The 72,089-nt window shown below is 40.9% G+C and overlaps 2 protein-coding genes across 5 annotated transcripts in view; one reads left to right on the top strand and one right to left on the bottom strand.

Moving 5' to 3' along the window:
• The window catches only part of max (MYC associated factor X), a 21,505-nt gene extending 2,262 nt beyond the window's left edge, over positions 1-19,243 (top strand). The window contains exons 2-4 of one of the 2 annotated variants that reach the window (XM_062967208.1): positions 9,281-9,387; positions 16,658-16,788; positions 18,011-19,243. In XM_062967208.1, the coding sequence (XP_062823278.1) occupies positions 9,281-9,387; positions 16,658-16,788; positions 18,011-18,198 (426 nt within the window). In that variant the 3' untranslated portion in view covers positions 18,199-19,243. Of the gene's footprint in view, positions 1-9,280; positions 9,389-16,657; positions 16,789-18,010 lie in introns of both variants that reach the window. The other variant, XM_008111605.3, reaches the window with a different exon arrangement.
• A 9,120-nt stretch (positions 19,244-28,363) lies between these two features.
• On the bottom strand, positions 28,364-58,467 carry fntb (farnesyltransferase, CAAX box, beta). Of its 3 annotated transcripts, none has more exons than XM_008111613.3 (12): positions 58,207-58,466; positions 44,248-44,309; positions 41,758-41,830; positions 41,139-41,230; positions 38,806-38,952; positions 36,953-37,036; positions 35,596-35,682; positions 34,999-35,128; positions 33,692-33,824; positions 32,489-32,600; positions 29,671-29,785; positions 28,364-29,262 (listed from the first exon to the last, which is right to left on the bottom strand). In XM_008111613.3, the coding sequence occupies exons 1-12, from the start codon at positions 58,330-58,332 to the stop codon at positions 29,152-29,154; spliced, it is 1,272 nt and encodes a 423-aa protein (XP_008109820.1). In that variant the 5' UTR covers positions 58,333-58,466; the 3' UTR covers positions 28,364-29,151. The 3 variants fall into 3 exon arrangements, with proteins under 3 accessions (XP_008109820.1, XP_062823276.1, XP_062823277.1); XM_062967206.1 differs by lacking the exon at positions 58,207-58,466 and adding an exon at positions 44,438-44,456; XM_062967207.1 differs by lacking the exons at positions 41,139-41,230; positions 41,758-41,830 and having other exon boundaries at positions 58,207-58,467.
• Positions 58,468-72,089: the final 13,622 nt, after the last annotated feature.

Genomic DNA, 72,089 nt, shown 5'->3' on the forward strand with positions numbered 1-72,089 from the left:
ATTATTTTTAACACCTAGAGTAATTTATAACAGGAATATCAAGCTTTATTCTAGAAATCTTCAGTCTAATGAAAAACCCTATTAGTGATAATAGCAGAGTAGCCCGTAATACTACCAGATGTTTCATCATGATACTTGATACAAGGATGTAATTCTTCTTGTTGCATTTTGTTCCTGGATGCTCTGTGACATAGTTGGGTTGCTTTCCCTAGAACAGTAGTTCTCAACCTGTGGGTCTCCAGATGTTTTAGCCTTCAACTCCCAGAAATCCTAACAGCTGGTAATCTGGCAATGATTTCTGGGAGTTGTAGGCCAAAATACCTGGGGACCCACAGGTTGAGAACCACTGCCCTAGAAAGTTGTGAATGGCATGGTACACAAGCCCATGAGATGTCTATGGATTTGAACCAATATTTTTGTTTGTTTAGTGTACAGTTATATGAAGCAGAATATAATGGGTTTAGGGAGAGAAAGATGTACTCGTTTAAAATTAATGGGATTTAAGTTGCAAAAAATAAATTTTAAAAGAACAGCTTCAATCAGCGTTCCCAATTTTCTCCCAATATACAATAATTACAAAGAAAAGTATATGTGCTAGTATTGATTTGTAACTAAGTAGAGTATTTACACAAACTAGGACCATAATCCAGCATCTGTCTTCATACAGACCCCATGAACTCTGATGTTTTATCAACTTAGAGACAACGATAATAGCAAGATAATTTCTTTACAGTCTAATGCTGTAACCATTAGATTCAACTATGAAGAGCCATAATATATTTTGTATTACATTGAACACCTGGTTAAATACGTGTTTGTCCAATATTTATTTTACACAACATATTTTAGCATATTAAAATACAGTTTTAAATATTAATTTTGTGTTTGATAGGTATCCATGATCTAATTTTAAGCAATATAAATGCAGACCATTATCAATTTTTAAGTGATTTGAGTGTGTTAGACTTTTGTTTTTAGTCAGGCTATTTTTTATAAATGAGTTTTAAAATATTTGTAAATCATGGATTCCTATTCCTCAAAAAGCAGATTGCTTTTTCCTTCTGAGTTACACCTATTCTGTCTTTACTTTCTTAAGAATACTAAGAGGTCTGGCTGAATCCTTATTAAGTATGACAACCATGGTGTAAAAAGCTGTTTCTCCTTATATTAAAAACAGGAAAACATACTTTGGAGGAGGAATTCTGTTTCCTTGGTCAGATATGTCATCACTGAAATCCACTGGCAGAATAATGAAGCAAAATGATTTATGTTTTTTTTCTGATAGGTGTGCATAGTAGCAGTGATAAGATAGAACTGCGGACACTTCTTAAAATAAAACGAAACTGAAAGTGTTAGCCAGTTGGCAATATACTCAAAGTTCAGCATTGATTAGAGTTGTGTATGCCAGAAAATCAAAATTATGTTTTCAACATATTGTATGATAAATTATGTTACACATTGGGAAAGGTGAAATGTGTAAATTTGTACAAAATCAACTGTCTGCAGACTTCTGACGTTTTAAAAAACGTAGTATTAGAGGGACAATGCTGTTACAAAATTATTGGATGTATTTTACCGTGTTTCAACTTTGTGATGTTTTAACCTTAATCTAGATAGATTTTAGAAACCCTGTATTGAGTGACTTCTGGGATATTTTCTGACCCCATGGGAATTACAATGCATTCCAGGGAATTTGGATGCTTCATGTTTACAGGTGTGTTTTTGATTTCAAGTGAAGTGCCTAAACACCAAGGAGCAGAAAACATATGTTCACTAGGGCTGGGATATTTATTGTGATTAGCTAGTAATCCTCTGCCAAAAATGGAAAGAATGTAATTTCTTTCTGCATTCTAATAATACTACTGCTCTTTCTGAGCTGAAAGAAACAAAACAGAAATCTTATGAATCCTCATAATTAGAAAATTGACCTAAACCCTTTTATTCCTCTGCAGAATGGCCCAGCAATAATGTCATTATGGAGTTATTTCTATCCCAATAGCAAAACAGGTTCTACTTGAGAAAAGTCCCTCAGTGAAAGACCATTCTTTCTAAAAGCAACCAGAGCATGGCATTTTGATGCCTCATTGCTCCTTGGATGGAAATGTCCCACATATAATGCTGGTTTGCTTTATCTGCTGCCCTACACAAGTTTGGCAAGTTTTAAAATGTTGCACAATCATCTTAAAACGTATTTCATCCAATGTGGAAATGTGGTTCAAATAGTTCTGTCATTGTGCTTAAAAGCATAATATCAAGCTGGGATTCCTCTACTGAAGGTCTGGTGAGGTTAGTGCCTCTTTTCAGAGCATATTCATCACAGCACTGTTTATTTGTGTTTTGTATCCTTCTGGATCGACAGACATATACTGCTAGAATGAGCATTTATCCCTGAAAATTGGTGTTTGTCAGTGGCTGGATCCAGTCTTGGTGTTTATTGGTTTTAATGTTGCTTGACAACCATAGTCTATGTGCCCCTAAAGGAAGCCATTTTATCAGTGACTCTAACCATTGCTCTTTTTACATGTTGTAGAACCTCAGTTTACTTATTTGTTTATTTATTTATTTAATTTGCTATATTTATATCGCACCCTTCTCACCCCAAAGGGGACTCAGAGCAGCGCACATTAAGGCACAATTCAGTGCCATACAATACATATCCAGCAAATAAAACATAAACATTAAAACAACCGCTAAGATATACTAGTGCCTCAGAGCTCTTTAGATTCAATGCTGAGGTAGCCTTATCCCTGATACCATGGTTACTCCAGGGCTTCATATTGTTTATTAAACATCTCAGCCAGGGGTTTGGCCAGTCCATATTTTGAGCTCAAAGTGCTTTTAATTTGATAGACTTCTCCTTGTCCAATGCCTTCAGTATTTGTTTTGTTCACTACATGGAAAAACATGTTTCCGGAAAAGCTTTCTATAAACGTTTGTAGTATTTTCTCTATTTACATTATTTTTTGCTCTGGGTGTTTCCAGATGTTGTCTCTGGTTCTTGTAAAATTTACTTTTTGCGGATTTTTGCACCAGAATTTTTAATTTCTTCCTCTCATCAGGGATGTCGTTACTGGAAGATGGGCAGAATGAGCATTGAGTCACAAATAATAATTCTGCCTTCCTCCATGAACTTATTCAATCCTCAAATTACAATAACTCTTCAGTTAATTATTTAGAAATGCAATTTCGACAGCCAAAGAAAATGAGGCAGACAAAATTAACAAGGAAATGTGAACAGTTCTAGATATGAACAATTTTAATTCTCTGCAATGCTAAAATTTGGGGAGTGAAGAAAAATGTCATTGGGGTGGGTAGATTCTGAGTTGTTGGACAATGTCCCAATTCCCACCACCATAACTATACCACTACCTCTTGTGATACTATTATCTCTGCTTGATTCTTCTTAGATGGGATTAAGTAGACATGTGCTTGCTTTGAATGGGAAGGTTGTTTTCCTTACTGATACCTGCTTATTGGCATAATTTTTCAACCACTAATTTTAATACTTTTAAAAAAAAGTATTTTAATGATAACGTTTTTATATATATCGAGAGGTGGGAGCCACAATGTTTACAGTGTTGCAAATATAGTACCTTTTCACACTGATTCAAACAAATAATAGAGGTACCAGGTTCCTTTTGATACGCAAGAGTGAGCACCCACAAGATTTTCACAAGTACAGGGTGTTTGAAATGAACTCCCCATTCACCATTGAATTTGTATTTTAGGAGAACTCATAATGTATTAATAGAATACATTCTATTTGGTTTTTAGTAGTGGTGGTGATATCATTTACTTGGCAATTTACAGAATATTCTAGTATAACCATCCTAGAGGTCATCAGATTGGAAGGCCATGGGTGTTTTTAAAATCTTCCTTTCCCAAACTGGAGAATGGTCAATCCTTGAAGAAGAGCATGAGTTTCTGTATTGCTGCAGGAAGACACATACCCAGAATTCCTTAAATGATGGAGAACATAAAAAGGAACAAACCATGCCCGTCTTGGAGCTGTATCAGAACTCTCCTCCCCCCCCCATGCTCCCTGCCAGAAAGTTAAAAAAAGAAAAAGAAAACACAATGTTCCAATAAACATATAAACACCCCATGCACTCCTACTTTAATTTTTGTAAGCCTTCGGAGTATTTGAAATGTTTTCTCTAATATAGGATGACTGTATCACTGTTTTTGTGATGTAGGTGGATTTAGAGGTAATTAAAAGCTGTATTGATGATAGTTAATATGCTACAAGATCTTTTTTGATCTAGTGAAATTCCAAAGACTTGTGCCTGCCATTCCATCTAAAAACTTTAGGGAAGTCGTCAGAAGAATTCATGTTTGCATTAAAAATGTTACTGTGGCTTTCTGTGTTGTCTCTAGAAGTGTATTTATTCAAGAGAAAGATTGGGTAGCATTTCTTGAGGATAATGCAATGACAAGTGATCCTGCCTCAGGAAGCAAGGTTCCATTTCATTTTTTATATTATAGTTTGTGCATATGAGTTTTTGAATCAGTTATTCTGGTATCTTTATATCTTGTGAGGTATAAAGACAAAATTACAGAAAATGTAAGTCAACTGTGCTCTGTAAATAATCCGCAGGAGTTCTTTTTAAATTTCAAATTGAAAGACATTGATTTTCTTTGGTGTCATCAATTGTCCGTCACTAGGAGATAGTCTTTTCAAGAGCCAACATAATCAGCACGAAATCTGTACTGGTACAGTATTATGGACAGAGTTTGGAAAAGTTCAATTTTCAGACCAAACGCCCAAAACCATCTAGCCAGTAAGATTCTGAGAGCTGTTATTTAAAAAAATATTCCAAGCTCTAGTTATGGTTGGGTTTCAAGGTGAAGGGATGTCTGTGATGTTCAGTGTGATATGGCCCAGTTGTTGCTGATCCTAAAATCTCTGATTTGCCTGCTTACATATCAGTTTGAATAAACAAGTGAGGTTTCTTATTAATTTCTGTTTTTTTTTAAAGTTTGCATAACTAGTTTTGTATGTTAGGAGCTAAACACCATAGATTATTTCTTGGTCTGACTCTGCATGTATCCATAAGTCCAACCTGTCAGTTGGTTGTCTGTGTTTAAACTTAGCAACTTCACTTTCCTTTTCTTCCTTAGCTTTTTCTTTCTTTCTCTGGAACTGAAATTTTCCTGAACAGTAAAATGGTTTTTAAAGTAGCTGATGAGGTAGTAATGGAGAGTAGCATGGCAGTGGGCCACCTTACACTGATGAATGGGGGCCAGTGTTTTCCTGCTATCCTTATTCGGCATTTAGCATGGTTTATGCCAGCCAGAACTCATTGGATTAGATCTGGCAGTCTTTCCTAAATTCAATTTTCTTGCTTTGAATCCTTGCCAGTAATACGTTATAGTAGAGCCAGGTGCTGCATTCACTGTTAGCTGGATCTGCTCTTACAAAGCAGATGCAAGAACGAGACATTTTAGTACACCACAACCAATGGTATCCATATCAGCTCTGCTGCAAAATGCCATGTGTTATCTCATTTTCCTGAATCATGCACACACACACACACACACACACACACATTTATATGCATAGAGTGATAGGTAGATAGTGCACCTCTACTAAGCTAACTATCTGTGTTCCTCAACATTTCCTAGATGTTGCCAAGGTCACTGTTAAATGGTCAGGTGTGTTTATGGTTGGCCTTAGAACGAAGGGAATGGAGTTCTTAAGAAGAACTATTTGGCCGTGAGGGGAAGATAAAAATTCTTTTTAACAATTCTCTGCCAACCTTGACAAAATAGTGAAGAGCAGAGACATCACACTGGCAACGAAGGTCCGCATAGTCAAAGCAATGGTATTCCCCATAGTAACCTATGGATGCGAGAGCTGGACCGTAAGGAAGGCTGAGCGAAGGAAGATAGACGCTTTTGAACTCTGGTGCTGGAGGAAAATCCTGAGAGTTCCTTGGACCGCAAGAAGATCCAACCAGTCCATCCTCCAGGAAATAATGCCCGGCTGCTCACTGGAGGGAAGGATATTAAAGGCAAAGCTGAAGTATTTTGACCACACCATGAGAAGACAGGAAAGCTTGGAAAAGATCACGATGCTAGGGAAAATGGAAGGAAAAAGGAAGAGAGGCCTACCAAGGGCAAGATGAATGGACGGTATCCTTGAAGTGACTGGGTTGACCTTGAAGGAACTGGGGGCAGTGACGGCCGACAGGGAGCTCTGGCGTGGACTGGTCCATACGGTCACGAAGGGTCGGAGACGACTAAACGACTGAGCAGCAGCAGCATCAGTTATTTGGGACTTAGTAATGCTGGCAACTTGGTCTGGCTTTTGACAGCAGAATGAAACATTGCTCTAATTTTAATATTTTTATTTCGGTCAATGACCAGAATTAAATTGCTCTAAAGAATCTGACATCAGGTATCAGCACTATTAAAAATAATATTAACAAGTCTGGGATGCTAGAACATTTACTCTGTATTACTGTCTTTTCTTGATCTGTTTTAGACTCCATATTAAACAATTTCTTCTGTTAAACCAGTCCTGTCCGAAGGATATACATAATCAACTATGAACAAGGATTGTAAAAAATATATATAGCTATCATGGTTGCAGTCTTCCATTTTGAATTGTCAACAAAAGACCTCATATTTGTAACAAGTATTCTTTGTACAGATTCGTGTTCAATGTCCTTATGAGAAAGGATCTGCCACTAATATTTCTTTTACAGGTGATATGATTGATATTAATTTTGCTACTGTGTTATTTGTGACATTGACTTATATCTTTATTTTGCTTATCTGAATTGGTTCATTTCCAATGCATGCTTTTTTACTATTTGTCATATTTAATAATGAACCTTAGTCACTGCACAGTTTTAGTGACATGTGCCCCAAAGGCTCCGCAGAGCACAGTTTGAGAACCCCTGCTCTAAAACAAATTGTGTACGACATAGCCACTTGCTCTGTATAATGGAAGACCATGGTCTCAATCCAGTTGTTGATCCCAACTAAAGTAGATGCCCTGAATAATGGATCCCAAATTAACACAACTTTCAACAAATAATGTAGTGTACATATGTCAAACTCAAGACCCATGGACTGAGTCTGCCACCATGTCATTTTATGTGGCCCTCCAGCTGCCAGAGTCCAACTCCTGTATTCCTCATCATTAGACATCCTGCCTAGAACTGATGGGAGTTGTGATACAGTAACATCTGAAAGATTACAGTTTGTTCTGTTTGATCAGGATAATGGGGTTTGAACAAAGATACAAGGATTCTACATATGACGTCTGACTTTAAAATGTCCTTTAACCATTCTCCAACCTTAGAGCCACAAGTCCTATTGGGTTGCAATTCTCATCATCCCCAGTCTGCATGGTGGATAATCAAAAGTGATGGAAGGTAACATTTAATAATATCTGGGGACCCAAATTGAGTAAAAACTTAAGGATACCAACCACTGTGTAATATATATATAGTTGGCCCTCTGGAGCCACAGATTCTCCATCCATAGATTCAATGGCCCTTTGAAGGCAAATGTAAAGCTGATGTGGTCTTCAATTAAAATGATTTGACACCCCTGATTTAGTGGGTTTATTCTAGGAACTAGCATTTGGATTTAAGAGTATTTAACTGCAAAATTTCAGACTTTATCAATACATCTTGGGCATTTGCCATCGCCATTAGAGCAGCTTGCTTATCTTTTACTGAGGAAAATGAATTGCTTTCACTTTTACATTATAAGCAGGTTCGCAGGGTTCTGGCATGGCCTCCCCTTACAACTGCAGGATATTAGTGAGTTTGGGATTTCATATAGATGTGGTTATGATGGCAAATCATATAATTCAGTTGCAGCAGAATCTGTCTTGATTTTTTTTTTTTGCTGCTTATTGAACTGGAACTGTCAGGTTCATTGTGGGTTTTTTTAAGTGCTAGAGGACCCTGGGCCCATTGGTGGCCTATGTAGTGAACGATGTGACATTTTCTTCATCTCTAGTTCTGTTCTACCTCTGAACAGAATAATTTAGAGGAAAAGTACTTTGAATTAGGAGTCTCGCTACACCCCTGCATTTCTGTTTACTTCTAGCAGCCAATCCCTGATTTCTGTGTTAGGAACAGGGTGTGGGATAGTTGCCAGACCTGCATGACTACAGGCTGATTTGATGTTTGGAAGGTGGTGCTGCCTGGATTTTCTTGAAAGAGCATGGAAAACGAAAGGGTTTTAGATGAGTTAGAATCAACCTAGAGAATTGAAAGCAAAACCTACAGGGTGGCAGGTGTGTTGTTATTGCAAAAATATTATAGTTCTAAGTCTAAATTGGTAACTGTTTCTCTTTCCAAAGTAGAAAGCCAAAAAGTGTTTCCTAACATATTTTCCACCTATTAATTGGAATGGGGGTTACATGAATCTGAAATCAGGCTTTTGATACAAAAAGAGAAATGTCACTTTTAAATGATGTTCTAATAAGAAAATTCACAGATGAATTCACAGACTAATACAGGTCAGCTGTCCACATGCACTGGTGTTAGGACCACAGGACTGCTGTGAAAGTGAAAACCTACAAATTAAAAAATGTGTTTTTTTCCCTGAGAGAACATCTGTCTAGAAATGTTTAGGTCCTCCAGCACAACTCTGATCAACTTCCACTACGAGCTGACTATAAAATAATACTGACAAGCTAGAGATTCCTAGAGAGAACATTTTAATCCAATCTGTAAAAGTAAAAGTAAAATCTGCAAATATGGAGAGCTTGTTCTGTCCTTTTCAAATTGCAAGAAACACCCTTCTTTGTCTTATGGGGAGAAAAATCTTTGCACTCTGTAGTACTTTTGCACTGCATTTGTCAATCATCAGTTTGGAGAACCTGCATAACAATAAGTCAGATAAACAAATTAAGAAGACAATTTTGTATTTAGAAAAGCAACATTTCTTGAATATTCAGCCACAACTGTACTAAATAGGAGAGCACGTGGATGAGCTCCCTTTATCAGCTCCAGCTCAGGATATGAGGGAAGCCTCCCACAAGGATGGTAAAAACATCAAAACATCTAGGTGTCCCTGGGCAACGTCCTTGCAGATGGCCAATTCTCTCACACCAGAAGCGACTTGCAGTTTCTCAAGTCATTTCTGACATGAATTTTTTTTTCCTTTTCTTTGAGGTTTGATTCTGGAGACTCTGCCTTCTTCTTGAGTATATCCCAGTCCAAGCACCAGGGATGTTTTGGAATCCTTGTTTTGTTGTCCATGGAAATAATAAGAACCCTAACAGTTCTTCTTCATTTTTTTTTTTACTTAGGCTGACAAACGTGCTCACCACAATGCACTGGAGCGAAAACGTAGGGACCACATCAAGGACAGCTTCCACAGCCTGCGGGACTCTGTGCCATCGCTTCAGGGAGAGAAGGTGAGTTTATTGAGAGAAGTGATCTCTTTCCCCTGAATTCATCCAATCAGTAACAAGAGAATTACTTCCCAGTCCCTTTTTGGGGTGTGTTTATTAAATGAGAGAGGGACAAAAATAGTCTCACCTAGAAGGCCATTCTGTAATAGTCCAGTGTAGTTTATTTGAAGTTACATTCCAGCTCTTTTACAAATTTATAGTTGACCTCCTCATGTGCTAAAACAAAGGGAAATTCTTACTGTATCACTAATTTTTTAAAAAGTTCTACATGGCTGAAAATCTTTGCCTCTTAGGAAAGTTTTTGGTAGGTGGCTTCTCAAGTGTGATAAGATAGTTCACCTCCTTGCATATGAAAAGCAGAGTCCTCCTACCTTCTTCATTGGGGAGGCTGGTTTAGATTTAACTGATGACAGTAGTGTATAGATACAAAAAGCTCCCTGTTCAGAGGCTCATGTAAAAATTCAGCAATTAATCTGTTCCATGCATATGTTTTTTCTTCCTTCCATTGAAATTTGCTCTTGTTGAGTGGTTATTTGAATGATTTCCTGTGAGAAAATGCCACTGTTCAATCTATGTTTAAAGATTTTACAGTGGAATATAGGATTATGGCATAGGAAATTCAGGTAAACATTCTTCAGTCTAAGCAGAGGGAAGAAGCAACCAAGTAGTCTGAGATACTCTCAGCTTTGTGGAGAATGAAATATTATTTTGTAATTCTTTTTTGTTTAGAATTCATTGCTCATAATGCTAGTAGATAGCATTTTGCTTTTCTCATGGCTAAAATGCCTGTCCTGAAAAGGAATGAGGAAATAGTGTCCTCCTACTCCTCAACAGAGTTGACTGCAATAGCTCAGTACCTTGATAGGCAGCATTTTTCATGTGCAGTCACCTCTGATGACACCGTGTCCTAGACATGGTCAAGGCACACCCATTTGTTTGTCCTGGCATGTAGACATTTTTTTCAAAAATGGGCCCTAACTTTTAGTCATTGTTATTGTGAGCTAAAATATTAGCGCAGAAATATCCTCTCATAATTGAATATATAAGTTGTTGCTAGTTAAAGTATATAGCCTAAATTTCTGCTTTTTTGCTTTAGGACAAATGTAGATCCCTGCCCTAAAAATCACAAGAAGTGGAAGTGGACATCCAGTCACCTAAGGAGCTAATTTTCTTTATGGGAGTGTTGTGTTTGGCTTAATAGAGCTTTTGGTGGGGGCTACAAGTAAAGATTTAGCTCCCAGTGGTTGAATATTGACCACCCTATTTCTAGTGCAACAAATTTCACATAAAAACAATTTTCATTATTACTAGACTTGAATTGAGGTGTTAATGGTTTGCCAAATCAAAATTGATCAGCAGGATAACATGAAAGAATAATTGTCGAATTATATTCTAAATCATGTCTTAGGGCCTGGAGAGAGGACAGCTTATAATTAAATAAATTGAAATACAGAATGACTATATAGTAATGCCCCAACTTATCTGTCAGCTTTCTTATATTTATGATCAATCCCAGACTGAATTCTTAAAAATGTTTCTCAAAATGGTTGCTGTGTACCTTCAAGTCATTTCCAACTTACGGTGACCCTAAGAATCTACTACAGGACAAGGTTTTTTTGACAAGATTTATTCAGAGTGTGTGTGTGTGTGTGTGTGGGGGGGGGTTGCCTTTGCCTTCCCCTGAACTGAGAGAGAGGGAGTGATTTACCAAGGCCAGTCATGGTTTCTGTGGTAAAGCAGGGATTTCAACCCTGAATGTTTTGTGTAGCCCAACACACAAAACACTACACTATGCTAGTTCTCTTTTTGAAAGTTACCTTGAGTAAATATCAATTTCCTAAAGGGAAAAAGTTTTATAAATGTGGGGTATCCATAGAGGATCTGTGTCCAAACCTATTTTATTTCTGATTTTGTACTTGGGTTAAAATTTAAAGGGCACTCTTGGTTGATTGAATAAAAGAGTATGGGAAGTTATGAGAAGCAGTAACCTATTGATTTAAACTTGGACCTCAGCTTTTGACAGGAATTGGTGATCTGATTTTAAATCTGAATGACCACTTATTGGTTATTGGCAATCTGAAACATTGTCTTACAATGAATAACCATCTTGTTGTATTCTGTAATTTGCATGAACAGGTACAGACATTCTCAGAATGTATAATGTATGTGATGAAAGAATTCCATCCCTCCACTCAATGAGCATGATACTTACAAATTATAGATAACCTTTGGGTGTTAGTAGACGATTTCAAAGTAAATTTGAGATCCTTCATCTTCTTTATGAAAGCCAGAAGCCAATGGTTATTGGAATGATAAATCATTGCAATTATGTACTCATAGGTATTCCTGATTTCTTGGAGATGTAACTTGAACTATACTTGCTCCATGTATGCAAGAAAAAGTAAGACTTTCTGGTGTCCCCACATGAGGGGTGCTAACCCTAGGAGTCCAGTTTTTTTCCTTGTTCCAGATAGTACATGCTTATTATTTCTGCTGGTTGCGACATCCATTTCAAACCTTTTACCGTCCTCTCTCTGAGACTCTTCCCTTCCTCCTTGTCTCATTTTTTAAAAATCTTACTTTCTGTTCTCAGAGCTACTGAAAGAAATGTTTCTGGGTGACGTTAAGATTAGTCAAGGTCTGAATAAATTGATAGAGAAGAAGGTTTTTAAGATCAGATCAGGGGGTGGTATAGTTTTTAGCTTTGAATATGTTTTTATGGATTTTAACTGAAAATTTTAATAACATTGATATTTATTTCTGTTTTAATGCTTGTATATTTGTAGATTTTGGATTGTATTGAAATGCTTTTAATGTGAGCTACTTTGAGTCTCCTTGTGGAAAGAAAAAGCAGGGTATAAATAAAAAATCATCATCATCATCATTGTTACAGCCTTCATTGTGGATGGTCCAGTTCAGTACCAGGGCTCAGGTGGTGTTTATTGCAGTCAGGCACAGACTTTTTCTTAAGAGTTGGAATGTAGACTCATGCTCCAAACAGTGGAAAACAAGTACGCAAAGAAAGCTGTAGTTCTAAGTATGAGAAAGGATGAAAAGAAGAATACAATTTTCTTTGTGCTTCTGGAATCCATTTCAGCCCTTCCTTCAGTTCTCTCAATCTAGAGGTTGTAAAAGCTTCAGGCTACTATGGAGGAACAGAGATTTCATTCTGAGCACCAGCTCTCAACTTAAGCAAGCCACCCTCAGTCTAACAACAATGGCAGAGGGCAACAAGGATCAGCAAAACTGAGGTCATCTCACCAGTGGGTCTTACATGTGACATGTCTGTTTCCAGAAGACAAGGGGTAAACACCAGCACTCTTCTGAATGCTGGCGTGGCTAATGTGTTGAGGTGGGTTTTTGTTTTTTCCCATTAGCATTCTTATCTTTGCCTCCCTAGCTATCTTATCAAACTGTCTGCTTCTCTTCTGAATGTCTTTGGCTGTAATAGTGGCTGACCTCCTAGGGTTGGCTCCTCCACTCCCCACATGCAGACACTGGAAGGTTTTTCTTTTCTTTTTTGCCCATCTAAAGGAATGGGAGGAGCATAACCCAAGCTGCAAGAAGTGCCTCCCTTATCTGCTAGAAACAGACACACCACAGTTAAGAACCAATGTTCCCTTTTGCTCATTCTGCATTTTGCATTGGGCAAAATTGTGTGAAGGAGTGACATACACATTTTCTAGTATTGATGCTGAGAGTGAGTTTGCTGAAGATATGCCATTGTGGTCCAAGTGGGAAGTATTGCATATACTCAACTGTAACACACACCTTTTTTGGCTAAAATTCTTAGCCAGAATTGGGGTATGCATTACATTCGAAAGTGCATTAGAATCGCGCTTAAATCTGCACCTCTCCCTCCTTCCAGCATCCCTCTAAATCCAGATGTTTCCCTCTTGCCAAACCAGGCAGCCTCTGCAAGTCAGCGAACTCACCAAACACCCAGACTTAACATGCCGCTGCCGCCACAACACCAGGCTTGAGCTCCTCTCCTTTGTCAGGGCAGGTCGTGCAAGAGCAATGCAGTGCCTCACCTCCTCTTTGCTCACCAGCTGGAAGCCCTGGTCCCTGCCCTTCACACGCGGGCATCCAACGGACGGGTTGTTCCAATAGAAGGGAGGGTCATGGCAGGTAGAACGATGTGGCACACAGTGCCTCAACACTCACACTCTCTTGGACGTGGCTCCACCATGTTGCTGTGCAAGACTTATCACTCCAGCTCCAGAAAGAGAAGGGGGAAAGAGCCAGAGTATGCGTGCAGTTGGATCCAGAGGGATGCAGGACAGCCCTCTGTGGGAACAAGATGTTCTTGGAGGTGTTGGGGTCAATACTTTTTACTGATGCCTTCTAAATTGTAATACTTCAGGAAATATTAAAGAAGACTGATGAATTGTATGTAACATCAATAGCCTATTCATGCGCAGGTATGTGTTTGCAGTGATCCTGGTTCAAGAACAGAACAGATAAAGAAGGATAACTAATTCAGTGGTGTGATCTGGATGTAGCAACACTGAATGAGATTTGCAAATTATCATGCGGCATAGTGTACAACTCTGATATAAGTGTGGTCCTCTGTATGAATCTTGGGGAAAATAGTTTGCTATTGTCAGACAGTAGTAGTTATCATTCTAGAATAATCTGAAACAAAGTTATATGTAGATATTTTTTACAGCTACTGATTTATTTGGCCTATGTATTTATCCACTTTAGCTAGTAATCTGGACCAAGTCATTTTGTCAATAGATCCCTTAAAAGCAGAGATAATTTGATATTACATTAGAAGTTATAATTTGTGGAGAGAATATTGTGTGATTCCTTAGATCCAGAATTATGTTTTCTTATTTTCTTTTTCTTTTTTGCATTTAAAGCTGTGATTAGGCAGTATGCCCCTATTAAATGATAATAAACAACTAGAAAAATTAAAAATTAACAAATACAAAATGTGGCATTTCAGAAATTATATCTAAATACTATATTAACTGTTATTTACATTTTGGTTGAATCTTTTGCCTTACTCTTTGCAGTATCAGAATTAAAGTAAAATTTAATTATGTGTGAAATTGGTTGCCGTTCTACTGCATCTTCAACTGGCAGAGCCAGAAGAGGGAGTAATTTCCACTCACACCTTCAGCATTTACCATATATTAGTGTTTGTAGGTAACTCAAATGTTTTAGAGATGCAGAGGATGAAAGAAAGAAAGACATACAGACCTGTTGCACGAGAAGACTTGTGCCCATTTAGAAGTGGGTTTAATTGGTTTCTCATTTTTTCCAATGCAGAGGTTGAAAAATGCAGTGAAGGTCAGTTTTCAACCTGTTTGGAATTTGCTGAAAATGCACCCTGGAATTTACTGAAAATCTATTCTCTTGTTTCCATTTCTAAGTTGACTGGCTAATCGCTGGTGTTTATGCAATTTTGCAAGTCAAGAAGATTGTGAGGTCTTGAAGACTAATGTTACCTCAGGCAATATTTGGAGACGTTTAATGGAATGTTTCTTTTCCAAAACTTTTTTTTAAATTAGGGTATGGGAAACTCAGAAAGAATTAGTAGCTATATAAAGTTTGGGGGGCAGTAATATCACTGTGCCTAACATAAAGATACCTTTTTGCCAGTAGAAGTTAATCTAACGTTTTATTGTTTTTCTTTCTCTAGAGACTATTTAAAATAGTTTTTATTTTTGTTTTTACTGGGGGTGGTTGGTGGGGTGTGCTTTCCCCCTTATGTTGAGAAACTATTAAATACTCAAGTGAACTCAGATAAAGCCAACCAAACCGTACAAACTATTCTTTGAACAAGGGATCTTGTCCTTTAAAAAATCTTATTTTTATTGTTTTGTTTTACCTTCACCTGTGACAACATTAGTACCTTTAGTAAATCACTGTTCACAATAAGGAGCACATAACAAAATTCTGTTTCCACTGGAACCAACCCTAGCAAAGTTGCTCAATCCTGCCTTTTGGACAATACAGCCTCACTTTTTCATCAGCAGGACAGGTTTGTCTCTGCTTCACTAGATAATCCTGTCTTCCTGAAGGAGAGGGGAGGGGAAGCTGTATTGTCTAAAGAGCAGGATTGAACCGCTTCAAGAATCCAGAATTGAAGATCATGTTCATGGGAAAAGAATAGCCATCAATTCCAGTTGTCTTCCTTTCCCTTTTCTTTCTGGTTGTAGACATAATAAGCTCTAAACATTACAAGCTACCAACAGCCCTTATCTTATTTCTCATTGAATACGAGTCTCCTAAACATTAATTTTCAAAATAAATGTGGATGCTATAATGTATACCAGTATAAAGTCGCAAACTACTTTGAAAAACTTCGAAAAAGCATTTAGATAAAAGTTCTGGGAAAACAGGTAAGCAGGATCACTGTCATGCGGTCAGTAAAAGTGAATCGTATTTAGGAGTGCTTAAAGAATTCTTACAAACATGGGAAGAATTTAAGATGAAGGAAATGATCCACATGCACAACTACCCCAGGAATTTCATAATCTACTTCTTCAAAATTACCTAGTACTTTGGCTACATGTCAGTTCAAACAGTCGCTTCAACACAAATGGAAATCAAATCCTGAGCCAAAAAAAAAGAGACCCATGTGATTTCTAGAATTGAACTTTTCATAAATGTAACATAGGTTTTATTGTATTTATTTTTATATATTTACAGTATTTATATTCCGCCCTTCCCCCCTCCCCCCCCAAAAGGAGGCAGATCACAATGTACATATACATGGCAAACATTCAATGGCATACATATTCAGACAGAGACGAAGACACAGAGGCAATTTAACATTTTCCAGCTTCATGAGGGTATACTCAATTGCGGACACAGGGGAAGCTGCTGCTTCATCCACTGTGACACCAAGTCCTTGATGGAATACCTCCTCATTTCTTTCTGCATGCTGCTGGATGATTTTATGGTGTTGTAAATTAGTTTAATTAGCCTCCCCGCATAAGTGGTACCTAAATTTCCTACTTGATAAATGCAACTATCTTTCGGGTTGCTTAGGTCAACAATGAGCTGGCTATTTTTAATGGTCGGGCGTTCAATCCGACGCAGGCTGGCTTCGAACTCATGACTTCTCGGTCAGTAGTGATTTATTGCAGTTGGCTACTAACCAGCTGCACCACAAAATGTGGCAGGTAAAATTTAAGATAGCACCACAATAAAATATGGTCTACATTGAGAAATTGCCTCCCTGTGCAAAAGAATTTCCAGTGTAGCAATCTGTGTGAACTAGGACTTTATCTGGTATGTTTTTTTCTTACTATTGCAACAGGCATCCCGGGCCCAAATCCTAGATAAAGCCACAGAGTACATCCAGTACATGCGTCGGAAAAACCACACACACCAGCAGGATATTGATGATCTAAAGCGCCAGAATGCACTTCTGGAACAGCAGGGTGAGTAGCTTAGATGGTCCCCTAAGGTCTTATTCTTTGCAAATAGGCTGTCTAGTGCCTAGTGGAAGACATGGCAGGCTTTTAAAGTAGCTTTTGAGTGTAGTTTTAGTTAGGATGAAAGGGATCAAGAATTCTGGGTGATGACAATGCTTCCGTTCATCCACACAGTAGAAACTTCGGAAGTGGGAAAGCCCTCCTATTCCAAAACTCGAAACATGTTACTCACATGGTGATTATGGTTAAGCCACTCAATTGACCACTGTAAGTGATGGCAAGTCCTTTTAAGGTATACAGATAATAAATTCAAGCCATTCTATGTAATTTCTGTTGCCCCATACCCAGTAAGTCAGTATGGGCATCCTAAAACTGGCCATATTTTATGGAAAGGTCTGAAGTGGTGAAGCTTGCAAAGGCAGATAGGTTCACCTTAATGAATTGATCCCTAAGGCAACCTGTGGCTCACTCTTTCTGCACCTTATTGCAGATTCAGATAACCAATTTCTGATCGCAGAAATGACTGGGGAATAGTAACGACTCAGGAAATTGATTTTTATTGGTCAGAGTTCTGTTAGGGATTATCTGCACCTATGTTTCTCTTATGGGTTCTGATGTCCATTTTGGAGTATTGTGGGAATTAGTATTCTTTCTCTGTGTGGTGACCAAAGCTCCTCCACCCCTTGTCACCTTAGAACGTACTGATCTCAACCTGTATGGCTGTAACATTCTTTGGAGCAAGTAGGATGGTTTGGAGAAGCATCTGGGTACACCCTTCATACCAGATGTGAAATGATACTGCATTGAGATCTTTCGGAATCCTTAGCATTGCTGTGATCATTGTGTCTCTGTCGGGTGGAAGGATATAGCCAGGTATTTCCTCCAAACCTGCCTGCTTACTGTGAAACGTGGAATGGCAGTTTATAGTAGTTTCAGATTTATCAGTAAGTTGGGGAATATATATTAGGCTCAGCGTAGCGTAGTCTACGCATGGATATTTGCAGTACACTGATACTGAATTCAGGTCATTATCAGTACATCAAAAATGTGTTTATACCTTTGTTAATAACTTTAAAATATTTGTGTTCCGATTGTGGGATATAAATCTAATATCAATAAGATTCTGTCAATAAAGTGCACATATATAATTGTGCCCTATTATCAGCAACATTGTGAGTCACCTCTGCCTTTTCCTGTCTGTTTCCTTATTCTTGGTTTTGCATTTTAGTTCGTGCACTGGAGAAGGCAAGGTCAAGTGCTCAACTGCAGGCCAACTATTCCTCTTCAGACAACAGCCTCTACACCAACCCCAAGGGCAGCACCATCTCCGCCTTTGATGGCGGCTCTGACTCCAGTTCAGAGTCTGAGCTGGAAGAGCCCCAGAGCCGGAAGAAGCTTCGTATGGAGGCCAGCTAGAAGAGGCCTCGTTTCCTGCTGCCATTAGACACTTGCTGGCTGCTTAAGGACTTTCCTCTTTCCCCTCCTTTAGTAAAGGCTCTCGGACTGCAACTTCTTCCTGTTCCTTGTCCCTTTCAGCCCCTTCTTGAGTTAAACCCATATTATGGCATGGCAGCTTACCTTTTGGAAGATCCCAGCAGCCGTAGTGTGAAGCAGGATGCGGATTTCTCTTGTCCTGCCCTGTGGTTGCACGTCTCTAATGCCAGGAATGCCCAGGCCATTTGATGAACTCCATGAGTCTGTAATTGCCTGGTCAGGACAGGGAGCTCTCTATTCTTCCAGTAGAGCCACACCAGCCTCTCTGTTGCATTTTTCCCTGACCAATCTTGATTTATTTCTTGGTGGAAGGGAGCACATGATACCTGTGTACATGTCTCTTGTTTGAAGTGACAGTGCAGGATTCACAGTGAGGCAAAGAGATTAATTTCCTTTTTGTATCTTGGCAAATGATTAATTGGTATTTATTTCCTCCTATGGAAACTCAATCTGGTCAGATTCCTCCTCCTCCTGCGGACATTAGTGTTATGAAGCTACAGATTCTCCCTATGAACAATTCTTCCCTTTTTGAATTTCTCAAAAGAAAAAAATAGAGCCAGCTTTTTTAAATGTAAATACACCACATGCTTTGTTACTTGGTACTAATAACGGCGTCGAAGCGTGACCTCTGCCCCTGGCAACTGGGCCAGTTTCCCATGTGGGTCCTGGGGGCATGGGTGGAGTGAGCAAAGGCCTCTGTGCGTATGTGTGCATGTGCACGCGCATGTGCATGGGCGTGCGCATGCATGTATGGGTGTATATGTGTGACCTTATATTTTTGTCTTCTTCCCACTCTTGTTTGTGACGTTTTATGAATTTAGTGTATACAAATGTAGCTTGGTCTCTGTCCAGGTGTGAGTCTATTCCATGGAACCGAAGTATGTTGTACATACTGCTCAAGAATTGTCTTGCAAGTTAAGGCTTCCCTTTACTATAAGACTATAAATAAAAAAAATATTTTATCCTTCTGAGTGGTACTGGCATTTTTGTGGGAGAATGGTTAGTACTTTGCATCATTTGGGAAAATAAAATGTTAGGTACTGAGAAAAGCAATAAAATAGATGTTTGGGAAAAGGATCTTTTGATTCTTATCACATAGCTATATATTATTTAGTAGATCCCAGTTTGGAGCCCAAAAGCAGCTCTCAGTGCTCAAATACACTAGGTATGTAACCAAACATAGATGCTTCAGTATTTTTTTAAAATTAAATCATATCTTGCCTGTTCCCTGATACAAGACCCAGTTCAGCTAAACCAGTAGTTGTTGTCTAATGGTGTGAAACCACATTTTCTCCATTGGATTCCTTTCCATCCCTATCCAGAACACCTACTTTAGATCCTGAATAGGTCTATTTTTTACGTCATACCTGGCTTGGCCAGGATACCATGTTCTGACAAGAATTATGTTTCGTTTTATTTATTTAGCACCAACAAATGCACAGCCTACATCAGTTTCTGGGGCATCTTTGAGTTTTGCTGTTTTGTAGGTTTGATTTGAATGGTTAGTACATTGAGAGGAGCTGCTTTTAAATATGCAGATGTTCTAGTATTAACATGGGATTATAAGGATTTAGTGGATTATTTATTAGAGGTAGAATGTTACATGCATGCTGGAACTTTGCCCTGCTCCCAAGAAAGCTGTAGGAAAAATGTAGTCTTATTTATATTTCTTACTTTCTGAATTAAATTTAAACGTTGACTGATCAGTAATATTATGAAGTAGTAGATATTACAAGGTGGCTGGAAACTTAAAATCCATTAGATTTTGAGGCAACACTTTTAGCACCATACATGACTGCAGTTCAGACTTCAACTTGAAATGTTTTATTTGCTTAATATAGTTGCCAGTCCTTCAACTAGATGACAGCTCTCTTCTTCTATAGTGCTTTTGGAAATGGCTACAGACAATTTGAGTCTTTGAAGTAGTATTTCATTTTGTTCTCCCCATTGTTACTCTTTATCTTTGTTGCCACATTATCCCTTGGTAGCTGCTATGTATCACCATTTACCAGTAAATCTAGTTTGGTCACTACTAGGACACAACATTTGACTGCTCTGATCTTAAAACTAGGAAACAAAACCACATATTTCTAATGAGATGTTCACCAGATGCTGAGATACTAGCCAGCAGGCCATGATCAGAACAAATAAGAGCTCAAGCTTATATCTGAGATCAAAATTTTGTATTAAAGTACTATGTTGTTGTAGAAGTGTCGTTGTATTAAATAGAATAGGCTTGTAAAGGAAATTCTTTGCCAGATTCACGTTTTCTGGTAATGCAAGAGAAGTAACCTCTTAAGTGCTTCTGGTGTTTAGAGGTCTACATCTTTTGATGTTCCACAGGGCAGAGATTATTCCCACGCAAGAACAAAAGTGAAGTTGACTCAACCACTTTGCAAAACAGGAGTTGCCCCAAGGCACTTGATCCTCCAAGTTCAACTCCCAAAAGTCTCAACCAACATGATAAATTGTCAGGAATTCTAGGAGTCAAAAGTCCCAAATCAAAGTTTGTGAACTCCTACCATAACACTACTGGAGTGAGAGGGAAGTCATCTCGTCTGCCCGAGTCTAAGTCTGTAGGCCCGTTGATGAACAAGCGGAAGCAGGACATGGTGCTTAGCTCAGCTAGAAGGTAAATAGTGTTGTGCGTTTGCATGCTGTTCGTTTTGTGTAGTTTCATTTTGTCTCATTTTTGTATTTGTTTCCGTTAACAAACATGGGGCGCCTATACGAACAGAATTTTTGTCTCGCTAATTTAAAAAACGGAATTTTTTGTGCCATTGGCGGCAATGGGAGGGCTTCAGAGGCTCGTCCCCCGCTCAGATTTAGGGCTAGAGGGGTCAAAATCGCCACACACAGAGGAGATACCAACCCTTTTTAGCCCACCAACTTTTGTTTTAAATAATTTTTATTAAATTTTGAAAATAACAATAAAATCCACCTTAGTGGGTTAGGAAAGTATGGAGGGGGAGAAGGGGTGGTAGAAAGTGAGGGGCAAAGGGATAATAAGGGGGGGGGGGGTCGGAATCCTTGTCGATTCTTGACTTCCATTTTTCTCTATAAAGTTGTCATAACTATTTGTATTATTTATGTTGTTGGTATCATTCATTTTTTTGTGTCGACAGTTGACACTTCTCCTTCGTGTTAAGGGCTTTATTCTAACTTTTTCTTTCTTCATCCAGTCCTTTACCGGTGTCCATCTATCCTTTTTTTTGGCTTATTTTGTGTTGTTGATAGCAAGAACGTTAGATAGTCCATATTCATTATATCCCATATTCTTGTTATCCATTTTTCCACTTTTGGTATTAATTTCTGTTTCCATAATCTTGCAAGAACTAATCTGGCAGCTGTTGTTAAGTGTGTAAAGATTTTGTCTTCATTCTTTCCCCATTGGTTATTCGTCATGCCCAATAGAAAGAATTCTGGGAGTAGTGGTATTTCTATCATTAAGATTATTTGACATTTATCATGGATTTCCCTCCAGTACGGTTTTACCTTCTCACAATACCACCACATGTGTAGGTACGATCCTTCACCTCTTCCACATTTCCAGCATTTAATCTTCTTGCCTTTGGTAAATTTTGATATCCTTTTTGGGGTCAGGTGCCACCGATAGAACATTTTACACCAATTTTCTTTCAGTTCATAGGCATATGTGTAATTTAATTTTTTTCCCGCATAAAAGTTCCCATTCCTCTAATAATATAGTTCTTCCTAGATCTCTTGCCCAATTTGTCATGCACTCCTTTATTTGTTCCTTCTCAGTGCTCCATTCCAATAGAAATTTATATATTCTTGCAATTTTCCTCTTTCCCTTGTCTAATATTACATCCCATGGTGTTACCTTATCCTCAAATCCCTGAATCTTATCTTTATTGAAATTTTATTTTAATTGATAATATTTATTTATTTATTTATTTATTTATTTCAATTATTTATACCCCACCCTTCTCACCTGAGGGGACTCAGGACGGCTTACATGTGGCAATTGATGCCGTTACACTGATATACAATGAACTAATACTGGAGCCAGGTTAGATTACCATATTTTAATTTTAAAATTGCTGCTTCTCTGAGACGCGGGAACTAGGGGCAGCTAACAAAGGATGCCCCCAGGCAGAAAGTAGCCAGTAGAATAAGCCATTCAATGCAAATTAGGGTGATTAACGGAAACATTTACGCTGGCCTCCAATTGACAAGAGTTCTTCCCTCACCCTGGACTTCCCACAGATATATATAAACCTTCCTTGCTGAGTTTCTCCATACCTCACAACCTCTGAGGATGCCTGCAATAGATGTGGGCGAAACGTCAGGAGAGAATACTTCTAGAACATGACCATACAGCCCGGAATACATACAACAACCCAATAGTTCCTCATGTTGTGTGACCCCCAACCATAACATTATTTTTGTTGCTTCTTCATAACTGTCATTTTGCTGCTGTTATGAATCATAATGTAAATATCTGATAAGCAGGATGTATTTTAATTCACTGGACCAAATTTGGCACAAATACCCGATATGCCCAAATTTGAACACTGGTGGGATTGGGGAAGGGGGGGGGGGACTGATTTTGTCATTTGGGACATTTGGGAGTTGTAGTTGCTGGTATTTATAATTAACCCATAATCAAAGAGCATTCTGAACTCCATCGACGATGGAATTGAACCAAACTTGGCACACAGAACTCCCATGACCAACAGAAAATACTGGAAGGGCTTGGTTGGCATTGAGCTTGAGTTTTGGACCTGTAGTTCACCTACATCCAGAGAGCCCTGTGGACTCAAATAATGATGGATCTGGACCAAACTTGGCACGAATACTCAATGCGCCCAAATTTAAACACTGGTAGAGTCTGGGAAAAACGGACCTTGACAATTGGGAGTTTTCGTTGCTGCGATTTATAGTTCACCTACAAAGGGGTTCCTAAGAGCATCAGAAATATGTGTTTTCTGATGGTCTCTGGCGATCCCTCTGACCACCCCTTGCGACCCCCCCCCCCAGGGGTCCCGATCCCCAGGTTAAGAAACACTGCTCAAGGAGCTAGTAGTAAAGGAGGGAAAATTTTTGGGCCCTAAAGTCCTGGCTCTAGGGAAGCAGCTTTGAAGGGCTAGTAGTGGCAGTTGTCATGGAACTGGAATGACTTACATGAAAGAAAGTGCATGGTCATATTTTCCATTGCACTATTGTTGGTGTAAAGCCCTCTATACCAGGGCTTCTTAAACTTTTTCCACTCATGACCCCATTCTGCCTAAGAAATTTTTACGTGACCCTAGGTATATAGGTATAAAAAATAGGTATATTTTTGTGTAGAGCTGAAGCATTTTCTTCAGAGTCCACAGTAAAAACACTAAACGTTGTTACTAACAGATTTGTGTAAATGGGTGGCTTTCTGAAACCTTTTATTGTTGCCAAATTTATTGCGATCCCAACATAGAGGTAAAGGGACTCATTTAAGGTCAGAAGCCACAAATAAGAAGCAGTGTCCTTTACAGTCGACTCTTTGGAGTGAGAAGAGACTTTCCGAGTGTCACTGCGGCAAGTTGCTGACAAAAGAGTAAAGCTGATGGCTAAACAAACAGAGGCTGCATCAGGAAATGGTACATGTTTCTACTTTTAATGTCAATGATTGCAGCAATTCCTGGCTCTCTATTTCTCTTTCACATTTCCTTCTCTGGGGTTGCAGCACCCAGCCACATTCTTGTGTAGACGGGAAGATGGTGACATGCTCTAGGCTGCTTCACTTTTGGGATATGTTCAGCTTTTGTGAAAAGCTATAGCAGTTGGCTTGTTAGCACACTTCTAAAATCACACTATTAACACAAGTTGCTTTTCAGTCATTGGAAAACAGTCAGGGACCTTCCTTCAGGAAAGCAACAGACCCGCACTAGGGTGCATGCAAGTGGTGGGGCAGGGTGTCCACTGAAACAATCGTAGGCAGGAAAAGGAATCTAGGAACCGTTTCCCCTCTTAATGGTAGAGAGAAATCAACATCCTGGTAAAAAAAATGGAACAGCAGTACAGGATGAGCCTTTATCTCCAGCGATCGTAACTGTACAAAATAGGGGATTTTTCTAGAAAAACTACCAAGTTGGTCTCAAGCTAGCCAGAAGCTTTTTTTTAAAAGAATGTGCAGAACTCTTAAGCTCTGACAAGATAGTTGAGTGGCTGAACAACACAGACAGTGAGGGAGGCAGTATTTCAAAAGCACCTCCTATGATCCACGGCCACTGCATTTTATAGAAAGCAGGGCAAGCTCTGGTCCCTCATTTTTAAAGTCCTCTATAAAAACTTATATGATACCTTCACTGTGATCTGCTTACCTCTTGCCAACCTGCTGGGTAGCAATGTGTATATGCATGAAGTGGGTTGCCCTGGCAGATTACGCCAAGGGCATGAGAGCCCCCAGTGAGTTAAACCCTTGTGCCGGCAGGACTGATGACTTGAAGGCTGGGTTGCTGACCTGAAGGTTGCCGGTTCAAATCCAACCCGGGGAGAGCATGGATGAGCTCCCTCTATCAGCTCCAGCTCCATGTGGGGACATGAGAGAAGCCTCCCACAAGGATGGTAAAAACATCGAAACATCCGGGCATCCCCTGGGCAACATTCTTACAGACAGCCAATTCTCTCACACCAGAAGCGACTTGCAGTTTCTCAAGTCACTTCTGACACACACAAAAAAAAACCCCAAGTACATATGCCCCCCTTCCAAAACTTATATATATGGCAACTATTCAGAGATGTAAGGCATTTACGGTGAACAACTTCAGAAACAAAACTTGGAAATATTACTTTTTGGTACTACAACTCCGAGTCCTGTATCCAGATATAGTTAGAAAAAGAACTTCGCCCAGCTCTAAGAGAGCACATTACAATAAGGAAAACCGAGAAGTCTTTATCACAGTTTATGGTGCTACTCTTATAGAGCAAGTTGCCTGTATTTTCTATGCTGTTCTATAATAAAGGATGTCACTCCTAGATACTCTTAGTGGCTCTTTAACACAGAGTATATGTTTGCCAAATATACAGACATCCCCCTTCAAATGTTTCTCCTACAAGGATCAAGATGATGCTGGCCTGCTCTGGTTGCAACCCCAGCTACTAAACAGCCTTTTCTCTGCTGTGTAGGAGGTACTATTGCTATTCAGACTTCTGTCTACACACCAGCTGAGCCAGTCCTGGTACAATGGAAGCAGCTTCTCAATTTCCTCAGCCTGTAGCATGAAGATCTGCGAGATTTTGTGAGGAAGCTATGATCTCTTCTTTGAGAAAATGACGATTCTGTTGTTAATTTGTACTGGCTTTCAGGCAGACATGAATTCTGCACTTCATAAATTAAACAATTAATGGGAATTTGCACATACTTGCCTGTTATAATGTAGTTCTGCTTTTGCTAAAGAGCAGAACAAGTAATGCTGAAGCTTCTATTCTGAATGTTCAAAACGTCTCTTGGCTCCCCCCCCCCCCTCCAAAAAAAGTGGAAATTTCATGAAGCATTGCCTTTCAAGACAACCTCTTTGTCTTGTACCAAAATTGTTTTGTGTTTGTCTGGGATTGAGAAGTATGCACACACTTGGCTTTGAGATTTAAAAGCTCTTGGAAATTTGGGGTAAGATCCAAACTTTCCAATTAGTTGTTCCAGTTTAATAAATTCACTGGACTGTTCACTTAACTAGTGGAGAAGATAAATCCAGCAGAAAGAACAGAGGGCAGCCGCTCCTTCCCAGCAAGTGAAATATTTGCTTCAAAGGGTTAAGAATCTCATTCACCCCAAGTTGGTTTTTAGGAGACTCCAACGGCTGCAGGAATTAGGAAAAAGACGTTCTCTCATGCTAGTAGCAGAATATTCACATTATGTTATATTTAAGCACTTTTCTCCTACATCACCCACATCAAGGTCTTGTTGTGCTCAAGGGCTGACAGTGAGTTCACTAATCTCCACTTTGAAAGCACATTTTAAACTTGTTCCTGTCATTTCTCATTGAAGCTGTACATCTGCAAATCAGCTGTCCAAAACCAACAGATTTGTAAATGGATAGGAAATTATATATTCCTTGCTCCTCTTATAAAATTTGTGGAATGAGTACTTAATTTCTGTGTGTCCATTCAAGCACAACTATCTGATAAATAATGCATAGAAAGTTTCTATAAACATCTTATCTAGACTGAAGTTAGAGAGAAGAAGCCAACTTGATTCTAAGACATTACTGCCACATTTAAGCTTTGTTGTTTAGTCATTCAATCCAACTCTTCGTGGCGTCATGGACCAACCCGCACCAGAACCTCCTTTGGCCTTCCATTTTCCCCAGCATCATTGTCTTCTCCAAGCTTTCTTGTCTTCTCATTATGTGGCCAACGTACTTCATCTTTGCCTCTAATATCCTTTCCTCCAGTGAGCAGCTGGGCATTATTTTCTGGAGGATGGACTGGCTGGATCTTCTTGGGGTCCAAGGCACTCTCAGGATTTTCCTCCAACACCACAGTTCAAAATCATCTATCTTCCTTCGCTCAGCCTTCCTTATGGTCCAGCTCTCGCATCCATAGGTTACTACAGTGAATACCATTGCTTTAACAATGCGGACCTTCATTGCCAGTGTGATGTCTCTGCTCTTCACTATTTTATCAAGGTTGGCCATTGCTCTCCTCCACATTTAAGCTAGTCCCATTATATCGCTGAGGGAGAGGTATGTCCAGAACTATTGCAGGTAGCACAAGACCAGACTTCAGCACAATCTACCCTGCCTTGATGTGTAAGACAGAAGGAAGGGAGTAGTTGTGGAGTGAGTACTACCAGTGAGGAATTCCTCACAGAAAGCTGTAGAACCATGACTAAGGCACACCAATACAACACATGCCATTCATAGAGCCAGTAATAGCAGATGAAAACACCAGCACTACAGGTGTACCTCTCAAAGTCACCTTTGTGTAGATTCTCCCACAGCTTATACCACATCAGCAAGTGTAGATGATGCTCCAAAATCAGAAGAGAAACAAGAGATGGCAATTCCCGGAAGTGTGTTAATTTTCTTGCTTTATTAATGGACATGACAATCCTGAGGGAGAGGCAGACAGTGAAATGGAGGAATCAATTCCCTGCTTACCCTCTGTGTTCCATACAGTCCCCCCATTCCTGCTGAACATTTATGACTTACTGAAAAAAAATTTACTTTCCTTTCATTTGCTATCAATGTGAGGTGAAGCCTGAAAACAGAAACACTTTCAGACCTCTCCTGGCAACATCTTCTACTAATAATCTCTAATCCTGGGAGTTCCAGCTCTAGAGTTGTCAATCAGCTCTGGAGATGCATTAGTTATTGATCGCAAATGAAGACTGCCTTTTGCCCACTTCAGTTGTAAGACTATTTACTCTTCTACTCCATTCTCCTGAAGAGTACAGTTAACATGTATCTCCATGCAATGCTTGAGAAGAACCATCATGTGCCTACAACTGCTATTTAAAAGCCAGCACCTTTAAACAGGTCTCAAGAGAACAAGATAAAGTCTAGGAGCTCAATCAAGATCCAAAGGGTCCTTTTGCAGTCCTGGAGCTCCTGTCCTTGTACAAGGCTAAAGGGATATTGAAGGCATGTTCCTGGGGAATTTTTCATTATAGACTAAATCTTGCCCTTAAAAAACAAATAGAACCCTAACTACAAGAAAAGCAAAATATATGGACTCCTTTTCATTCAGAAAGCATGTAAAGGGAACCCATCGAGTCAAGGGCAGGCAACTGTGGCAAAGGGGAAACTCACAGAGGGCCACAAAAGTGCATTTTCAATTCAGAATTTGCCTGAATTCTCCCTCCAGTTTGTCCTTCTGGATTAACCAACTGTTTTCTGAACATTCAAGTTGGTTTGGTGAGTCAATGAGGTTAGCTGTCTGATACCACTCCACTGTTTTGATCTTCCATCCAAAATTTTAATTTAGGGAATTTGGGGTCTGCAATAAAGGGTTTGGAGACTGCAGCCATCTTTTTTGCTTCCATTTCAAACAAACATGAGATATTCAATCATGCCCACCACTGTCAGGAATGCTATGATGTAATTAGATCAAAGAGTTTTATGTACAATCACTACTGGACAGGTAATAAGAAAGAAATTAGTATTTTTTAATAAAATGCACAGACATCATTACATAATTGTCAATCCCACTCCTGGGCAAACTAGTTTCATTTGCAAGGAAAAGAGTTTTGCACAGATATATATTTTTGCCACTGCCTCATTTTGTTGAAAGCAAAATGAGACCTTTCAGCAAACTGAAATACAACTCTATAGTGTAGCTTATGCACACTATTCTTCACTTTGTGTATCTTTTCAGACGTTGATTCTGCTCATGCTGTTTTTGTAAGCTAGAGTTCAATCTCTTGGCCTGCAGTACTTAGACAATCTCAGGGATTGTGAATGAACAAAAAAGACATTTGCCTGTAAGGGGATGGGATGAGGGCACCAGCTCTTACCAGGCTGGTATGCAGCTGGTTAGAAAGCTGCCCTTCCAAGATGCTCAGTATAGTGCAAATCAAACAACGTTGGTCTGCCAGAACGCTAAGAGATATCAACATGCTGCACTATTTTCAAAACCCCAAACTGCTCCTGCTTTCCAGGGGCCCAGTCTCCTCACAGGAGCAAGCAGCACCCATATCCAAGCATATACTGCCACCACCACTGCCATACAAGCAGTAGAAAACAGAGATTTTTGGTATGGCCAGCAGAGTCCACTTGAAATTCACACACATAAAAGTTGAGCCCAATTTGGAAAAAAGAAACCGAAGTTAGCTCCGTGGCTGGGCCTCACCACAACCAAGAAACCTTCCAGCACCCATGGGCTGAACAGCACGATGAGACCCTGCAGGAGATCTATCAAGGCAGTGGTCCTCTCTCAGTTAGCAGCACTTTCCTCTTTTGGACTTGGGACAGGCTTCTTCAAGAAGTGCATCACCGCTTGCACCACCTTGCCAGGGGAGATGTTGTAGACAGGATGGGTAGGCTGCTGTTTAGAACAAAACAAAACAAAGTCGGAAGTTAATGTTGTAATTGATTCTGCCCCCCCCCCCAAAAAAAAATAAAATAAAATACTGTAGCAACAGAAACCAAGGAAGTTATGTTGCTCAATCTACTCTATTCCCTTATTTTACTTTTGTTAGATGGGGGATGTGCATTGATTAACTCAACTTCTCAGTCTCTACATTTTCTCCAGTGAAGTCAAAATGCCATATGCAGCTTCCTTCCTTCCTACTTTCATCTTTCCCACACGTGGGATCAGTCAGCCTGAAAAAGGGAAGCCTCTCCCTTCTTCACCTTTTTGCCTGTACAAAGATATATGGCCTCTGACTACATCTTGCTGAGGTGGAAAGGAAGGGAGAAGTCTTTATTCTATTTCAATCATGGCACAACTTACCAGCCGATTCTCTGGCACTCCTAAAATAACTTCATGAAGGAGGTCTCCGCTACCAAAATGCTGCGCTATCGATAGTCCACTCAGGCAATAGCAGGTATGGTAAAAATCCCGTGATCTGGAGAAAGAAGCATGCATGAAGCTGGAAGCTTGGGTCTTCTAGGGCGGGCCCGCGTACATGGATATGTGTACTAAATGTAATGTTCCACTGGAAGCAAAGGTATTTTAAAACATGTTTATGGAAGGGATTAAAAATAGAAGCTAACTGAAATGCTGCTCTTTAGTTGAAGAACTTGTGTGGCCTGGTAGAGCTTGTAAAAGTTATTTTATGGAATTCTCACAGAATTTTCCAGCTCCTGTGGCACATGGGATTTCAGGCAGGTACAGAAATCTTTTGGTACTCCAATTCAGCACCTCAAGCTTCTCAGCTTTCATTTTAATGAAGCAAGTTTCTAACATAGCTATGTAAATCTTTTAGCATTTATGCCCAGGACACCCAAGCTGCTTTTGGGGCTAGGGGTGGACCAAAACTGTCGCTACTTGTAGAGATACTCTTACAGAACAGTGAACACATCAACTGCACTACATTAAAGTAATCACCAACAATAACTGAAGCAGGAACCAATGACAAAATAATTAATGATATTCAGTGTGACCAAAATATGCATATATGATATGTGGTATGAATGGAAGAGTGAAAGAGAGCTAGAAATTTGAAGGCCTGCAAACCATTAACTACCTGCTCAGGAAGTGTAATTAAAACCTGCTAACGAGACCTGAAATAGTTGACCTGCCTGGCAAACTGTGATAAGAACTGTGACTGATAAGAGAAATGTTTACATCTGTTAACATCTGTCAACATTTGCTAACTTGATGAACTTTTGGGGCAGAGCTGCTTGTGTTTGCTAACACCAATCAAGAGGAATCAACATCTGGTCCAGGAAACTGAGGATATTCCAGGATGGAAGACGTCTATGATTCATTTACAACTTTGGGACAACATCATCAGCAAAATATTGCTATATAAGTGACCTTATGATAATCCAGAAGGTGTGACAGACAGCGACGCTGTTCGCCCGCCATGCTCAGTGGAGATGGTGTACTTGGGAGTGGCAGATCTGCTATGGGAAAGCAGGATTCTGTTCACTGTTTGGGGCCTCCTTTTCTCAGGGAAAGAGGAAGGAGTGCATTTTGAAGTCTTGGTCTTTTTGAAGTTTTGGCGTATTGGCGTTTTGGAACTATGTCTTGGCAGGCAGCAGTGGAAGCTGGGTCTGGCCTAAGCAGGTGCTTCTCCAAGAAGGGAGAAAGAATATGGTAATATTTGTGTGCATGAAGATGGATGCATGTTGTGTGTGAATGAAGAATGAAAATGTAACTCTCCCCTTTTGTTTGTTTCTTAGCCAATGTAACTGTAGGTTGTTTGTGAATCCAATGTAGTTGCATAGAATCTGTATGTCTGTATGTCTAAATGTTGTTCTTTGTTGTTCTGTAAAAAGTTCTGCTATACCTCTCAAACTGAAACTGCAATAAAAAGAACCTATGCTTTAAAGTTATTGAAAAGTTATTCATAACATTTTTGGTGTCAGAAGTGGGATATTCTGTTCAGTCTGAGCAGGATGTTTTAACTTTTGTTGTAAAAGTCTTCATGACACAGTGTTCCATCACTACTTCGCAGTTCACTTTTCGTGGATTCGCTGTTTCGTGGTTTTTCAATAAACTCTAAAAGAATATTATAAATAATAAAAAATACAATTTACAGCCTAAAGAAGGAGTAAGGAGAAGCCGAAAGGAGAGAAAAGAAACCCAAGTGGCAACAGGAGGAGGAGGAGGCGATTTATCAACACACGACTGGTTGATAAAGACTTAAAATAGTGTATAACTACTAAAATAATGTATAATTATTAAAATAAATATAGTGTCCCTACTTCGTGGACTTTCACTTATTGCGGGTGGTCCTGGAACGTAAGTGAGGGAACACTGTATTGCAAAACTGAGTAAATAAAAATATATACAACCCACTCACAAAACAAAGGGAAAACAATATAAAATCTATTAAGCAAATGCGCAAGTGCATATAAGACCTCCTTACAAATCCATCTGGCCACTACACTGACTTTAGAGCAAAGACACTTAGAGAAGTTAAAAAACAGAGGATTGCGTACATTGTGCTCTCTTCTCAAAAAAGACAAAACATGCATAACTACCACATTTGAGGAGTAGACTCTCTACTTGCACAAAACCTGGAGTTAGTGAGGTGATCACATTTATTAATAACAATACATTATTTGGAGTATGAGACCAAAAATGTTTGGAAAAAGTTCCAAATGGATATCTCCAAGCTGAAGAAATGGACTCTAAAATGATAGATGAATATTAAACAAAAACAAGTGCAATGTGATGGATTATCATGGCAAGAAATCCCAACTTCACATACACCTTGATAGATGTGATCTGGTGCCAAATTAGTAAGGACTTTGTGGTCCCCTCGGGGAGAGAGGCCGGAATAGAAATAAAGTTGTATTATTATTATTATTATTATTATTATTATTATTATTATTATTATTATTATTATTATCATTATCATCATCTCTATGAAAATGTTAACCGCGTATGTGGCTGCTGTTAAAAAAAACAGAAAAGGCCTAACTTGGACATTAATTAGAAAAGGAATAAGAAATAACATTTCAGCATTCTGGCTACAGAGTTCAGACCACTAGATGAAATTTTCCAAATTGAGGCAACTTTGTGCTTTCCCAAGGTTGCAAATAAGTGAAAATAAATCCCTTTAATCAAGAATTATCCAGCACAGGACATTACTCACTTGCCCGGTTTGTCCAAAAGGCCGCCTGCAGGACACTGGCAGCAGAGCAGGATATATTCTTGCAGTGCCTCCTGGTCAAACATCCAGTGTGTCATACTGAGGGAAGGATCACCTGAGAGGTTAAAAAACAACAACACAACCCCAACTGAGTGTTCAGCCATTCCAATAAGTGGTTCAAGCACAGTGTGCCACTGTGACCTACTAAAGTTACTGCTGAAATTTATTGTCATAATGCCTCCCTTTCAATCTTTCCTTGCTTCTTACTTTTGACAAGGAGAGAGAGATACTACCGCTCTGAGCTACCAGACTTCACTGGCAGAACGTGAACAGGCAAAACGGTTGTGATGGCAGTGAGTGGACAGAAAGGAAAAGGACAGGTTGAAAGGAAGCCTTCCTGGAGAGCTCACTAGATATGGCTAGAGACAAACGTGTCACATGATTTAATTAATTTGTGAAACCCATTTGTGAAACTATATTAGTTCAGACTATCATTCCACCTCTGAGGCCCAATTTCTGGAAGTCATTTGGAGTCTTCTTTTGCTTTCCTTTCAAATAAAATCCATAGAGCAAACATATGATTTTTACACCATAGTATTAATGTCTACTTTTGATGGTTAGCACCTGATGGATTATGAATTCACACCCTCTTCAACCAGTAGAAGGGGCCCTGTCACATTTAGAATAGTATGGGATCCCACTGCCAGGAGTCTCTCCTCCAAGCTGTGCAACTATGGAAAGGGATTCACTATGACTCCTATCCCACAATGTGTTGCTACAATGGCCCTAACTGTCCTATATTTTGGGCAGGCTGATTCGATGGAAAGCAGCACAACAGTTCTGTGTGACTAGTGCTACTCTTTATCAAACCAGCTTCCCTTCAGTCTCAAGAGGGCAACAGAGGAAAAAGTAGCAGTTGTATATCTTCTAACTGGTGAGCCTGGGCCAGCACTGTCTCCCAACACATTTGTTCTTTATTCTGAATCCCATAACACACTACTTGCACTGGGTGTCCTCAGGTCCTCCTAAATAGTGGAAAGTACTTATTTCTTTTGAACACGAAGGGAATGAGAAAGCTGCAGTTAACACACATACCTGAAGCTTTGTGTTTAAGCTAGGTTTCTGCATCGGGGGAAGGAAGGGCATAAACAGACCCAAACAGCATGCCTGGAGAGGCATTGACAAGTCTGTGATGTTCAAACTTACCTCTGGCATGTAGTGCTCGATGTAAGAGAGGCAGTAAACCAGCCTGCCAGAATGAATAGCAGCCATCAACCAGCTTGTTGCAACGGCCCTGAAACCCACCTTCAAATCGCATCTGTCGGCTTGTGACCCAGTGCTGGTAGGAAGAGGAAACAACCCGTGTTACTGCTCAGCATAGTCATGGGAGTCACCATACACTGCAGGGAGCAATGTACTTAAGTTTAGGGGAATATGTACCCTCCCTTTCATACTGAATTGGTCTACTGCAGTGAAACCCAATGTAACTAGGTTGACAGGTATACCGTAAAATGGCTCTCAGTGATTAAAGAGAAAGGAGGAAACAAGTCAGAAAACATGAAGAAAAATTAGACTGGCAGACATGAAAGATCTGTACAAAATTTCAATTTAAGATATTGATGGACTGGCAGAAAAGCCGAATGGAAAGAATAATGTTCTCAAAGGCAGAAAAAAAGAATGAACTGGCAGAGAACTACATAAAATTGCCATTTTCCCTCAAAGATAAACATATACATTCTGATTAACCTCAGAAAATCACCTGGGTCATAATCAAATGCCTATAATATCTTTGTGCAAGGATAAAAGGTGGGTCTTTTAAATAAATAAACAAAACATTTCTGCAAGATGGTATTTTAGATCTCAATACCTTTGGTTAGTAATTAAGGAAAATCAAAAGCAGTAAGAGATACAGTCTCACTTATCCAACATAAACAGGCCAGCAGAACGTTGGATAAGTGCAAAAGTTGGATAATAGGGAGGGATTAAGGAAAAGCCTATGAAACGTCAAATAATGTTATGATTTTACCAATTAAGCACCAAAACATAATGTTTTACAACAAATTGACAGAAAAGGCAGTTCAATACACAGTAACCTTATGTAGTAATTACTGTATTTATGAATTTAGCACCAAAATATTGCAATGTATTGAAAACTCTTAATACAAAAACATTGACTACTAAAAAATTGACAACAAATAAAGATGGAATTGTTGCCTAGAAAAACAGCTGTGGGTCTGGGTGGGAAGCAGACTGTGTTGGATAATACAGAATGTTGGATAAGCGAAGGTTGGATAAGTGAGACTCTACTGTATTGCCAAAAAAATGTGGATGAGGACATGGATAAAAAGAAGCAAAGAGCAGGTCTAAGGAGAATAATCATTCATAGCCTGAAGAAATGTACTTGACTCCAAAGAAATACAGACATTTTGGCACGATGAGAGTCACAGCACAATGTGGTCCTGGAATACAGAAAAAGTAGAGCCACACAGAAATACTAGCAAATGGTTACATACCAACAAACTTTTCAAATTCAAAACATCTTCACTTTTCAGGATGACAAGCGCTGCCAGTCCACAGAAGGTGTATCCTCCATGAGCCTCCATACCAGGGACACCACCAATCCCACCTTCCCAATTCTGACATCTAATTGAAAAAATTAAAAACACAAAAACAAGATGTGTACTCTTAACCCCAAGACAGCAATCCCAGAAAAATCTCACTCCTCTACTTAAGCCTTGAGTTGCCTTTGCGGTGAGAAGAGCGGGGTACAAATATAGTAAATAAATAAATAAATAATACCACTAGCATCTTAAAACAATAACTGAGGTCGTACACAGAGGCTCCCAACCTCAGTGCAAGGATTCAGTAGGTTGCTGCGATAGTCCACAGGATGGCCTGCTGTGTCACTGCAATAGACCCCAGGAAACACTGCATCCTGATCACTGCAACAGCCACCCCCAATGGCCTCTCCCACTCTCTCTCTCTCTCTCCCTCCCTCCCTCCCTCCCCTCTCTTTCTCTCTCTGGTGGAATTACTTATGTATGTCACTAAAAGGATGGTAACCAAAGAGTGCCAGTTTTCCGAGGCAAAAAAAAAAAGATTTTTCTTACCTTGCTATCCATTCTGCTGTTCTTTCAAAAAGAGTTGGTGTAATAATGTTGGTAAGTGAAGCCACTGATGCAGCACAGTAGGCACTCCTAAGAGTTAAATATAAGAGTAGTTAAATTCTATAGATGGTTGAAGAATGCAGATCTGCTGCTGCTGAATGAGTAGAAGCTCAATACTTAAGCTGCACTATCCCCTAAAGCCACCAGACCTAATCTTGGAAGCTAAGCAGGGTCAGCTCTAATTAGTACTTGGATGGGAGACTGCTAATGAACACCAGGTACTGCAGGTTATATTTCAGAGGAAGGAAATGGCAAAACCACTTCTGAGGATTCCTTGTCTAAAAAAATCCTCTGAAATTTATGGGATAGCCATCAATTGGCAGTTGACTTGAAGGCATATCCACACACATTCAAAATGCAGCCATTTCTGTAGTTATAATAATACACCCAGAACTGAATCTGAAGTCTCCCCTTGAAGAGACATTGGCTCAAAGTATTCGTGAGCTGTACATCTTTGATCAATGAGAAGACATTAACTGTGCATTGTGTCTGATCGGTATCCCTCTATTAATCCACAGATTCAGTGAGGCAGAATGGGTGAATTTGGTGACTCATGTGCACCACTTCTCAAACTCTCCTCCTGAGGGTGGGAGGATCCCTTTCCTCTGATAGGATCAAAAGAACTGCTATTCGCAGGAGGGTACCAAATGGATCTGGTCCCATCCATTTATTTGGGAAGCAAAACCACCCTTGAGGAGGCAGCAAGAATTGAAGTTATCCAGGAAGTTGAATTCAGAAGTTTATCTCAAAAGATCAATTCCTTCCTTTCATCAGACTGATCTACCAAAGGACCTGGGGACTTAGATTTATATGAATAGCTGCAAGAGGCATAGACAGTTATAAAATACCTCTCTCTCATTCTTCCACAATATTCTACCAAGGAAGAAACTTTCATTTATTTGCTTTGATCCTGCAATTTGCACAGCTGAATCTACAAGACGCTGTTAAATTTTTAAAAAACGGTTTGCTTCTTCAGCTTTAAAAACTGCTGCACCAAAAGAAACTTTGACATGTGTGCCATTTTCCCCACTTACAAGCATATCACTCTGATGAGTCATAGTCATCACCCTTTTCTTGCCAAGCCAGGACTATTTAACATCACCAAAAATGAAGCAAGTCACAAGCTCCCCTATGTTTGATTCCAGGATTTTTTTTCATTGTTCTTATCTAGCTATGCAACCAATGCTTGCTATATCAAGATAAAACACACTTAGACTATCATTTCTCCAGAAATCTTTTAACAAGGAGAAACTGCTGTTTTGCATTATATGTGATAAATACTTCCATTTTTCCAACATACCTGACATCTACTTCTCCCCCTATGTGCATGATGAAGGAGCCGTCAGGCTGTTTCAAAGAATACAAATACTCCAGAAGCTTCTCCCTGAAAATCAAGTTCAGAAACATTGCTGTCTATTAGAGAAAAATAAGACCAGTGTGACCTCCTCCCCACCCAAAGAAAGAGAAGTATCTTCTCTTTTTGGTTGTTGAATGTTTAAGGTGCTGGGTATGCAATAAAATCAAGGTTGCTCTGTACACATTGTGATCCTAAGGATTCATTTTAATGACAGATCAAAGCTGCGCTCACAACTCTTACAGGAAAGTGTATTCCTGGCAAACTCTGTTCATTTCAGAAGCTTAATTTGCCTAGACAAAGCTATTCTGATTTACCATGAAAGATCTGGGCAATAGAAACCTTGTATTCCACCATAGGTCACCTAGAAATGTTCCAAAATATTCGAATCAGTCTTCTGCCCACTTCTGACCCAAAACAATGGTTGTCACTTTTGTGGTCGAAGAATGCTGGAACTTCGCATAAAAATCCTGCAGAACATCCACTGACTTTTACTCCCATCTCTGCTAATAAAATTGTAGAGGAAGACACTTCTTACTAAACCTGATCATTGATCCTATTAGCCTGGTACTCTTGATGGTACTTGACACGGGGCCTCCAGAATCATTAGCTGGAATTTTTTCTCAAATCTACCTGGTTCTTTGTTCCTACAATGTTATCTATCTGTTCCCAAATTCCTAGGCTTGTAATATTAAGGCTGACTTTGACATTCTGGAGTCTGTCATACCATTACCTTGCCTGGAAACTTAAATACAAATAAATATTCACACAGACAGAGACTTATTTTGAACATGCAGTACTGAAGGTCAGAGGTCATTAATGGCATCATGAGATTAGACTAAGATATGTGTCACTCATGGTCAAGCCCAATTTTAAAGGAATGGAATGTGTCTGACTAGTGTAAAAAGGATAAAGTGCAGAATGAGAAATATATAAGGTGGCTTTTCTCAACCTGGCACCCTCCAGATATGTCAGACTACTGTTGTCATTCTCACCTGACAATGCAGCCAACAGTTTGGTGAAGGCCACTGCGAAAAAGTGCTGACAAAGAAAAAGTCGTTTCCATGTCTTCTGCAGGTAATGAACGTAATTGTCTACTATCTGAATAGGAATATTTATTTATTCTACATCCAAACTAAAGCCTATCCCTTTTACACACCTATGTGCCTTTTTAAATGGTGTGCATATTTTGTAAAAAAAATGTATCTTGTCTACAGTATGTTCATGGAAAATTAAATTTGTTTATGACATTTTCTGCAATCTGAATCTACTGCATGTTTAAACTACATTTCTGGTAGATCAAATATCAGGATAGAAAAGACAAACAGCCCATCACGGGCTGCATGCTGGCAACACATGAGCACAAGAGGTACTGCCACCTGTCTTCTAGAGCATCTTTGGCCCTCTTCTCTAGGCCTAGAGTGCAAGAAAAACATTGCACCAAATTTAAATAGAAGAGGAGCCAAGAAAGACTTTGGCTTCCACTTGAATAGGCCTGCTAGTAAAGATACACATAACCTGTTACATGGAAAAGGACAGAATAAATATACTTTGGACAGCCAGTTCAGGAAAGCATTATTTGTTTTTTTACTTCTAAAATGTTACTGAGGGGAATCATTTTGGAAGATTTAAAGGAATTTTTAATTTTAAAAACCAATGCAAAAGTAGATTTGTAGAAACACACTGCTAATGAGCAACGTTGTAAGTTACCATTGAATAAAAAGCAATGGAATAAATTACATTTAAATCATAATTATTGAAAATATATTTTTAAAATAGCTTCTAGGCTCTGATTTTACCTGTTGATAACATTGTATGCCTCTTCAGTGCCAATAATACAAAGAGCATTGACAGCTGCATAAGTGGGTGCAAGATGTGGGTGTTGGCCAGGCCCCCCGCCAAAGCCTCCACTGGGGCTCTGACAGTGACTCAGAAACTGGCACACACTAGACATAAAGAAAAGACCAAGGTTAGTTTAAACAAATAGAAAACACTAAGCCTTCAGTTGTTTGGTTTTTACTGTACTTCCAACCTCACACACCCACACATGCATATTCATTTCCAGAGCAGAGGCATTAAGCCCTTTTCAGATGTCGGTGGAAGGGTCAAGGAAAGTGCAAACTGAGTTAAAAGACTGTAGGTGGCAAGCATTTTGTAAATCATCACATGTCCGACAGGATTTCAATGCTGGGTATTGGTATCTTTGCACAAGACATGGAACAAACAGCCTGACACTCTTCCTTCTTCTTAGAGTTGGAAGAGACCACAAAGGCCATCCAGTGCAACTCCCACCATGCAGGAATCAAAACACTTTTAAACAGGTGGCCACCCTGCCTCTGTTTAAAAATGTCCAAAGAAGGAAACTCCACCAGATTCTTGAATTCTTAGGTGTCTCTCTAGAGCAGTGGTTCTCAACCTATGAGTCACCAGGTGTTTTAGCCTATAACTCCCAGAAATCCCAGCCAGTTTATCAGCTGTTAGGATTTCTGGGAGTTGAAGGCCAAAACATCTGGGGACCCACAGGTTGAGAACCACTGCTCTAGAGCTCCTGCAGATCCCACTTGCATCTCTGCAGATTGGTGAGGCTCTTCTTCCTCTTTGCCAATCAAATCAACATCTGTAATTTGTTAGCATTAGTGGCCACATAATGGCTGGGCACTCTTTCAGTACAGAACAGTTCCTCTCGCTCGCAGCCCATATGCAACTAGAGGCAGCTTTTGGTTGCTTCGCCCCAAGTTCCAACATCTCACATATCTTCTGCCTGACAAAGCTGATCTTCCCATGAATTCTTCATAATTTCCAGCACTCTGCCTGGTGTTGATTTTATAGGAGATCCATTCCCAGGTCTACACAATGTTTGAGCACGCTGGTTCTTCTGGACTTGTTGCTGAATGCTTTAGCAGGTGATGTCAGGTATTTGCATATTTTATCTTTAACAGTCTCATTCACACTTTCAGACCATTCTATTAATTCCAGTCCTCCCACCTGCTTGCTTTCCCCCAACACACCATGCAAACACCATATAAATACAGAAGGACTTCCCATGTGGATGGCCACTAGGACATGAATGAGCTGTTGCTACTACAAATACCAAGATGCTTTGAAAAAGCTGAGATCTGCATTGATAAAAGAACTACTGCCACCAATGAAATCACAGTTCTTCAAGATATAAAAACGTCTGCCTACATGCGATTTCCATGGTCTTCCCATTTGTGGGTTTTTTAAAAACCTATTTATTAATGTAAGTCACCCTGAAAATAGTTATTTACAGATTCAGTAATAAATTGTAATGATAATCCGAGTACTAATAATGTATAAAAAGAAACATTTTCCCCTGCTGGGAGCTGAAGCTGTGCTCTCACCGCCACCATCTATGGTGATCACAAGATGCACAGAAAACAACTACTCAAGAAGCAACGATTGAGAGGTTATTGTTGGAGTGAGATGAATGAGACAATGAGCTATTGTATTTCAAAGAAACATTCAAATGCATCAGCAGGGACATTGGGAGGTTAGGTCAGAGACTTACACACTGTGCATAGATAATGAAGACTTCTAGGAATCCTTTTCTACTGTTATTTACAAGTGCAAAAGGCCATTTCAAGTGATGTTGACATTGTGCGTCTTCAAGTCATTTTTGATTTAACAACAACCTAAAGTAAAGTTATCACAAGACTTTATCGGCAAGATTTGTTTAAAGTTTGCCCTTGCTTTCCTTTGAGGCTGAGAGAGCAGGATTTGCCCAACCAGTGGTTTTCCATAGTCAAGCAGGGATTCACACCCTGGTTTCTCAAGAGATCGAAGCCAACACTCCATCACACTGGCTCTCATTCAAACTACAGCTAGCACTCATTTCTCTTACCTGAACTTTTGAATTCTGATTTTAATTTTAGCTTCTTTTAAGTAAAACAAAGAACTGTGAAATCAGAGATTTCTCAAAAACCGCTTTGGTTTCTGTGCCTCCAGCAGGCTGTATCATTTTTCAGTTTCTCTGAACAAGAAACTTAAATAAAGGTACTGAGACTTACAAGGCACACATTCTACTTCTGCTATTATAAATTATGGTGTTACACTTGAAGCATGTCATTATATATTCTGCTAAAACAGAGTTTAGGATGGAAACAGAGCTTACTCTGAAGCGACCGATTCTGAGATAGGTTCCTCCAGCAATTCTAGACTATGCAGGATCCAGTAGCACAGCCAAGGCCGGCTGGCATCCAGACACTAGGAAAGAAGAAAACACCAGCTGTTCAAACCCATCTCTGAAATAGCTGGAAAGGCTGCATTTGTTATACAACAGCAGGGCACAAAAATGACACAAATTAGGGTGGTGATTACTGGGGCACAATGACTGGAAGCAAAACAGAACATCTAGAAGGAGAAAGAGCACACATTTATGAGAGGAATCATAGAATCACAGAGTTGGAAGAGACCTTGTGGGCCATCCAGTCCAGCCCCCTGCCAAGAAGCAACTCCCTGCCAAGTAATTTTCATGCCTCTTTAAAGATACCTTCATTATTTGCACAGCATGAAATTAAGAAAGTCCACAACCTTTGTTTTGCTGGCTTATAAAAGTATCCTGGCCATAACAAGATCAGGTCTTGTGGTACTTTTTAAATTCCGGACAAAAATTAAACAGATAAATGAAAGCCCTAGTGTCACATTACCCCCAACTAACTCTATGATTAGAAACAAAAAAAAATCCAGGAAAGACAATAATACAAGCTCCTTTGGCCTGAAGGTGTTATTACCTCATAGGCATCTGTCAACTGCCTTAGTCCTCTCTTCAGGTAGTGAAAGTGTTTATCCCGATGCAAAAGAAACCTGAAGAAAAGAGCAACATTTATACACCAGATTAAAATTTTGTAAAATAATTTGAATGAGGCCCAGATTTGTCAATTCATTCAGAAACATAATATGTTTATACCTGCCTTATATATCCACTCTGAACTTCGATTGCAAGGTTTTTTGTCTAAGAATGTGCTAGATTAAACCAAAGGTCCATCTAAGCCAGTACTCTGGCCAACATCCAAAGAATGGCTTAGGCTCACAGAAATGCCTTGTACTCACTCAGATGAATTTTTAATCTCCCCACAGCATCCTCTTTGATAGCTGAATCCAAGACTCACCACAAACACCTTTCAGAAAACTCTCTCAGTTTCTCAAGAGCAATTTTCCATGCTGCACTTAGTGAAAAAACAGAGCAGGGATTTTATTTTATTTTAGGACTACACCATTCAGGATCCCCACTAACCAAATGGTTGGAAACTGTTGGAGCTGAATGCACAAATAACTTTCCAAAGTTCTTCGAAAAGCAAATCCTTAGATTCCTAAACATTTGATAGCAGCCAACTAGATGTCCTCAAAAACTTATAAGCAGGACACAATGAAGCTAGCTGTCCCATGACCCTGCAATCTGAGATGCATTCGTTAAACATAGGGACAGCAATCTTATCACAACTGGAGCCACTGAGAGACCATGGATCTGTCTAATCTCTCTTCAAAATCTTCTGGGACAGCAGCCATAGCATCCCATGATACTCAAGTCTGTATGTTGATTCCTGAGTAAATTCCTCAACAAATACTTGGCTCTGCATCTACTAGACAGTCAAATCCATCCACTATGAGGTCAATGAAATCTAAACATTGTTTTGGAATGTAAAAACAATAACTTTTAAAAAAGAAATGAAATAATGATGAAATGAGTGGCAGAATGAGTAGCCAGATGAGATTTTATTTTTTATATATATATATATATATATATATATATATATATATATATATATATATGGACAAGGCTGTTCAGAGAGCAGAAAAAGGAGCTAAAACTGAGGTGAACAAGCCAACTAGAGAAGATCTGTGAGGGACAACTAGACACACACACTGGAGCGAGTATCAGACCTGATCACAGATTTACATACAACACACATATTATTAACAACAGGAATGCACATTTTTACACCTACTTCTAACCCACTTTTTAACTGTTGTACTTTCCATTGTTTTAATGCTATTTTATTTTAACTTGCCATATAGGTAAAGGTAAAGGTTTTCCCCTGACGTTAAGTCTAGTCATGTCTGACTCTGGGGGTTGGTGCTCATCTCCATTTCTAAGCCGAAGAGCCGGCGTTGTCCGTAGACACCTCCAAGATCATGTGGCCGGCATGATTGAATGGAGTGCCGTTACCTTCCCACCGGAGCGATACCTATTGATCTACTCACATTTTCATGTTTCGAACTGCTAGGTTAGCAGAAGCTGGGGCTAACAGCAAGCGCTCACTCCGCTCCCCGGGTTTGAACTGCCAACCTTTCAGTCAGCAAATTCAGTAGCTCAGTGGTTTAACCCGCTGCACCACCGGGGGCTCTGGTTACTTGCCGTATACTCCTGTATAAATCAATTTAAAGTATAAGTTGATGATAGGTTTTGGTGCTAAAATTGTGGATTTTGATATAAGCCATGGATAAGTCGAGGAACATTCCTGAGAAAGGAGAAAGCACCAGTGTCCCCTCAGTGGGCCAGCTGCCCCTGTGCATTGTCACCATTTCCCCAGCCAGGCATTCAAATGGCCAGAGGCAGAGCTACAGCAAATAGAGAGGGCCAGTGTTTCTTTTAGGCTCTTCTGGGACAGACTAAGCTCTTGCTTTTTGCCATTCTGCTCAGAATATCATGAACTACTTTAGGACTCTTATTATAAGAAAGACAATATATAAATAAATACAAGGTGTAGTATATCCAGCAGGCACTGGAATGACCAGAACTGCACACCCTATTCTAAAGGTGGGTGCATCACATTAACAAAATATTATGTAATAATACAAAGGAATCCAAAGAACTTCATATGAGGAGGCTTCCTCATCCACTTCTTCACCTGTCCTAGTTCTCCTTGGGGATAATGGGGCACTTCTCAACAATTTCTGCTAGAGTAGCAAAGTTGTTCCCAAAATCTGCACACAAATCAGTATTGGTAGGCAAATTAAAATACAAAATTCTTAGCATCTGTTCTGCTTTGACTGTGTAAGGAGTCAGCACGGTATAGTACTGCAACTTTAGAGACCAGGTTTCAAATCTTTGTTCTCAGTCTCTCAGCCTCAGGGAAAAGCAAATGAAAACTTCCTCTCAACAAATCTTGCCAAGAAAGCCTCATGATAGATTTGCCTTAGGGCTGCCATAAATCAGAAATGACTTGAAGGTTACAAAAACAACACAGAGGAGGAAATGCTGCACAGGTATAGCAACTTACCTGTCATGATGATTTGTCTTGTAAGCATCAAAGACTTCTTGGACTATGTCTTCTACTTTTGTCTGCAGATGGAAAAGACATTAAAGGAAAGAGGGAAGGGAGAGAATACATGTTAGTACGAACATGTAAAAATCCTAAAGCAGCAATGGGAAATGTGAAGCTATGCACAACAGCTCCCACAACCCCTCACCATTGGCTATGCTGGCTTGGGTTAACTGGAATTGTAGTCCAAAACCTCTGGTGGCACCAGGTTATCAATCCCTGCTCAAATGCATCCAGAGCACAGCACTGCCTAAGCAATTTTGATCACAACACAAGGAAGAAATATGGCATTGCATGCAATGTAACCAAGTGTCTAGGAACAGCCAAGAATAGTTGATGTCAGAATGCAGAAGAGCTACTGCAATTCCAGTTCAGAAACTCAACACAGAGGCTGGTGCAAAGCAACAGATGATGACTTTAAGATCTAAACTCAAGCTTCCTATACTAAGGAACCACAAATGTCGAGTGCCCTCAATGCCTTCAAAAAGTCCTAGGATCAATCTCTGAGATCTCTAGGGAGGACTAGGAAAGATCCATATGTGAACCCTGTGAAGCTGCTGTCGGCATAAAAAACATTGAGTGAGATAATCCAATGGTCTGACTTGAATGAAAGCAGATTTATAGCAACAGTAGTCATCAAGGAACACACATTTCTGTTCCTGGTTTGAAAATGTTATTTCTTGTTTAATTGTGCTGTACTTACTTTGAAAGTACCGTAGTTGTTATACTTTGTTTTTGTGTCTGTCACAAACTATGTTGAATCGGTTGAAACTCAATGCGAGAATCATTGAAAAACTATAGCAAAATGTGCTGCAGGATGTCCCACAAAACACACTTTTTGAAAGTTAATAAGCTTTTTTTTTCCATGTTTTATTATATAACCAATTAGGAAATGACATTTATAACCCAGGAACAAAAATCATGTTACATAGCATTATGAGTTTTGATATGACCAATGGATAAGTTGAGAGTTATTCAATGAAGGGAAGGGGTGGCAGTACAATACTTACATTGACTTATGGATGTCAACCCACATCTTTCAGGTTAATTTTTTGACTAAAAGGTCTAGATTTTTACACTACCACACAGTATATTGCAATCATTTCAATGTATGAGTTGCCTTAAGTCCTTATATGGGAGACAATTTATAAATAAAATAAATTATTATTCTCAGGCCAGATTCGCTGTAGGAGACAAAGGAACATTTTCATTTGTACCTCATCTTTCTTCAAACACTGGAACTCAAAGTGGGTTACAAATCAAAATAAATACAATATAATTAAAACATACAGAGAGCCAACATTAAAATGGAATTAAACTGCTGACAATATTTAAAAAGCCAAACAGACAACAAAAAATGTTAAACAGCAATCTGAAAAACCTGTGTGTCAGCGAATTCAATAATGGGTAAAAAAGAAAGGAAGGAGCTCAAACAATTCAGATGGCTGGATAAACAAAGTTCTCTCAAAAATTTGTACCTGTACCAGCCTACCGGTAATTTCAATAACTTGCCTAATACAATGAAATGCCCAGACTGAGTATCCACAGGGCAAGCTAGACAGAAGGTCAATAATGACAGAAAGGGGAAATGGACAGCTCAGGTTGCAGATATCTTTGGAGCTAGTAAAATAGAATCGTATTTACAATTCCAATTAACATTTCTCTGCTAAATCTGTCAACACTCTTGTATTTTCTCGCCGTTTCTCAGATTTGAAAAATGCTCCCTTCTCCATTAAAGGTCAGATTCCAGAGAGAGACAATTGAGCACAGATTCCCCTTTAGAAACATCTCAGGTCTCCAGTAAGGAAGCCCAAGCCCAAGCCAGTAATCATGTCAATGGGATGACAAGTGTAATTTCTACGGCTTTGGCCTTAACAGTGAGAGCAACACAAGCCAGCAATCAGCCCCCAAATCCAAGACTGGTCATGCTGGGCTTCTAATAAAAAGAACTATCTTGCCAGCTATATTTGTTTTGATTGGGGGGGGGGGGTGGAATAACCACCTCTCCAAAACATTAGGAAAAGTATTTCATTTCCTCCCAGATTCAGAACGCAGGATTGGGGGGAAGTTCACACGCATTCAGCAAGTAACCAGGATTTTGAACATTTTCCCATGGTTTCTTCTGCACCTTCATGATAAAACATTGACAAACACCAATTATTTCATAAATTAAAAATGCACATTGCCCATCTAGACAATTGATTACAGAATCCAGGTTTTCCCATAATTACATTAATATTTCCATTTGCTGTAATTAATTTTCACTACTTCAGCATAGACAAAGTTAGAACATATTAATGCATCAACATTTTACACAACAAACAACAATCCAGAGCCCTATGAGTTCATCATCAGTCCTGGAAAGTTATCCCCTGCATCCTCCAGTGGTTCATAGCAACTGAAAGAAAGTGTCAGACTGACTTTTACTTACATTTATTTTGAAAGAAGAAAATAAAAACAAGCATTCAAAGAAACCTCTCCACAAGGTTTTGGTAAAGTTACCACTACGGATATTTCTCAGCCACTATGTAGTTTAAACTAGATTTTAGATCTATGTTTATAATGAGTTTCAGAAATTCATAACCTCAAAACTGAAATGTTTCAACACCAGTGTTTATTGTTATCACATTCTGGAAATGGATTGTCTTGTTTTAGGAGGACACAAAAATCTTTGTTGGCACAAGCCACTGAAGCATTCTGAGAAGGGTTTAACAGGCTATCCCCAAGATTTCCTGGGTCAAAAATTAAATTCTTAAAAATTATGCCACCAGCCATATAAAAAAACAAACAAACTGCAAAACACAATTTTATTCTGCTAGAAAAATTGTTGTAAATGTTTATCATGATAGGAAACAGAGAATTTAGCCCAAAGAAGTGATAGAATTAGTAGTGGAAAGCAAATGGTGTTAAGCTTGTGTTTATGGGATAATTTTGGCTCTCTTCTTTACTACTGATGTTTTGGTGCTAAATTCGTAAATACAGTAATTACTACATAACATTGCTGTGTATTGAACTGCTTTTTCTGCCAAATTTGTTGTAAAACATGATGTTTTGGTGCTTAATTTGTAAAATCATTATGTAATTTGATGTTAAATAGGCTTTTCCTTAATCCCTCCTTATTATCCAACATATTCGCTTATCCAACGTTCTGCCGGCCCGTTTATGTTGGATAAGTGAGACTCTACTGTACAATATAATCTCCACATTTGCTGGAGTTAGGGGCATAGGACTACATGAAAATAGGAACACTGCAATGTTTTTAAAACTTTTTTTTAGTCAAGATAACACTTTTCTAGGAATACCTAGGTCCTCTAGCACGACTCTGGTCAACTTCTACCTGACACTACCCATATATTTGCACTGGAGGACCTATAAATGCCTAAAAACTATTGTCTATAAGATTCTCTAGATCAGGCATGAGAAAACTTTAGCCCTCCAGGTGTTTTGGACTTCAACTCCCACAATTCCAAACAGCTGGTAAGCTGAAGTGCAAAACATCTGGAGGATCTAAGTTTGCCCATGCCTGATCGAGATCCTCGGAGCTAATTTTATGGTCAAGGAGTCACACTGCTGGGCCTACAGACTCCTAGAGATACCATGTTAATCAAATATTAGAATAATCACATCCTAAAAAGTCAAACCCATAAATGTGAAGGGCTGACTATACAGATTACTGTACAGCCTTTCTGCCATCTACATATGAAAGTACAGGCACCTCTTAGCATAAAAGTATTTCAAGCAAGAAGTCCACCAACACAGATTCTTACCACATATTCACTAGCCATTTAATACCAAGAGAGATGAACGACCCACCTAGCTAATCAGCAACTAAGAATTACTATAATCCATTAATCAGATGCCTCTCCTGTCTCAGTTTATTTCCAGGAATTGTAAAGCATATATTTCTTACTATGTTACAGAGCCTTCCAATTCCAAGTTTAGAATGTCTTCTACTAAGCACAAACAATATCATCCCTCCATCAGATTTCAGAGACTTTTAAAGAGGTACTTTGACTCTGCGCATAATATCACTAAGGTACTGTGGGGTAATTACAATACATGACAAATATGACAGCCTAACAGAATGGTAGCTCTATTATGTTTGATTTCAGAAATGTTACTATATGAGTCTGAGAAAAACATATATAGAAAGGTTCTTACAGCATGTGTAAAATCCAGAGATTCATTGTGAAATGAAATCTTTTGTAGTTTGGAAAGGAATAGTCAATAATCATGAAAATATATGATAAACTAAATCTGTTGGTTTAAAGGGTGTTTTGTGTTTATTTTTTCTCTGTGGCCCAGTAATGTGATGTGTTTGTGAAGAAGTACACAACACACATAAGGTACATGTTTGTTCCTATCCTTTAAATAGCAGCTCCTAAACTAGTAGTATCTTCAAGTTTAAGTTGGTCAAATGAAAAAAAGGACAAATTTCCTGTACCTTCCATAAGCATGTAGAAGAATGAAATTCATTTCAACCGGCATGAATATCTGTTATGCTGACTGGGGATAGCGGGAGTTGTAATTATGGGCCCTTAGGTTCCGGCTGCTCTCATGGGGCATTACCATTAGAAGAGTATTTGTGGACCCCGTGATTCGCCCTTTGGTGGCCAACCTATCTTTACACACTCAACCATCTGTTAGGCCCAGAGATAATAGGATGTGTAGTCCTCAGCATAGGCTCCCCCCTTTAGAAAAGTCTCAATTAGAGACTCTGGCCCAATCCTTTTCCGTACCAGACCAGCAACTTTCACCCTCTTCAACCTCACTACATTTTTCCAGTAGGCCCCATTTATCCCCTTCTTTTGAAGTTAAGTTAGATGGTGTGTCTAGTAACCTTTTGGATCCAGGGAGCTGACTAGATTCTCTTAAGGATGCTCCAATTGAGCCAGACTCCTTGGGGGGTGAGGAACAGGCGGGGGTGGCTCCATCGAGGTCGTGTGGGGGAGGAGGAGGAATTGCCGTCAACGAATTTCCAGGGAGAAGCGCAACAGGGTTTTTGCGACCCTGGAGAAGGATAGGTAGCCTCCATGGTAGCCCCTCCCGGCTGAAGGTCCTGCTGTTTAATGCCAGATCCGTCAAAGGTAAATCATCTATTATCCAGGATCTAATCATGGATGAACATGCGGATCTGGCCTGCATCACCGAAACCTGGTTGGATGATCTGGGTGGGGTTAGTCTTACCCAGCTTTGTCCTCCGGGTTTCGGGGTGCATCAGCAGGCCAGGCCAGGAGGGCGGGGAGGTGGGGTTGCGGTGGTCTTTAGGCAGTCCATCGCCCTGGTCAGATGCGTCGCTTTGCAATCGGTCGGGTTTGAGTGTCTCCACTTGAAGGTGGGTACCCGGGACAGTTTGGGGATTCTGCTGGTGTACCGTCCACCCTGCGACACAGCAGTCTCCCTGCCTGAGCTAGCAGAGGTGGTTTCTAGCGTGGTGTTGGGTTCCCAGCGCCTGTTGGCGCTGGACGACTTCAACATTCATGCTGAGACCACCTTGACAGGTGCAGCTCAGGAATTCATGGCCGCCATGACGACCATGGGTCTGTCCCAAATAATATCGGGTCCCACTCATCAAGCTGGACATACACTCGACCTGGTTTTTGTTGCGGGCGATGGTTTGGTCGGAGTGGAAGAGCAAATTATTCTTCCATTGTCATGGTCCGACCACTATCTAATCAGTTTAAGACTAACCGTCTCTTCCAACCTCCGCAGGGGTGGTGGACCAATTAAGATGGTCCGCCCCAGGAGACTTATGGATCCTGAGAGATTCCTGAGGTCTCTTGGGGATCTGTCTACCATGGAAGCTGACGATCCTGTCGATGCCCTGGTCACTCGTTATAATGGCGAGTTGTCCAGGGCAATAGACACGATCGCTCCTGAGCGTCCCCTCTCCCTGCGTGGAGTTGCCCCAGCTCCCTGGTTTACTGGGGAGCTGGCGGAGATGAAACGTGCGAGAAGGAGACTAGAGTGCCGCTGGCGGACAACTCGTGCCGTATCTGACCTAGCACGGTCTAGAGCCGCTATTAGGGCCTATTCCGCGGCGTTGCAGGCAGCCAGGAAAGTTTTCTCGACTGCCCACATCGCGTCTGCAACAAATAGATCTTCAGAGTTGTTTTGAGTTGTTGGGGAGCTCCTCCACCCTCCTCAGGTCGGGGGAGCACCCGACATCTCGTCAACTCGGCGTAGCGAGTTCGCTCACCATTTTGCAGACAAAGTCGCTCTGATTCGTTCCGACTTAGACGCCGGCCTTGATGCATTGGCAGGTGAGGTAACCGAGGCATCTGTCTGTTCGATCTTGTGGGATTCGTTTCAGCTTGTGCAGCCTGATGATGTGGATAAGATTCTTGGAGCGGTGAGGGCGACCACCTGTGCCCTTGACCCTTGCCCATCTTGGCTCTTAAAACAAGCCAGTGGAGGGCTAGTTGATTGGTTTGTGAGAATAATCAATGCCTCTTTGAAGCAGGGCATATTTCCATCTGGCCTAAAACAAGCTGTGGTGAGGCCTGTTTTGAAGAAAGCCTCATTGGATCCGGCTAACCTCAGTAACTACAGACCAATCTCTAACCTTCCATTCTTGGGCAAGGTCTTGGAGCGGGTGGTTGCTTCCCAGCTCCAGGGATTCTTGGAAGATACGGATTTTCTGAACCAATCGCAGTCTGGTTTCAGACCTGGCTACAGTACCGAGACGCCTTTGGTCGCCTTGGTGGATGACCTCCGCAGAGAGCTGGACAGGGGGAGTGTGACCCTGCTGGTTCTCTTGGACATCTCAGCGGCTTTCGATACCATCGACCATGGTATCCTTCTGGGACGGCTCTCTGGGATGGGCCTTGGGGGCACTGCATTGCAGTGGCTCCAGTCCTTCCTAGAGGGCCGTTCCCAGTTGGTGAAGCTGGGGGACACCTGCTCGGACCCCTGGCCATTGACCTGTGGGGTCCCGCAAGGTTCCATTTTGTCCCCCAAAAGCTCAATCCTGACAAGACAGAGGTCCTCCAGGTCAGTTGTACGTCTGATCGGGGTATTGGGTGGCAACCTGTGCTTGACGGGGTCGCACTCCCCCTGAAGGCGCAGGTCCGCAGCTTGGGGGTCCTCCTGGACTCTGCGCTGACACTTGAGGCCCAGGTGTCGGCCGTGGCTGGGAGGGCCTTTGCACAACTAAAACTTGTGCGCCAGCTGCGACCATACCTCGAGAAGTCAGATCTGACCATGGTGGTCCATGCCTTAGTTACCTCTAGACTGGATTACTGCAATGCGCTCTACGTGGGGCTGCCTTTGAAGACGGCTCGGAAACTACAACTAGTACAACGATCGGCAGCCAGCTTTCTAACTGGGGCAGATTACAGGGTGCGCTCAACGCCGCTGTTTAAAGAGCTCCACTGGCTGCCATTTATTTTCCGAGCCCAATTCAAGGTGCAGGTTATCACCTACAAAGCCCTTAACGGTTTGGGACCCACCTACCTTCGAGACCGCATTTCCCCCTATGAACCCGCACGACCTCTTCGCTCGTCGGGGGAGGCCCTCCTCTCGCTTCCACCAACTTCACAGTTGCAGTTGGTGGGGACGAGGGAGAGGGCCTTCTCCGCCGTGGCCCCCCAGCTGTGGAACTCGCTCCCCAGGGAGATTAGGCAGGCCCCTACCCTACTTTCTTTCAGGAAGAGCCTGAAAACTTGGCTGTTCCAGAAGGCCTTTGTTGACTGATCCTTGTGGGATCATGTTATTTACCTATTAAGCAGTAGACCCTCCGGATTGTTTTTAGGATTCATTCAGCACTTTAAGTATTACACTTGCTGTATAATTATCCCTCCCTGATAACTTGATATTGCTTTGCACCTTGGCCTGGATCTTTTGACCCAAATCGGGATTTTAATATTATTGTGTATATTGACTTTTATGACTGTTTTTAATCATGTTGAAGTTTTACTGCTCGGTTTAATGTTTTATCTGATTTGTGCTGTCGTGTCTGGGCATGGCCCCATGTAAGCCGCCCCGAGTCCCTCTGGGGAGATGGGGCGGGATATGAGAATAAAATTATTATTATTATTATTATTATTATTATTATTATTATTATTATTATTATTATTATTATTATATAATCCAACAATCTATAGGTCCCAAGATTAAGAAAGGGCTAGTTTACTGGTTATAATACTGAAAATGTTTAATTTTGTGTTGAGTACAAATTTAGTAGCCAAAGACATATAGAAATTCCATGTGAACAAGTCATTTGGTTTGCAGAGGAAGGACAAAATGTTCTGCCATTTTTCTGAACTCAGCATGGAAATACATCCCTTCTTGTTCACAATATTTTGTGAGCCAATTTTTATTTAAAAGGCTGCACTACACAATAATAAATACATATGTTTGTATGCCATATTAAATATAAGGGTCTGTGCTTTATACTGTGATACATCTGCATTTTCAAAAGCATACAACTTTTTGTCATAAAAAGTGGGGGTTTTTTCAACCTTGTCTGGAAACTGCATTGTAGTTTTTTTTGCCAACATGTCTCCCAAACCCTCTTCCATAATTAGGATCACACTTTTGGTATGTGTTCTCATTAACAAGAGCCTGATAAGATTACAAAAATTGTAATAACGTTCAGTTCTCTATTAGCCTCAGTCACACAATGGGGATCTTTCTGGACACAATTGTGCAACTATATGATACTCTTACTACCACTTTGTTAAAGCAGAAGCTTACTGCCAGGTAATCATACCTGTATATCCCTTTATCTTTCATCCAAAACATACCTGAAATCCATTGTCTATATCTGAGCTTGATGATCTAGGTATATCTGTTCAGACTTGTTGGACAGAAACCTAAAAGTTTAGGGAATTAAATCAGGTATTTCCCAGATCACAACACCCACCCAAGGAAGAAGAGGGTGAAACCAGCTGCACAACCTGAATTAGGAATAATCTACAGGACAGAGGCAAAAAAGAATACAAGAGAAGACGGGTAGGGGTTCTCACATTCCCAACCAAGAGCATAAGGGCCACATCACATCCTAGAACAATGATGCCTGGCTGGCAAGCCAGCTTTTGCTTAGATAGAAATCCAATTCCAAGAAGCAACAGAGTACACAACAGAGATACAGACAAAGGAAACAGAACCTGTGGCAGACCCTGGCACCAGCTTTGTTCTCATACTTACAAAAACCAAAGCAGTATTTTAAGGCCTAATACTACAATCAAAAACATGATGAAGCTGCTCACTCTCTAGTGTGACATGTTTTATCTATTACTCCACTGTACATGAGACAGAGAAAAAAGTATCTACATTTAAAAAACCCATGATAGGGTTGCCTTACGCAAAAAAAAGTGGCCCCTATGGGTATTTCTGTGGTCAAACTGGGCAAGGAAATAGGAAATAACAAATAATATTTTTATCCTTTATCAATCTACTAACACTTCATTATAGCAAACAGTTGTCATTTTGTTGGCACAAGGTTTTAAAAAAATGCAAAAAAAGGTCTGACTCGTATACTTTATTAGGACAAATTCTGTTACTGTAACTCTAGATAAGCTTTCAAGTTACAGGATAATGTAGTAGCCATTTTCGTTAAAGATGTAACCTGTTCTAGATACCCTAAAAAGGTAAAGGTAAAGGTTTCCCCTGATGTTAAGTCCAGTCGTGTCCAACTCTGGGGGTTGGTGCTCATCTCCATTTTTAAGCCGAAGAGCCGGCGTTGTCCGTAGACACCTCCAAGGTCATGTGGCTGGTATGACTACATGGAGCGCCATTACCGGTAGGAATAAGCTAAGCATAATTATGACTGAAACCATAAATGGGCTGCAAATGAGTATTCACAAATGAGGACAGCGAAAGCACTCCTTTTGAATAATATCCTGAAATTCCATTTTCCCAAAGAGCATGTTCTCATGGACAGCAGGAGCATGAATGCAAGAACATTCACCCACTAGGCAGTTGCTACAAAGCTCTCAGAGCAGCAGAAATTGTTTGAATAAAAGTGCTTTATTCTTGGAAGAAGGTCTTCAGAGGCTGATATGGGGAATATGCAACCTTACATATGAGGGACTTGTATTTACAAACTATGTGAAATATTGGCACATAATTTTCTCTCCCTAGTTATTTTCTAAAGCAGTGGTTCCCAACCTGTGATCCAGGAAATACCAGTGGTCCGCAAGAATTAAGGTATGGTCTGTGGCCCCACTGTTACTACTACAGATAATAACACAGCTCAACCAACTTTTTTTTTCTTGGTGCCTTCGTTTTTGGGCCTGTTCCTGGGGTTATTTGGGGTGCTGATTCAGAAAATTGCACTGGATAGACCACATCAGCTCTAGACTATTAAATATGGTTTTCTGTGGGCAAGCAGATGGCAACTACTGGATGGCATATGTTTTGTATCATAAAAGCTGATGTGGTCTATCTAATGCAATTTTCTAAATCAGCACCCCAAATAACCAAACCAAAGTTGACCAAAAACTGTTTCGTAACCCTTTTGGTACTAATGTTGGAAAGTGGTCAAAGTGGTCCCTGGCCAAGTGGTACCTGGTCAAAAAAAGGTTGGGAACTACTGTTCTAAAGCACTGCTTCTTCAACTGTGGTTCTTAACACCCTTAGCTCAATGTTTGGGTCCCCAAAATGTGGCAACAGTAAAAGGTTTCTGAATTTCACCCTTTTACACCCTGTTAGCAACAACATGCAGTGTTCACAGTGGATTCTACAGAAAATGCTTCACAAAAAGAAAACTCAACCTCTTTAGCAAGCCTTGAAAATGCTGGTTTGTTATCACAGAAAAATAGAATCATCGAGTTGGAAGAGATCACATGGGCCATCGAGTTCAACCCCCTGCAACGCGGGAAAAGCACTATCAAAGTACCCCTGACAGATGGCCATCCAATCTGAGTCATTGTTTGGTTTGTATATCTATTTATATCCCTTTAATGTATAAAATCCCAGAGCCCCCAGTGGCGCAGTAGACTAAACCACTGAGCTGCTGAACTTGCTGACCAAAAGGCTGGTGATTTGAATCCGGGGAACGGAGTGAGTTCTCGCTGTTAACTCCAGCTTCCGCCAACCTACCAGTTCGTAAACATACAAGTGTGAGTAGATCAATAGGTACCACTCTGGTGGGAAAGTAACGGCGCTCCATGCAGTCATGCTGGTCACATGACCTTGGAGGTGTCTGTGGACAATGCTGGCTTTTCAGCTTAGAAATGGAGATGAGCACCAACCCGCAGAGTCAGACATGACTGGACTTAATGTCAGGGGAAAACCTTTACATAATGTATAAAAAATCACATTAAAAATTTCTCAGGCAGAAAGGGGCTGCATATGAAAAAAAATTAAGAAGCCCAGGTCTAAAAGGCACAATTGAATAGGTTATCTACAACAGAAGTAGTAGAATAATTTCTTGTGCACTTTAATATATACATTTCATAGGAATACCTTTTAATATAGGTCTTTTACATAATGTTTTATAATTATGTGTTTTTAACTATGCTGTGCCCTGCCTAGAGGAGAGGCAGGTAAAAAATAACAATTATTATGATGTGTTGTTGAAGGCTTTCATGGCAGGAATCACTGGGTTGCTGTGAGTTTTCCAGGTTGTATGGCCATGTTCCAGAAGAATTCTCTCCTGATGTTTCACCCTCATCTATGGCAGGCATCCTCAGGGGTTGTAAGGTATGTTGGAAACTAGGCAAGGGAGGTTTATATATGTATCTGTGGTATGTCCTGGGTGAGGGAAATAATTCTTTTCTGTTTGAGTCAAGTGTGAATGCTGCAATAGACCAACTTGATTAACATTTAATAGCCTGACAGCTTCAAAGCCTGGCTGTTCCCTGCCTGGGGGAATCCTTTGTTGGGGGGTGTTAACTGGCCCTGATTGTTTCATGTCTTGAATTCCCCTGTCTTCTGAGCATAGTTGTTTATTTACTGTCCTGATTTTAAAGTTTTTTAAACAAAGGATTTCCACAAGCAGGGAACAGCCAGGCTTTGAAGCTGCCAGGCTATTCCATCCTAACCAAGGTGGTCAATTTAAACATTCACACTTGCCTCCAACCAGGCATGTAGCCGGGGTTGGTCCGCAAGAAGGCTTTACATTTATTATTTAAACTGTTATGTTTATTCATATCATGATCTGATCACAATGCTCAATATATCCCATATGCAAGGGGGTTTTGAGATAACAATACAAAAGGTTTGCTAGAGTAGATCCTTTCTCACCCAGTGTCAGCCCCCCCCCAACTAAAATCCCCCCCCAATCAAAATCCTGGCTACGGGCCTGCCTCCAACAGATAAAGAGTTCTTTCTCTCACTCTGGACATTTCACAGATATATAAATCCCACTTGCCTACTTTCAAACAGACCTCACAACCTCCGAGGATGCCTGCCATAGATCAGGAGATAATGCTTCCGGAACATGGCCATACAGTCCGGAAAACTCACAGCAACCCAGTGATTCTGGCCATGAAATCCTTCGACAATACATGATCGATTCATCTTAGAGTTCTCATAAGTCAGAAATGTTCATCCATCTCAGTCAGAGGCGGTCCAACCATAAGGCGAACTAGGCACTCGCCTGTGGCGCCATCGTCCCGGGGGCGCCATCGTCCTGGGAGGAGGACTCCACTCTCCACCTCCTTCTCCTTCGGGCCTTCCGGTGGCCACGCTGGGCCTTCCGGCCGGCGCGGACCCACCTTCGCACCACGTGAGCCCACCTTTGGGGCCTTCAGAGATTGTGAGGTCTGTGGGAACTTGGAAGTTAGGTATGTGGGGTTTATATATCTGTAGAAGGTCCAGGGTGGGAGAAAGAACTCTTCTTTGAAGCAGGTGTGAATGTTGTAATTAATCACCTTGATTAGCAGTTAATGGCCCTGTGGATTCAAGGCCTGGCTTCTTCTTGCCTGGGAGAATATTTTTTTCGGAGGTGTTAGCTGTCCCTGATTGTTTACTGTCTGGATTTCTTCTGTTTTCAGAGTGTTGTTCTTTATTTATTGTCCTGATTTTAGAGTTTTTTTTAATACTGAGGGCTATCTGGGTTATCTAAGTCCACACTACCCAATATCCCTGTTCAATGTTTAGTGCTAAATTCGCAAATATAGTAATTCCTACATAACATTACCATGCATTGAACTGCTTTTTCTATTGATTTGTTGTAAAACATGATGTTTTGGTGCTTAATTTGTAAAATTATAATGCAATTTGATATTTAATAGGCTTTTCCTTAATCCTTCCTTATTATCCAACATTTTCGCTTATACAACTCTTTTATTTTTTGGCAGGAGCCCCAAAATTCTGTTTGCCTACACACTTGAAAATTACCTAGGGCCGGCTCTGATCTCAGTACATGAGATATCATCTGAAGATATGCCAATGAAAACTAGGACTTGGAAGGTAAAAAAGCTGCAAGGCTTTTCAATGCTAATCAAGGCAATTAATCGCGACAGTCACACTTCCCTCCAACAGACAAGAGTTCTTTTTCCCAACCTGGACCTTCCACAGATATATAAAGATGCAGGCGAAACGTCAGGAGATAATGCTTCTGGAACATGGCCATACAGCCCGGAAAACACACAGCAACCCAGTGATTCTGGCCACGAAAGCCTTCGACAACACAATGCATTAACTTGTTCGTCCTGTTCGAAATGTACCTCTCACTTGAAATGTTTTTGTTCTTCACATGAGCTTGGCAATAACTTTGGTAACTGCTTTTTATCTTGAACGTGCTGTATATCTTATAGCACTTTGTCACGGCCTTTGCGAGGCACCAAAAACGTATTGAGAGTTGTAGTTTGGTGAAACCCCGGCCCCCTTGGGGAGAAGGCGAAAGGCCTTGCAGAACTACATCTCCCAGGACCCCACCGCCTTGAGCAGGCCGCGCGCGCAAGGCACCCTGGGGCTTGTAGTCGCCCGGCCCCGCCCAAGAGACAGCCCAAGGAGGCTCCCCACCTGCTCCACCGAGGTCAGGGTCCGGGCCCCGTCGTCCTGGAGCCGCTCCCTGCCGGGCTCCGTGCCGCCTCCTCGTCGTGGGCGCCTCCCGTCGGCGCTTGGGTGAGAGGGAGCGGCGGCCGCCATAATCCCGAGGAGGCACCCGCTTCTCTGCGCGGCTGGGGCTTGGCAGGCGAGAGGCAGCGGGAACACAGCCCGGCTACGGCGCGGCGCGGCGGACAAGAAGGCGCGGCGCGTGTCGCTCGCGACCCCTCTCCGGCTGAAGTCTACTTGGAGGACAGAGCGGCAGAGCAAGCGGCCCGCTATCGCCCCCACGCGGTGCTCACTGGGATTTGTCCATTGATACAAGCCGCTTGCCTCTTGAATTCATGCCGTTTGATATCAATGTGTTGTCGAAGGCTTTCATGGCCGGAATCACTGGGTTGCTGTGACTTTTCCGGGATGTATGGCCATTTTCCAGAAGCATTCTCTCCTGACGTTTCGCCCACCGCTACGGCAGGCATCCTCAGAGGTTGTGAGATCTGTTGGAAAAGTAGTCAAGTGGGGTTTATATATCTGTGGAATGTCCAGGGTGGGAGAACGAACTTGTCTGTGAATGTTGCAGTTGGCCAGCTTAATTAGCATTTAATGGCCTTGCAGCTTCAAAGCCTGGCTGCTTCTTGCCTAGGGGAATACTTTATGGGGAAGTGTTAGCTGGCCCTGATTGTTTTTTTTGTCTGGAATTCCCGTTTTCTGAATGCTGTTCTTTATATACTGTCCTGATTTTAGAGTTTTTATTTTGTTCATTTTCATGGTTTCCTCCTTTCTGTTGAAATTGAATATTTCAATTGGCCATATTGATTAGCATTGAATAGCCTTTTGTCTTCAAAGTCTGGCTGCTTATTGCCTGGGGGAATCCTTTGTTGGGAGGTGTTAGCTGGCCCTGATTAATTCATGTCTGGAATTCCTCTGTTTAGTTTCCAACAGACCCTACAGCCTCTGAGAATGCCTGCCATAGATGCAGGCAAAATGTCAGGAAAGGATGCTTCTGGAACATGGCCATACAGCTTGGAAAACTCACAGCAGCATGTTTGATATCATTTTTACTTGCCTTATCTCAATGTTCTGGAATTCCGGGTGTTGTAGTAGCACTACAGCGAAAAATAATTCAAAACTACAACTTCCAGGATTCCATAGCATTGAGTCACGGTGGTTAAAGTGGTACCAAACTGCATTAATTCTGGAGTGCAGTCTGACATACTGAAACCCCTTTCCACACAGCTGAATAAAATCCCATTTTCTGCTTTGACCTGGAATATATGGCAGTGTGGACTCAGATAACCCAGTTCAAAGCAGATATTCTGGGTTATATGACTGTTTTGTAGGGCCCTTGGTCTGGTTTGGAGAGTAAAGGGAGAGGGAAAGTGGGAAATTCTGTATAGCAGTGGTACTCAACCTTCCTAATGCCACGACCCCTTAATACAGTTTCATGTTGTGGTGACCCCCAACCATAAAATTATTTTCATTGCTACTTTACAACTGTTAGCTGTCATTTTGCTACTGTTATGAATTGTAATGTAGATATCTGATATGTGGGCTGTATTTTCATTCATTGGACCAAATTTGGCACAAATACTTGATACGTCCACATTTGAATACTGGTGGGGTTGGGGGGGGATTGATGTCATTTGGTTAGTTGTAATTGCTGGGATTTATAGTTCATCTATCTCAAAGAACATTCTGAATTCCACCAATGATGGAATTGAACCAAACTTGGTACACAGACCTCCCATGACCCACAGAAAAAGGGTTTGGTGGGCATTGACCTTGAGTTTGGGAGTTGTCGTTCACCTACATCCAGAGAGCAATGTGGACTCAAGCAATGATGGATCTGGACCAAACTTGGCACAAATACTCAATATGCCCAAATTTGAACACTGGTGGAGTTTGGGGGAAATAGACCTTGACATTTGGGAGTTGTTGCTGGAATTTATAGTTCACCTACAATCAAAGAGCCCCTTGAACCCCACCAATGATAGAATTGGGCCAAACTTCCCACACAGAACCCCATGACCAACCGAAAATACTGGTCTTTGGCGACCCCTCTGAACCCCCCTCACGACCCACCCACCAGAGGTCCCGACCCCCGGATTGAGAAGCGCTGCTGTATAGGAAGGCAGTTGTGCTTGCCATTGTGTGCTTTCAAGTAGTTTCTGATTTAGGGTGGCTCTAAGATGAACATATCACAGGGTTTTCTTGGCAAAATTTGTTCAGGAGCCTTCTTGTGAGAGAGGCTGACTCGCCGAAAGTCATCCAGTGGGTTTCCATGGCTGAGCAGATTAGATCAGTGCTCAAACGACTGCACTGCACTAGCTCTCATATAGCTTTGCTACTTAATGACATTTCCACCCCCACCGAGAAACTGGTTTATTTAATTGGGGAGAAAACCTGTTCCTCGTTGATTGTCTTTAATTGCTCTCCAGTACGTTGCTGCTTGCAGAGTAATATTTGCTAAGCAAACTGGTTTCTGGAAATCTCTGCTGGCTTTCCCCCCAAAATAATTTATCTTCTCAGCTGAGGTTTAGACGGAGACATTATATTGTGCTTAAAACCTGCCTTTGTCTCATTTGAAAGCAAGGCTGCATCTATACTGCCGAATTAATGCTGATTGTAAACACTTTAACTGCCACAGCTCAAAGCTATGGAATCTGTGGGAGTTGTGGTTTTGAAGGGACCATAAGCCAGAAAATAGTAAACTTTTGCCTCTGCATATATCATAGGTAAAGGTAAAGGTTTCCCCTGACGTTAAGTCCAGTTGTGACCGACTCTGGGGGTTGGTGCTCATCTCCATTTCTAGGCCAAAAAGAGCCGGCGTTGTCCATAAACATCTCCAAGTTCATGTGGCCAGCATGACTGCATGGAGCGCCGTTACCTTCCCGCCAGAGCTGTACCTATTTATCTACTCACATTTGCATGTTTTCGAACTGCTAGGTTGGCAGGAGCTGGGGCTAACAGCGGGCGCTCATTCCGCTCCCAGGATTTGAACCTGGGACCTTTTGGTCCATAAGTTCAGCAGCTCAGCGCTTTAACACACTGTGCCACCGGGGGCCCCACATATATCATATTAGCCTTTTATCTAGACAATGTAAGCTTTCTGTATGAACCAAAGTAGTACATGTAAAGACAGGGCCTGTGCCCCTCCCTTCTTGTGGGCTGGTGCTTTTCTCCAGAAAGTTCAAAGGGGAGAAGCTAGCATGGAGTAAACAAGTTAGGCCATACATACCACTTGTGCCAAAATAGGTGTGGAAGTGAGGAAGACCATCAGCAATTGGTCAATTTTAGATAAGCCAAGGTATATATTCTTTGTTAACTGCGACATGCTTTGTAGTGGCCATTTGCATGGTACAGACCTTTGTGTGGGTACGGCTGTTTGCCTTATCATAGCTATGATAACAATAAATACTTTGCTTTTTGTACTCTCACGAGACTGGGTTTTCTGCCTGAATTCCTCCTGGGCCAGAACCTTTGAAAGTAAATTGTCTTACAGTATTGCAAGGTCTTTAGCCTTCTCTGCCAAATTGTGCTGGTGCCTCATCAAACTCCCAACTCCCAGGGTTCCATAGCATTGAACCATAGCAGTTTAACTGCTGTCAAACTGCATTAATTCTACAGCAGTGGTTCTCAACCTGTGGGTCCCCAGGTGTTTTGGACTACAACTCCCAGAAATCCCAGCCAGTTTACTAGCTGTTAGGATTACTGGGAGTTGAAGGCCCAAATATCTGGGGGGCCACAGGTTGAGAACCACTGGTCTACAGTGTAGAAGTCAGTAAGGATAATTTTTTACCAGCACAGGGCATTTTTCTTTGAAAGTGAGCTTCACTGAAAAAGAAATTTCTCCACGGGAGAAACTATTAAGCAAACACAATTTCCTGTGTTGTCGAAGGCTTTCATGGCCGGAATGACCGAGTTGTTGTGAATTTTCCAGGCTGAATGGCTATGTTCCAGAAGTATTCTCTCCTGATGTTTCATCCATATCTGTGACAGGCATCCTCAGAGGTTGTGAGGTCTGTTGGAAACTAGGCTAGTGGGGCTTATATATCTGTTGAAGGTCCAGGGTGGGAGAAAGAACTCTTCTCTGCCTGAGGCAAGTGTGGATGTTTCAGTTGGCCATCATGATTAGCATTGAATAGCCTTGCAGCTTCAAAGCCTGGCTGTTTCCCGCCTGGGGGAATCCTTTGTTAGGAGGTGTTAGCTAGCCCTAATCAAGGTGGCCAATTGCAACATTCATACCTGCCTCAAACAGACAAGAGTTCTTTCTCCCAACCTGGACTTTCTGAAGCTATATAAACCCCACTTGCCTAGTTTCCAAAAAACGTCACAACCTGTGAGCATGCCTGCCAAAGATGTAGGCAAAACGTCAGGAAAGAATGCTTCTGGAACATGGCCATACAGCCTGGAAAACTCACAGCAACCCACTATTTCCTGTCTGCGATTCTACAGAAGCTGCATACAGAATTCAAAACAAATGTACTCTTTGACTCATAACGCATTGTGCTTTTCTTTTTATATGCACGCCATGCAGGAACTGTTTGGATACAGGTTTTAGTATTTGATATGCCACTGGATTACTGATATTATATTGGAAGATCCTGGAGCTTTCAGAGAAGGTGCTGTAATAATATAAGAATCGTGTAGCAGTTCCTTTCTAAATACCAAAGAAAGCTGCTTGATAATGCTTTCAATACTCCAGTAGATAGTGCAAATAGCAGTGAACATGTGAAACTGTTCTAAGACAAAATATGCGCAACAATGGAAAGAAATAAGGGACAGCACTTAGATAAGAAAATAAAAATAAGGCCACGGTTTTATATTGATGTCGTGACGATGTACTGATGCTATTGTTCCCCAATATCCCATCCTTGAAATCATGCAGGGTCCTGTTACAGCTGTCTGCTGCAGTAAATCCTGCAAGTCAGGCTTACAGCATCATTTCTATTGAACTGAACGATTTCTAGATCAGAGCTTTCCAATCATTTCATGTTGGTGACATAATTTTTAGTCATGCATCATATTGTGGCACAGTAATTCAGTTGTACTAGCAAACCGAAGGGTCAACCAACTACAGTAGAGTCTCACTTATCCAAGCTGGCCCCGCCTCCCGCATCCTGGCCCCGCCTTCCGCGCTGCTCGCCCTGACCCCGTCTCTTGCGCAGCGTGGGAGGTGGGGCCAAGCCTGACCCCACCTCCCGCGCTGCTCACCCTGACCCCGCCTCTCATGCAGCGTGAGAGGCGGGACCAGGGCGCACGGGGCGGGAGGCGGGGCTCCGCCCAGATGGGGCCCCGCCTCCCACCCCACGCACCCTTACCCGGCTGGCCTCCACGACGCCCCCGGGACCGTGCGCCCGAAGCGGGTGCTTCAGTGGCCTCCCCGTTGGGCCGGCCCTGGGTATTTTACAACATCATAAAAAGAAAAGAGTCCAAAAATGCTGGTGACCAAAAGGAAGGAGGAAGTCCTGATGGGGTAAGCACCCCCCTGTGGTTGAATCCGAACACACCCTCCAAAGACACTGAAGCTGGACCTCAACACAACATACCTCTTTTCTGGCTGTTCTGTCTATCTATCCAAATGGCACTGAATGTTTGCTGTGTGTGTGTACTGTGATCTGCTCTGAGTCCCTTTGGGGAGATAGGCTGGAATATAAATAAAATGTTATTATAGTGTTATAGTAGAGAGAAAATCCCCCAAATACAGCTGTTTTTAATGCAGAAAACAAGATTTTTGTGTGTAGGAATTAGTATTTATGTATTGAAATATTATTTTCCATGCAAGAAATGCTATTCCCTGCACAAAATATGTCATCTTCTGTGCAAACAGCCACCCTCAAATTTTGTGCAGAATACGTTCTGAATTGAAAGACTCTTTACAGGCCGTGACTCTTCTCGGCACTAAAAACCTCTTTCCAAATATTTTTCAATATTCTTTTGATCTCTATAGAATAGCAGTCAGATGAAGCAGCATAATGCCTTGAGTTCTGGCAGCTAAAATAAGGTCCTTCCCTCTTACTAACTGCTATTTTGCAGCCCTCTGATGGACTGAATGTCCTCCTGCTCTGCAATCCCCCATTTACAAATCAACAATTTGTGAGTCACTCTGGGAGTTTCTTTGGCTGAAGTGTGGGGTATAAATGCTCTAAATATAAATAAATAAATACAAATAAGAATCTTGGTGATACATGGAAGCCCACTATGCTTTGCTAACCATGCATGGAATTAGTCACAGTAAATGCCAGCTATTCCCAAGTGGGTTCTGGAAAACCACATTATACTCTACAGACATTTTCTGCATTGGCCAAGCGCATCTCACCCTGAGATGATTATTTTGCTGCTCCGAGAGCCTCCAGTTGAATATAACACCCCAATGTAGAAGATCAGAGCTTTAACCTGAATGTTACAGGCTAAGGAAGAACCTCAACCTTTTATCAAAGCAAATACACAGCTTATAACATTACAAACACAAACACACCATCCTGTCTATTATGGAGCAACCTGAAAATGACATCCACCCGTTTTCATGCATACAGTCGGCCCCTTACTTTCATAGGTTTGATAATAATGGATTTGATTATTCACAGGTTTTACCACTGGCTTGTTGTGTGTTTTCCAGGCTGTATGACCATGTTCCAGAAGTATTCTCTCCTGATGTTTCGCCCACATCTATGGCAGGCATCCTTGGAGGTTGTGAGGTATGGAGAAACTAGGCAAGGAAGGTTTCTATATCTGTGGAAGTTCCTGGGTGGCAAACTGATGAAAAAACACAACTGCCGATCTCTGGGCCTAAATATATTGCACAAGATTATCAAGCCTAAAATGATACACTTTAATATATTGGGTTTATGGTTCTCGTCCCCTTGATCAGGTTGTGTAAGTGTTATTTATTGCTATATAATTGTATTATTTTACCTTGCTTAATAATGTGTTATTATGTTGCTATGTAATGTATGTGTTGTTTTTATGGTTGGAAACCACCCTGTGCCCCATCCGGGAGATAGGGCGGTATATAAATAAAGTTTTATTTTTATTATTATAACCTACAAACTAGCTACAGACCCACTAAGAAAATCCAACAAATGCTATATTCTGTGAAGGACAAGAGGGACCCTCTCACCTCTGCAGGAGTCTACCGTATACCATGCAGCTGTGGACAAGTCTATATAGGGACCACCAAATGCAGCATTGCCCAACACGAATCAAGAAACATGAAAGGCACTGCAGACTAACTCAACCAGAGAAATCAGCCATAGCAGAGCACTTGATGAACCAACCTGGACACAGGATATTATTTGAGAACACAGAAATGCTGGACCATTCCAACAACTATCATGTCAGACTACACAGAGAAGCCATTGAAATTCACAAGCATGTGGACAACTTCAACAGAAAGGAGGAAACCATGAAAATGAACAAAATCTGGCTACCAGTATTAAAAAAAACCCTCCAAAATCAGAACAGTAAATAAGGAGCAGTACTCTGAAAACAGAAGAATTCCAGACATGAATCAATCAGAGGCAGCTAATGACTCTGAACAAAGGATTCCTCCAGACCAGGATGTGAGGCTGGGAAGGCCATTTAATGCTAACAAGGTGATTAATTACAACATTCACACTGGCCTCCAACAGACAAGAGTTCTTTCCCCCACCCAGGAACTTCCACAGATATATAAACCTTCCTTGCTTAGTTTCTCCATACCTCACCACCTTTGAGGATACCTGCCATAGATGTGGGCGAAACATCAGGAGAGAATACTTCTGGAACATGGCCATACAGTCCGGAAAACACACAACAACCCTGTGATTCCAGCCATGAAAGTCTTTGACAACACATTTACCACTGGCCTTCTAATGCCTTTGTCACACATATCCCTCCAAAGCCTGAGACTGGCTATAGCTGGGAGGTGTCCGTGAGGTTGGCTAAGGCAATGGGCAGGGAGCTGAGACTCTGCTAGCCAGACTCCTTTTCCCTCACTGTAGCTGGAGCCTCAGCGGACACCCTGGATGTGGAGGAGAGAGGCGGGGAAGGTGGAAAGAGAAAAGATCAGGGAGGATAAAGAAGTCCCATTGGGACTTTGGTGGTGGCAGTGGTATCCCGTTTCTTGTGCCTGACCTCTGGCCACCCCAAGAGGGTCCAGTAGATATCCATAGATTTTCCACATTTGCTGAGGTTTTCTGCCCCTGACCAACTATATTTGCAAGCATAAACAATATAGGGAGGGGGGGGGGATAAAACCTTGAGTTACCTCTTTGCAGTTATGCAATTGGAGACATGTAGGACTAGATTACAACAATGGGATACACACAAGAATATGTTGGTTGGAATGGAAGCAATTTTGTACGCAAGAACCACCTATTTGAAGCAGGGAAGCTTGCTTTTGATGTTGCAAGATCAGGATGACATTCTAAGTCATCATGATACATTCAAACACAGCCCTCTTCTGGATATGAAGCTCTGTTATAACCTACATGTGTTCTCTTCCTTTGAGCCTGTCAGTATTCACATCGGTTGCTATGGTAGATTTCTATGACAGTGACCTCGCTTACACTGAAATTGAGAGTGATCTCGGGGCTGCTTAATGTACATAGGCAGACATTTTCCTTTCAAATTCTAGGAATGTGGTGTGTTTGCAGAATGGGAAAATACACCAAGAAGAACAAATGATACCATTCTCTTAAATTGCTCTTCCAGTTCTGAATGAATGGTGTCATATTATTAAATGGAACGGAATCACAAGGGGACGGAAATATTACATGATGGAAGTGACAATGATAGTTTCTTATACCAAACATTAATAAGTATACAGGAGCAAAATTCAGACTCTTTGTATAAGAAGTGTATTAGGTAAAAATAAAGGTTTTCCCCTGACATCAAGTCTAGTCATGTCCGACTCTGAGGGCTGGTGCTCACCTCCATTTCTACACCGAAGAGCCAGCATTGTCCGTAGACACCTCCAAGATCATGTGGCCGGAATGACTGCATGGAGCACTGTTACCTTCCCACCGGAGCAGTACCTATTGATTTACTCACATTTGCATGTTTTTTGAACTGCTAGGTTGGCAGAAACTGGGTCTAACAGCGGGAGGTCACCCCACTCCTTGGATTTGAACGGCCAACCTTTTGGGCAGCAAGCTGAGCAGCTCAGTGGTTTAACCCGCTGTGCCACTGGGTTATTGGATTAAGGAGCCCATTTCAAACTAAATTTAATTTGCATTTATCCTATTCATTTTATGCACCTCATCTGATAAAATGTTGTTCACTCCCTCTAGAAAGTGGAAATAACTATAGGAATACGTAAAATTCAAAATTTCTATCTGAAAATATTAAATTCACACAGGAACACTGAACTGGAGTGCAGCAATAGCAAAGCTACAGAAAGTAGTAGTGAGACATTGTTTTCTCTTTTAATTTCTTTTTTATGATTAATACGTTTTTTATTTTCAATCTGTTTTCATTTCTGTACTGTTCTTCAGTTTGTTGGTATATAATTAAAACTTGTGATGACATAACTTATATTTGCAACCTCCCAATTTCCATTACAGTAGAGTCTCACTTATCCAAAATAAACAGGCCAGCAGAACGTTGGATGTGAAAAAGTTGGATAATAAGGAGGGATTAAGGAAAAGCTTATTGAACATCAAATTACGTTATGATTTTACAAATTAAGCACCAAAACATCTAGTTTTACAATAACTTGACAGAAAAAGCAGTTCAATACACAGTAATTACTATGTAGTAATTACTGTATTTATGAATTTAGCATCCAAACTTTGCAATGTATTGAAAACTTGACTACAAAAACATTGACTACTAAAAGGCAAACTGCATTGGATAATCCAGAACATTGGATAAGCGAATGTTGGATAAACGAGATTCTACTGTAATTTAAAAGAACTCCAAACAGTACCACCGTTACATTGAATGAAGTCTGAAAATCTGTCCAGTTTAGTTGCATTACTTATTTGGAGTTAACAAGATGTCATAGGGCAGCTGCATTTGCTTTTGACATGTGTCACATTCATACACATTCACACCTGCACACATAAGTAGGTATTTGTGTGGTATGCATGTTACAGAAAACAAGGGATATGAATGAAGGTAGCACACCTTTCCTTCCTTTTTCATCAAAACATTCCAGTTATATGCTTCATCGCTCTGGGATATTTTTCTCCCCAGCGAGGCTTTGATTATGGAAATTCTTTGCTCTGGGGAGAAAAGGGTATGATGTGGAAGGAGGCATGGGGTTCGGCTTCCTATACTTGTCGTCTCCATTCATTCATTCATTCATTCATTCATTCATTCATTCATTCATTCATTCATATATCTATGACATTTATATCTCACCCTTCTCACTCCAAAGGGGATTTGGGGTAGCTTACGTGAGTGGCATTGTTCTATGCCCAAACAACAACAACAATTAAAAGCAATTAAGCACCAATTTAAAACAACATTAAAACATCATATGTAAAGGTTAGACAACTATTGTGCATAGCTCCAAAGCCAGATAATCAGATAATCATATTCATCAATCCAAATCCAATTATAACTGTATGGTACAGATAATTATGCTGTGCCAAATGCTTGCTCCTAAAGCCAGGTTTTCACTTGTTTGTGAAATGACAGAAGGGAAGGGGCTGATCTAATCTCACTAGGGAGGGGGTTCCACAGCCAAGGGGCCACCATTGAGAAGGACTTGTCTCTTGTTCCCTCCAGTCACACCTGCGAAGGTGGTGGAACTGAGAGCAGGGGCTCCCCAGAAGATCTTAACCTCCTTGTTGGTTCATAGATGGGTTCGGACAGGTAAGTTGAGCCGGGGCTGTTCAGAGCTTTATAGGGCAAAGCCAGCACTTTGAATTGTGCTCGGTAGCAAACCGGCAGCCTGTGGAACCCCCACATAGAGTGTGTTGCAGTAGTCTATATGAGATGTAACCAGTGCATGGGCCACCGTGGCCCACTTCATGTTAAAGACTCCTTCCACCTACCCCTAATGTGTGGGTGCGGCAGATAAAATGTTCTTGCCTTTGCCATAGCTGCCTTTTTATTTATATTTAAACTATGGAACATTTTCTACTTTATATAAATCTTGCCTGGAAAAGAAACATCTACCCCATCCCGCCCCAGCACTATCCTAGTTGCATAAAATAGATGCATCCACTATGTTGACACATGGCAGATCCTAATCAGTGGATCTTGACACACCATCAATGCAAGTAAGACTTACAAGGCTGCTTCCTGCCCGCCTTGAACATATACCCTATAAAGAGATTGTGGGCCAGCAACACTCCTACACAACTAAATGACCCAGAAACTCTCTCATATTGCTGAAACTGTTTCAGCTAAGACATAAGGGAAAGATACATCCACATGCCTAAATTTAACAATACAGGGAGCAAAAGTGTATGCATTTAGATGTGCTCAAGGCTTTCCCACAATTTAATAGTATTGTCGCCCACATTTTGGTAGTGGAAATTTTAAAGGTTTGTGCCCAGACAATTAAAACTGGGCTTTTGATCCTAGGCACTAACTCTTCTTTCCTGCCAAGAGGACAGAAGGCAACTGCAGGGGACCATCTGAGACTGTAGCAGTCCTGTATACTATGCTTCAGTGCATTCCAGACCAAGCCAAGTCACCAATGAAGAAACTGAGTGCCATCTGTCTTCTTAGGGTGCTGCAGCTGAATGTAAAATACAGCTGAATCATAGTAAAATATGGCAGCAAGATCATACCTAAATGGGCGCAGTGGCTATTGGTACTGTGAAGGGGCCGGGCTGTGGCGCAGGCTGGTTAGCAACCAGCTGCAACAAATCACTCTGACCAAGAGGTCATGAGTTTGAGGCCAGCCCGGTGCCTGCGTCTGTCTATGTTATGGCATTGAATGTTTGCCTTATATGAGTAATGTGATCCGACCTGAATCCCCTTCGGGGTGAGAAGGGCGGAATATAAATACTGCAAATAAATAAATAAATAATACACTTGATTATTTTCTGCTTTATCTTCCCGGATGGACTCAGAGAGGATTACAAAATGCACATACAAGACAAACATTCAATGCCTTTTACACAGTGAACAACGACATACAACAACACAAAGGTAAAGGTCTTCTAGTCAATAGGAAATGCCCGGTCTATCACAGTCACAATCATGCTGTGTCATACTGACTTGTCCTCAGAGCTTGCATTGGAGCTATCTGTGCTAGAGATTGAAGATTGAGATGGTGCTCTTTTTAGGGGCACTGTCAGAATATCCAGGGCAATCTCCAATCAGGTTCAAACAGAATCACATGCAGAAGTTCAGGCATGGGATACTGTGATGCATGGAATCAATGAAGGAATGATACTTAACAAGCTTGCTTTTAACCTGGAATACTTCTATCTTAGCTCAACCTTTGGAATAGATAGAATTAATTGATTCTTAGATTTTTCTGTGGGATGATGCATTTTGAAGAAATTATCCCTTTCTGCTACAATCAAGAAGGGGAATGAACAAATAATTCTGCAAGACTTCTGATTCTTGGGGCTTCCCCTAAACTTCTGGAATTAATTAATCCTAAATATGCATGCTGACTCCTGAAGTCGATAGTTCGCCAGCTTCTGCTTGCTTATCCAGCCTGCAGTGGTCAAAAAGGCCAAATTAATGGCCTGTGTAGGTGGTTCAGAAAGACACCTCAATACCATTCTGGATATCACCTTAGTAGAGAAGGTTTCAGCTGGCACCTTTTCAGGACCTCACCAATGATACAAGATTCCAGTATGCTCTCACATATTGGGAGGTGATGTTTTGGCTCTGTAACCCTATTTTTGCGTCTCCTTTTCATCTTGAACCATAGGGTGAGATAGCTGATGGATAAAGCCACTGAGAGTAAGATGGTGGTCACTTAAAAAGGTAAAGATTTCCCCTGACATTAAGTCCAGTCGTGTCCGACTCTGGGGGTTGGTGCTCATCTCCATTTCTAAGCCAAAAAGCCGGTGTTGTCCGTAGACACCTCCAAGGTCATGTGGCTGGCATGACTGCATGGAACACCATTACCTTCCCGCCGGAGCGGTACCTATTGATCTATTCACATCTGCATGTTTTCGAACTGCTAGGTTGGCAGAAGCTGGAGCTAACAGCGGGCGCTCCCTCTGCTCCCCGTATTTGAACCTGGGACCTTCCAGTCTGCAAGTTCAGCTTCTCAGTGCTTTAACACACTGAGCCACCGGAGGCTCCACCAGTGGTCACTTTCTGATGTAGAAAAAGATGATCACCGTCTGCTGCATCTTCTACAACATATGTGAAATGGGAGGAATCCAGAACTACCCACTCAAGGCACAGTGAGGACACCATATCTGTACATGGTGAGTAGAAGCAGCATAGCATATTGCTCTATGATCTCTGACCCTAACATTGGAAAGTCAAAGTCATCAGAAGCTAAAGAAAGTTTGTTCAGCAAATGCTCAGTGCATATTGAAACATTAGCCCCATGGGCTCTACTGACGAAAGAAATACCTTTTCCAGCACTCTGCCCTAAATTTGACCTGTGCCATCTTCCATTTTACCCATCTACACCTTCAAGTGTCTTGTTGAGCTGCATCTCTCATGCCTTTCTCCTTTTACATCTTTGTCCAAGTTCTGTAATTGCTTTTGCCAGCTATGCGCTGCTCTCACTACCAATAAAATGTGATGATTTAGTAAGTACTTTGTTATTGGCTTCTTCTAAGTCTGAGAGTCTGTGACTTGCTCAAGGTTGCCCAGTGGTTGGTTTTCCAGGGATGAGTAGTAATTCAAACCCTAGTTTCTCAGAGACCTAACCCAATACTCGAACTACTATATTCTATAGCAATATCTAATTTTATATTTTCCCATATTCAACACCATAC

The sequence above is a fragment of the Anolis carolinensis genome, chromosome 1 (genome assembly GCF_035594765.1).
Source record: "Anolis carolinensis isolate JA03-04 chromosome 1, rAnoCar3.1.pri, whole genome shotgun sequence".
NCBI lineage: Eukaryota > Metazoa > Chordata > Lepidosauria > Squamata > Dactyloidae > Anolis > Anolis carolinensis.

What these genes read in the sequence shown, in the direction of transcription:
- fntb (XM_008111613.3), bottom strand. Translation starts at nt 58,332, where the DNA reads ATGGCGGCCGCCGCTCCCTCTCACCCAAGCGCCGACGGGAGGCGCCCA. An exon ending in CCCTGACCTCGGTGGAGCAG is followed by an intron (nt 44,310 to 58,206) that starts GTGGGGAGCCTC and finishes TTCCATCTGCAG; the next exon opens with ACAAAAGTAGAAGACATAGT. An exon ending in CTTTTGGACAAACCGGGCAA is followed by an intron (nt 29,786 to 32,488) that starts GTGAGTAATGTC and finishes TTCTTTCTCCAG; the next exon opens with ATCACGGGATTTTTACCATA.